The sequence below is a fragment of the Benincasa hispida genome, chromosome 8, assembly GCF_009727055.1.
Source record: "Benincasa hispida cultivar B227 chromosome 8, ASM972705v1, whole genome shotgun sequence".
Classification (NCBI taxonomy): Eukaryota; Viridiplantae; Streptophyta; class Magnoliopsida; order Cucurbitales; family Cucurbitaceae; genus Benincasa; species Benincasa hispida.
In genome coordinates this window covers 44,870,357-44,942,445 of record NC_052356.1, presented here as the reverse complement: position 1 = coordinate 44,942,445, position 72,089 = coordinate 44,870,357, and the positions used below count along the sequence as shown (strand labels likewise).

Here is a 72,089-nt window from a genome sequence, read left to right as displayed (position 1 = left end):
CTTGAGCACCTGAGCTCGGGTTATGTGGATTTTATGATCTTAATGAAATTTATCTTGATTAGGCTCTATTACATTTCTATGACATTCTTTTTTATTCTCTTAAGAAACACAATATCATTATTTTGGCATTTTTCCTTTTATACGACTCTTTTTTTTTTTCGCTTTCAATGCATGACTAATTACTAAGCATGTTCATTCATTCAAGAATAACATTCACTTTGTTTGTCATGATCATTTGTTTTTCTCAATATTTTTTATTCTTATCAATGATCTTTGATGACACATTCTCTCAAGCAATGATACAAATCAAATTTTAAGCTTAAAATCTTTTCTAACAAAATTTTAAAACTCATTTTTCAAAAGAATCTTTCTTTTCCTTTTAACTTCATAAAAAATCGAATACTTAGTCTTTTGATTTATTTAAAATCTAAAAACTCTTAGAAACATCATAACCACTTAATTTTCTTTGTTACCTCAATAGGAAAAACTTTGGTCTAAGGTAAACTATCTTGTTTTAGAGGCAAGACTAGACAAAGAGGATAAAAAAGGGTCGAGTGTTTTAAGTAATAAAAAAATAAAAGCAAAATTACTAGCACAAAAAAGAGAGAGAGAGAGAGAGAGAAAGCTTGCTTTTGCTTATTTATCTGAATCTTTACTAGCATGTGTGTGCATGGATAGAGGTGAAAAGAGCTACTTCCATCGTATTAGTTAGGGCCGGCAAGAAAAGAGCGATAGGGTCTCGGTGGTGTGAGTGTGAAAGTTATACCTCTAAGCAAAAGAAATGTCATTTACATTTTGAGTGCGTGAGTTTAAAAGGAACCCTTGTCCTAGAATTATCTCTCTTTTTTGCAAGATAGATATTCTTTATACCAATAACCGAGCCAGTGTAGGGCAAAGAGAAATTGAGAATTGGATATAGCCTTTTTACTAGTTTTAGCCTTTAAATAAACTAGAATAGAGTAGGCTTTTCTTTTATAGCTTTACAAGAAAAAGAATGCTTTCTTTTCAAAAATAGGCTCCAATACTTTGTTAGAAAAATTTTAAAGGTTTAAACGCCCATTTGTATCATTCGTTTGTTTGATTATCGGAAAGAGACATATGAATAAAAGTTTTGAGTAAACCATATGAACATATTAACATTTTTGAATGACTTCTCTAAATGAATACACAATTGATATTCATGTTTTTATTTGAATGTATGCATATTTCTAGTTTAAACTTGCTCAGAATGACCAAGAGTTAAGTTAGGGGTGTTTTGTTAGGTCTTTAAAGGATATATATTTTCTATGTTAATTCTCCCAAAATAGTATTGATTATTTTCTTTAATTGCTAATTTTGCAGGTAAAACGGTCCCCGAGGCGTTTAGGAGTCATTAAAATAAAATTGGGCCAAAAACATAAAAAAAAATGACCAAGAAAATCAACTAAATTGAAGAGAATCAGAAAATTATCAAAATGCCACCGAGTACCATCGAGTATTCTATATTTCTTTTAAATACCATCAAGCATCAAGTAAATGCTATCGAGTAATAGAGTAAGGCCATCGAGTTTCAGCATCACGACCCTAGGAGAGGCGTCGAGCAACGCTTGAAGACATGCTTACTTCTACTGTAATACGGGCCAGCATTGCAATGCTCTGGATTTTGATGCGATTCATTCTGCGTGCGCGTGGCTCACATAATGCAGCATCAAGCACCAACTTCACGTCCAAAGCGCAACACTTCTTGGCTTTTTTTTTTTTTTTTTTTTAGATTTAGCATTGTAATGCTGACCCCAGCGTCACAATTACCCTGCAAGTATAAATAGTTTTCTTTCAGTTTTGCTGAAGGGAGGAAGCACGATTTCGAAGGAGGCTGGAATTTCTCTCTGTATCCATTAGTCTCTATGATAATTTTGTTTCCTACTTAGGTTAGATTTTGATTTCTTTTTTGGACTGTAATCAATAACTTATAATTCTTCATGAATTTGTCTATGGATTTGTGAAGTAATTCAATCTTGTTTCTATTTCAAGAGTTCTTGCAAATTCTTTTTAGTTTTCTACTTATCTTTATCATTAACAATGTGGTTTGAGTGTGAATCTGTTTTTAATTCTTGAAGCATGTTGAATGATCTATATATTGAACATGTTTAGCCTAGATGCTTGGTTTTGTCACATTCACTCATGATTGAATGTGTTGCTTTTAATGTATTCAATAGAATGTCTAGCCAAGATCTCCAAGAGACAATAGTAATTTTGTGTTGAATGGCTATCCTATGATGCACTAATTACCATATTTGAAAAAAATTTGGTTAATTAAGTAAGCTATCTTAATAATTAATCGATGCAATTGAATCCTAGAACTTAATGCACGTGTTTTCTCTTCTATATGGCCGCAGTCGAACCCAACAGAGGTAGAAACATGTAGATTGATTAAGGTTAGGGCTATCCTACGTTAATCGTTGATTAGAACGCTTTCTTGACTAGGTTATTGTTAGTTGTTTGGCTTGCGAGCTCAGGTGGCTTAGTAGTATGCATCGGGGAGTTCTCAAGGCAACAAATAGTAAAAGTGACTCCTACTGTCTAGGAAGAGAGCTTTCCACACTGAGCATCTAGCGTGCTAATCGTGCTTTCCAGTTGGGAGAGCTAATTGGCCATGTTCTGCATGTGAGAGAGGGTTGTCTCTTGGCTCTGCATGAGCTTTGAAGTAGTATTTGCTAAGCTCTTCACTATATTCTCCATAGAGGGTTGTCTCATAATACTCATTTTCATAAATAATATCGTGAGCAACATTGTATGCAAAATTATTGTCAATTTATATAAGTATGGTTCCATATTTTTCCTGTCATGACATATAATTTATCAAGATCTCTTTAATATCCTCATTTAGTTCAATATTCTTATGAGTACTCATATTCAAGATTTCTTCTGGAATATCCATATTCTTAACTGAGTTATTTTTATTATTGACTACTTTTTCAAGGATTTTAATCTTTGGAACCCATTTGTTTACCATGCTTCAGGCATGATGTATACTCATTAGTAGGACAGCTTCTTGCATTGGGATATATATATATATTATGGTGTATTTGTAACCAATATATATAATTTAGCCATTTTCTTGCTACTGTAAATGTTCTATAAATACATCTAACATTTGATTTGCAATATTTTACAAATGAGTTATCTTTTGAACTTCTAGTTCAAAGTGATCTGTATGATGATCAAAAAGACATACATATGCATTCATTCAATTTCTTTTTTCAACTTTCTTATTTCCTCCCTCCTAATGTTGGATTCATTAAAATCATGCAATAAATACTCACCCATCAGACGTTTAAGATATTTAATAGTTGATGGGGAATCAAATCCAACATATATTCCTAACCTCTTTTGAAGACCCATCTTAGTACGTTGTGGTGGAACATATACTACACATCCAAAAATTCTCAAATGAAAAATACCTGGCTTATGGCCATAAGCTATTTGTAATGGTGGGTACTTATGATAAGCTACTAACCTAATGCATGCAAGTGATGCAACATGCAAAATAGCATGTCCCCATATAGATGTAGGAAGCTTAACTCTCATAAGTAATGGTCTAGTAATTAATTGCAGACATTTTGTAAATGATTTTGCTAAACAATTTCGTGTATGAACATAAACTAAAGGATGTTAAACACTTATCCAATTGACATATAATATTTATGATAAGCTTGGGATGTAAATTCATCAGCATTATCAATACGAAAGGTCTTAATTGTATAATTAGGAAATTGTGTTCTTAACCTAATTATTTGAGCAAGTAATCTTGCAAATGCAAAATTTTGACTTGATAATAAATACACGTACGACCATCTACTAGATCTGTCTATTAAGACCATAAAATTTCTAAATGATCTACTTGGTAGGTCAGTAGGTCCACATATATCACCATGAATTAGTTCTAAAAATGTAGGTGATTCAGTCCTGACTTTAGCGGATGATGGTCTAATTATTGATTTGCCTTGAGAGCAGGCATCCCATGACAATTCATTAGATTAAAGAATCTTCTGACTCTTCAATGGATGTCCATGTGAGTTTTCAATAATTCTTCTCATCATTATAGACCATGGATGACCCAATTGATCATGCCAAATTGTAAATATGTCTGAACTCATGAACTTTGGGTATATTGTTGCATATGTTTTAATTACTCGTATATGAGTAAATATAATCCAGAAGATAAAGCAAGCAACTTTTCCACTATACATTTTTCATGTGAAAAAATAGATATAATATAAAGATACTCCATATTATTCCTACTATCAGTCTCAGTATGATAACCATTGTAGCGTATGTCCCTAATATTGTATTAACTTTTTCTTTCAACATTGTCAATTTAAAAAAAAATGATTTCTACTAGTAAGTATTGTATGCATAGTTGCATTGTTTGCCAGAAATATATCTTTTTTGCTCATTTTTTAGTCATTCAACATATGAAAAATATCCATACTTCTTCATTAAACAAAATAATTACAATCAGAGAAATGAAACTTTAAATATTAAAAGTTTAATCTTACCTAAAATTAAGGTAGATTCTAAAAAAAAAAGAAGTAATCTTGGATATTCTCAAAATTGAAAGAAACACTTGTTATGCCATCAATTCTGCCAATTTTTTCTTCAAGAGATTAAAAAAAAAGTTCGACACATCCAAAATTTTCATATTGGATAGGTAAAATATATCATTTTCCTGCTATGCAAAACTTGCTTCCATATTGTCCATTTTTCTTGAATTATTACGTTGTGGAGTTTTTCCTTTATAATCATCATTTCATGTGGTTCTTTTGAAATATGGGTGATTATAACGACCACCACGAAAAAAATATTTATTTCTTCCTCTACCACGGTCATGACCTCAACCACGACTACGATTATTGGAATTCACAACATTCACTTCAAGAAACGGTGTTGCTTCCAGTTGGTCGAGATTCATGATTTTTCATCTACGATTATTAAAATTCACAATATTCACTTCAGGAAATGTTGTTGCTCTATTTGGCTGAGATTCATGATTTCTTTTTAATTAATAACTCGTTATTTCATTCAGTCACGAGAAGGCATTAGATGAGTTCAAATACTTTTTAAAATATTTCTCTCGATATTGCTATTGCAGGAGCATATCCGAGACACAAAATGTAGAAAAATATCTTCTCCAACATATTGATTTAAAATCTTAGAGCTTCAAGTGAATCCATTCATAACGAGCTCTAGAAAGAATAGGTGTTTTGTGATGATCATATTTTGATGGTATCTAGATATATTCTGGTATCAAACACTCATGAAAAATAATTATTATCATTAATATTAATGCTACAAAGTCTAATTTTGTAAAATTTGTCATGGTAATGTTATCAACAGACATTGTATTTATATTGAAAATTTAATACATATATCAAACATGCAAAACAATAATTTAATTTACTAATTATAACGAAGACGGAAAAACAAAATACTTTAAGGACCTAACTTTAACGGAGAAAATAACAGGAGTTCGAAATGTGATGTCACCTTCACACCTATTGGACCAAATAAATTTGTTCACTACGTTCTTACTCCTATTACTACTAGAGAGTAGCAATAGTTACAATTCCATGATCGTCTATAAAGAACCGATATCTAGTTTGAACCGTTGATGAATTCCATGGTATTGGGGGAGGGTTTTTTTACAAAGTTGGTAAAATGGTGCAGAATGTAAAAACAATAAATGTAAATGCAAAAGTGAAAATGAAAGTGACTCAATTTTTAAAAGGATTTAACCTAGGTGTAGGTGTCATTTTAACATTCTTGGTTGTTTATTGGCCTTAAACAAGTGCAACATAAAAGCCTAGAGATGCATGCCCTAATTTCTTGACTAACAATACAATCAATTCTAAACGTAGAATTAATTAGGTTTGGTAGCATCCACATTAATCAAGCACTTGCATAACGAAAGGAAAATTAGCTAAGATGAATTAATAGTTCGTAAAACCTAGATTATTAATTCATTGGTTCTTGAATTTAGCTATCATGCAATATTATGAAAAAGATTAATCTAATTAACCTAAATCATACACAAGCATGCTTAGTTCTTACTCTTTGAAATTAACCACATAGACATGTTCAAAATCTTGAATTCAAAGAATTAAAAAGAGTTGGCCAATAACCCTAAAATTCAACGCATAGAAATTTATTTATCATTTAAGAATGAAATTACAACAAGCAAACCATCAAGAAATCAGAAATTACATCAAGAAGTGTAAAAATTACAGTCTTGTAACCAAGAAATGTTAAAATTCAAACCTAACCTAGACTAGAAATGCTTACTTTTGGCCTTGCATTTCTTCAAGATACATTAAGGAATAGCAAGGATGGATGAAAGGTGTAAAAAAAAAAAAAAAAAAAAAGGTGCTTGAAAAGTTGAGAGAAAAATCGAGTTGAAGCGAATCTTTCGTGCAAAAGGTCTGAAAAATCCTTTTGTAATCGAGGTAGAGTGTAAAAATGCTATACTAAGCATAATAAGGTTGCCTTTTTTCTTATCGAAGCGTAATGCATAAGGTAATCAAGTTGAGGGTTACGCTGGGCTGATGAAGACACACGCACGCACATCTTAAAACTTTCGTCAATTGTTGTAGCGTAACTACGCTGTGGGTAACGTAATTAAGCAACCTTATTTTTTCTAGCTTCTGCCTTCAAGCGTAATGTTCGAGCATAAGGTTAGCACAATTACCCTACTGATCAGTGGCTATTTCGTAATTTTTCTGTCCTTTTAATATTTGATGCAATAAAGCTTCAAATTAACTTCTTTATTATCCCCTTTTTGCTCCAATTGACTTTTCTACCCTTTGAACGATTATTACCTACAAAATACAACATTTAATTCATAAAAATACATGAACAATAATAGATTAAGTCGAAAATCATTTTGTTCACTCAGTTCATCGAATCAAATCTCAAGTTTTAACAATCATCAAGTAATGCAAACAACCACTTAAGTAGTCTAAATTCAAGCATTAATTTGAAACTCGTTGTAAAAGGTTTTTCAAGTTAGGTCATGAATGAATGAATGAAAACGAAGCCTTGAAATTTTAAAATCAAAGAAAGCCTGGAAAAGTTTTATCATACTCCCATTTCATTGTTCCTCTACGCTGGCTCGATTACTGGCTTTAGACATACCAAACATGCAAAAAAAAAAAAAAACACTAAGATAAGGGTGCCTTACTCACGTACACAAAAAATAGAGGGCATTTGTTTTACCTAGAGGGCTAGCATTCACATTCCCATTGCAGGGGACCAGTCCACATTTTTCTCACGGGGTCCTAACTAAATACATGGGAGGTAGCTCTTTTCACTTCTATTTATGCACACACATATACTTTTATTTTATTTTATTTTATTTTCTACTAGCTAGCATTTTTTTTTAACTTACGTTTTTTTTTCAGCACCTATTTCGCTTCTCTTTCTTTTTTTATCACACCCAAGACTTATTTTATCCACTTTGTCTAGCATTATCTAAAACAAGAAAATGTTACTCTCAAGCCAAAGGTGGCCATTTCAAGGTGACAACAAAAATCCGAGAAAGATAAATCGTTTCTAAAATTCTAAGATTAAAAAATTACTTAATAAAGTTCTCAAATATGCATGAAATAACAAGAAAAAATCGTAAAATTGGCTCAAAATCATGAAAGAATTTTTCATACTAAGATCATGAAAGCATAAAACTCAATAAGTGTATCATCAACTCTCATTAAAAAGAAACGAAAAAACTGAGCAAACAGATCATCATGCAATTTCCAATCATTCAAACAGTCACTCAAAGCAAAAACTTTCTCTAATCAGCAAAAATACAATATTCGAGCTCAAATGCTTAAAGGTTATCCAGATGTACATTAAGAATATAGAATATATCATCTTTGAAATTTAGCATCAACTAATCATTAAGATATCTAGCTAAACTAAAAACAACATACATGATAGTGAACAGACATGCGAAACACCTACACCCAACTTTCAAAGCAAACATTGTCTTCAATATTTAAAAAAATAGAAACTAAGGCACAAGGACAAAGAAAATGAAGGTGAACAAAAAACTCCCCGGATTTGGACGAGTGCTTTGGTTGAGCATGCAACACTTCTCTCAAAGTACAAGATCATCTGTAAAGAAGAAACATTCACAATTTTCTCAGTTATTTTAAACTAAACTAAAACTAGGATAGACTACAAAAAGAAAAACAAACAAAAACAAAAGAAAGAATTAAAAATTTGACGTTTGGCTGCCTCCAGGAAGCGCAAATTTTTAGGGTTAGCCACTCAACCATTCAGCCTGATCATCTTGGATTGGAGTTGATTGGCTTTCTCTATTCGTCCATCTTTATTGAACTTGCTTCTCCATCACCTTGCGACAATAATAGTTCATTTGAGGCAAACAGGTTAATGGAGGGATTTTCATTTAATTTTTTTTTTAACAATTCCTTCAAATTTGATAGACAATGATCTTGCACCTACATCAATTTTTGGTAGAGCAGTTTGTAAGAAAGGTCCACCTAAAATGACAGAGTTCCTAGGGGAATGAGCATTTTGTTCGTTGTTAAGAACATAAAAGTCGATCTAGAAGATTAGGCCATCTACATTTATAGAAACATCATATACTACATCTAATAGCTTACTCAAACTATGGTTTGTCCAGTTGGATTACAACATTTGTGCTTTTAAGATTTAGCAACTTAAGCTCATAAAACAAAGATGTAGAAATAATACTCACAACTACTCCTAGATGTATTAGAGGATTCTGCAGCTTCTTCTTACCTACAGTGCAGGGTAGGCAGAACATACCTAGAACATCTTGTTTCAAGGGTAGCTTACTTGGTATAACCATTGTTTCTAGAGTAAAAATTATCTCTTCCTCTTTATTTACCCACTACTTTGAGCTCGTTTCAGGAAAGCTAACAGTCACCAATCCAGTGCTCTCAGTAGACTTAACTTTTTCTTCTTTCTTCTCAAGACTTAAGAGTCTACCTGGAAAAGGAGTAACAGGAATATAAGCTTTAAAATAAAAAATTTCTAAAGAATCAGAACTAACCTGTTTAGAGCTCCTAGGTCCTCTGGGTCTACAACTGTGTTCGTCAAAACCAAACAATTGATTGATTTTTTTTTCCAAAAATTAAATTGTCAGATTCAGATTTCATAAATTCAAGTTTCAAAGAGTCTAAAGATCGAGGATAACAAATTCAAAAGGTTCAAATTCAAAAAAATCAAGAGAGTAAAGAGATTCAGTATTCACAAAATTATAAGATTTAAGTTCAAAAGGTTCTAAGCAAGCAGAGACACTGACTATAGTCAGGGCACTTACACTCTGGCACTTACATTCTTAAAAGAGTGTTTCGGTTGTGCAGAGAGCTTACCACATTTGATATTAATTTTACTCATCGTGGTGGCCAACTCGATTTGATTGGCTAGATGTTGCATACCTTGCCTTGTCTTTTTTTGGAAAATAGCATTTTCTTCTTGTATCTTCTTTGATTCATGTTGGAAGGTGCTTACATCTTTTTGAAATGACAATATAGTGGTAGTCAATGATCTCACCATATCCTCTATTAGTGCACTAGAGCTAGATGTACTCCCTTGCTAATCTCCTTGACCTTTCCAATGGAGGTTGGGATGGTCTTGCCACCCAGAATTATAAGTGTTGCTATATGAGTCTCGTCTTTTCCCTCCAAGAAAGTTGACTTCCTTTATAGGGGTTTAGGCTTTTAACTGTGCTTGAGCCATTTTCTACACAAGAATAATGGGATTAGTAAGTTGAGAATGTAACTCTTTTATCTCTTCTATGTCGGTTAAGTTGAATCCAGTTGATCTCAAGCTAAATTGTTGAGAATTTTCTACCATAGTTAAAATCAATCGACTTGCTTCCGATGGTGTCTTATCGGCAAGAGTTTCTCCCGCCACCGCATCGCTGGTGCTCTTGTCAAAAGCAAGCAAATTGGAGTAAAAATACTGAATTAAAAATTGATCATTAATTTGTTGGTAGGGAGTGGTTGTTTATATCTCTCCCAATACTCAAATAAAGTATTCCCACACTTTGCTTGATTCCATAAATTTCCTTTCTAATTGAGTGGGCTCTAGAAGCCTAAAAGAACTTTTTAAGGAACTTTTTCTTAAGGCAACTCTAAGTAGTGATTGAGCCGAACGGAAGATAGTATAGCCAATTCTTGACGCCATCCTTTAAGGAGAAAAGAAGGCCCTTAGATTCAATTGCTCCTCTATCATGCCATGCGGTCTCATCCCAGTACATACCATATGAAAGTCTTTGATGTGCTTGTAGGGATCTTCTCTAGGGATTCTTTTGAAAATTGGCAATAAGTGAATAAGTCCTAGTTTGAGCTCAGATGAGATGGTAGTCTCTGGATAGACTATACATAGCAGTTGCTGAGTCATATCCGGTTATGTTAGCTCTCTTAAAGTTCTTTCTCTTTCTTCACCCATGTTGACTACTTGCTCTTGTACCTCTTCTTCTTCTTGGGTTTGAACCTCTTGTTACTCTTCTTTTAAATTCTATTCTATCTCCTCAATTGCTTCTATCCTCCTCTCCTTTTGAAGTCGACACTCTTCTCAAAAAATGTCTACAAAAAAGTCAAGCACAAAATTCCTAGAGGAGCAGGTCATACAATAAAGGAATTCAATTGCACACAATCTCTTTTTGGGTAATTATATATATATATATATATATATATATATATACTAAAGGGATTCAAAAATTGACTAACTAGTTGCCTCAGTTCTCCAAAACAACGCTAATTTAATCGAGCTAGAAATGTGACGTCGCCTTCACACGTATAGGACCAAATAAATTTGTTTACTCCATTCTTACTTCTATTACTACGGGAGAGTACCAATAGCGGTAAGTCCGTGATCGTCCACAGGGGACCGATGTCTGAACAATTGATGAATTCCATGGTGTCGAGGGGAGGGAGTTGTTTTGCAAAGTTGGTAACATGGTGCAAGAATGTAAAAACAAGAAATGTAAATGCAAAATTGAAAATGAAAGTGACTCAATTTTTAAAAGGATCTAGCCTAGGTGTAGGTATCTTTTAACATTCTTGGTTGTTCATTAGCCTTAAACAAGTAAATTTGCTTGAGAATTAATGACTTACCCCATGCAACCTAAAAGCCTAGAGATCATGCCCTAATTTAATGACTAACAATTCAATCAATTTGTAATGCACAATTAATTGTGTTTGATAGCATTCACATTAATCAAGCACTTGTATTGCGAAAGGGAAATTAGCTAAGATGAATTAATTGTTTGGAAGGCCTAGGTTATTAATTCATTGATTTTTTAAGTTAATTATCATGCAATATTATGAAAAAGATTAATTTAATTAACTTAAATCATACGCAAGCATGCTTAGTTCTTGCTCTTTGAAATTAAAAACAAAGACATGTTCAAAATCTAGCCTTCAAAGAATTAAAGAGAATTGGCCAACAAAACCCTAAAATTCAATGCATAGAAATTTATTCATCATTCAAGAATGAAATTACGACAAGTAAATCATCAAGAGATTAGAAATTACATCAAGAAATGTAAAATGCTTACTTTTAGCCTTACATTTCTTCAATATACATCAAGGAATTGCAAAGATGGATGAAAAGCGAGAAAAAGAGAGAAAGAAATGTGCAGAGATATGAAAAGTTGATAGAAAAATCGAGTTGAAGTGAATCTCTAGTGTAAAAGGTTTGAAAAATTCTTATATAAACGAAGTAGAGCGTAACGATGCTATAGCTAAGCGTAACAACGCTGACCTTTTTCTTATCAAAGCGTAATGCATAGGGTAATCACACTGAGGATTACGTTAGGTTGATGCAGACGCGTGCGCGTGGATCTTTGAATTTCCGTCAATTAACGTAGCGTAACTACATTACCCTATTTTGTTAGCTTCTGCCTTCAAGCGTAATGCTGGAGCATATGGCTAGCGTAATTACCCTATTGATCAGTGATAATTTCGTAATTTTTCTGACTGTTTGATGCAACAAAGCTCCAAATTAACTCCTTTTTTATTTGTTTTGCTCCAATTGACTTTTCTACCATTTGGATGATTATTACCTACAAAATACAATATTTAGTGCAGAAAAATACACGAACAAGTATAGATTAAGCCGGAAATCATAGCACTTTTATGGTGCTATGAAACGTGTTATGGAATTTAGGAGCGAAACACGAGAATTGATAAAACATAATATAATATTAAATATATAAAATAAATAACTAAAATTTAGAAAAGAAAGAAATAGGATAATATGGAAATTCAAAGTAGAATTCCGAAATAAATTTTCTTACAAAAAATGTATGTCATTGCAATATTCATAATAAGCCACTATTTATAGATAATGGGTAATTACTAATTAGGATGTGATATTTCATGGACACTAAAGGTGCTTTGACATTAAACACATGGAGTAATTATAGATTGACACTTGGATTGATGGTAGAATGCCATTGGTCTTATTAGGACACTAAGCATTTAGACATTTATTTTCTAATATTTATAATAATAATAAAATTTTGTCAATACAAGTGTAGCTCAACTTACCTAAAAAATGCACTATCATCAAGATTCGATATTTGAATCTACCACCATCTATGTTGTTAAACTTAAAAAAACAAAAAAATAAATTAATAATTCAACCTAAAATGGCATAAGGCTGAATTGTTTTAAACCACAACAATTTATCAATTGTTTTCTTATGCCGCACAAGAATCAAGAAAGTAATTGAGAAGTCAGTGCGTCCATTGTTCTCCCCATTAGCGCGGGACGCCGTTGTGGTTCACAGTCCTCCCATACAATACGAAACATGATCGATTCTTAGACGACAGATCGAGCGAATGGATGTCCTTGAAATCGAGAAAGACGACGATGACGGGCCTCCTCCTGGATGGGAACCCATCACTTCGCCGCTTCCGCCACCACCGCCGCCGCCGCCGCCGCCACTTTCTTGTGAGTGCTTCCGAGGTTTATTTCAGATTTTGTGTTTCCGAATCTTCGTCTTGGTTGTTAGATTCGATGCATTTCATTATTTTCCATCTCTGGCTCTTTATACATCTGATTGAACTTCTGCTGATTGACTTCAAAAATTTAAGCTGACATTTTTCTTCAGTAATTTTTGCACAATATCTTCTCGTGTTCATGTTTGTGAGCGAATCGATTTGGTGGTTTCTTCCCACTGCTTATAACGGTGAATGTGTTAACCTAACTTAGCAAGAAAACACTTTTTGAAATTAGTCCAATTCACATCTGTGCAGTTTGCGTTATTAATCCGCTTAAGCTATTTTAGTTCACACGTAGTTTCAGTTCATGGAATTGATGTTCATTCAACAAAAAAGCGCAGAGAAGTTAGAGATTCTTGTTGAGTTTTTTTGTATGGTTGACACTAATTTAGTTGGGTTAATGTAAAAACATTGAAAACTAACTTAACATCCAACTTAACTTCTCCTTCCTGCCCATTTGCGTTCACAGGTTCGCGCCCATCTCGGATTCATGAGACCCTGGACGAAGTTTGACGACGCATTGCAATTTTTTTTTTTAATACAAATGCAAATTTTTGCCCATTGTTAAAATTTCATGATCTTATGATTTTTCTTGAATGTGAAATCACGTTCAAGGTCTCATCCATTCGTGATGGATGAAAACCCTCAATTGCAAATGTTATTTAACGTTGGTTAGTATTTGTGACGTAGATAAAATGTTAATTTTCGTTGTTTTTAGAATCTAAGTCATTTAACATTAGCGAAATCAAATTTGAGTCATTGGTACAAAAATCTCATACCTGTTAGCATGTTTTATTGCAAGTCCCAAATGTTGTAATTGTATGTATTAAAAATCTTCTCACTGGAAACGTTTTGATCTGCAGCTGATATGGCACAAATGGTCTGTGGTACCTGCCGTCGCCTGCTTAAATATTTAAAGGGAGCCATATATGTTCAATGCTCTTGCTGTTCAACAGTTAACTTTGTGTTAGAAGGTTCCTTCTCTTTTTCTTCGTTTTAGTTTTTACTATTATTTTCTTCCTTAAAAGTTGTCTTGTTCATATGCTGTTAGCTTTTTGCTAATTTGCAAGAACCCCTTTTTCCACATATGTTGGTTTCAAAATGCTATTAGCACTTCCGAACTCTATGCTCTTCAATTCTGTTTTCTTCCTACCGCATCCTCTTTCATTAGGGAGTCAAGTGTTCGGCTTTAGTTCTGAATATCTGTTTCTTGTGCTAGTGCTGGGTGGTGCCTGTATACCACTTTCTTTTGACCTATATGCAATAATTGAGGGAACGGGTTATAGTGTTAAAGGATTTACATTATGTGATTGTGCCTCCAAATATTATTGTAGGATCTACCATATTTCTCAGATGGGTTATAGATGAGTTTAGGAGGTTTTACTGACATTGAAATCTGGAATCATTTTCCCCCATCCCAACATACAAGTTATCCACATCCTTGTTGTTGGAGCCACCAGGTACAATTGTTGAGTTCCATCCTCTTAGCATTGAGACGAGCTAATAATAAAAAAGTTTGTAAATTAAATAATTTTATATAGCCTGAATCCAAATGTTCATTACTTTTTTCATTTTCTTTCTTTTCTCATTACGTGCACGAAGTTGAAACTTGAAAGCAAATTCTGGCTTTCGAAGTGTTTCTACTATGTGTGTAATTGTCCAAGTATTCTGTCCTTCCCATTGTATTCCCGTTGTATTAGAGTCTGATTCTGCCTGAAAACTCTCATTTCCGAGAATTGGATCAGGGGATGTGATCAATCATTTCGAGAACTTAAAAATTGAAATTCATGTTTAGAAGAAAAAAATACTCCAGCATCACGTTTTTTGGCTGTTCAAATCTATATTGTCTTGGAAAGTCCACGTCTGTCCCAAGCCCCAGACTTGGGAGTCAGTTCAAGTTTATCTATTTTGTCATTTTGTCATGATCTATTATCCAATATTAACTCAAGTCTTTATAACAACTTGCTGTCAATGTCTTATGATTCTAGTTTTCCTTTTCCTTAAACACTTCATTCTCTTTCCAGCTCATGAGGTTGGACAAGTTAAATGCGGTTCTTGTGCAGTGTTGCTTATGTACCCATATGGAGCATCATCGGTTAGGTGTTCCTCGTGTACCAGTGTAACAGAAATTGGGGTATGTCAATCCTCATTCTAGCAAAGATATTGCTTAGAATATGCTTAAATATGTACGGTACAGTCTTAATTTTCTGGTTGTTTCATACATTTACTATGTTGATGCACAATTTGATGAACTAGATCCTTTTTTAATCATTGGTTGAGAAATTTGTGCCATTTCTAAAACAAACACAGATGCATAAAGCATGGATGTGTTGAAACTAATCCTTCCCATCACTTAATGTGTTGGCAAGGAGCATGGAGTGGAAGCTATTTCTACTGCCTCCTTGATGGATGAAATTATATTGTAATGTGCAATATGGATCGAATTAGTAGCTTACCAATTCACTGCAATTGATAGCATTAGAACCCTTTAGAACAGTTATATAGGTTCGGTTTAAATATCAAAGTAGTTCATTTCCGTCCTTGTACTTTTAAAATGTTCATTTTGGTCCCTATACTTTCAACTTTGGTTCATTTTAGTCCTTGTACTTTCAACTTTGGTTCATTTTGGACCTTGAATTTTCAAAAAGTGACCACTTTGATCTCTTAAAAATGAAGTAAAAATGAGAATGCCATGACTAAAAAGGTTACTTTTTGGAAGTACAAGGACCAAAATGAACATTTTGAAAGTACGAGGATCAAAATGAACAAAAACTAAAAGTATAGGGACCAAGGTTTAATACTACTTAGGTCTAGTACTCTCAATTTTGGTTCAATTTGGTCTCTCTGTTTTTAAAATGTTCGATTTAGTTTCTATACTCTCAAAATTTGGTTTAAATTGGTTTGTACCCTTTAAAAAATTGGCCATTTCGGTCCCTATTTGCTAAAAATTTAAAAAAATAAAAAGAGCTAAAAATGAAAATTAAGAGACCAAAATTGCCGCTTTTCAAAAGTACAGAGGTCAAATGAACATTTTAAAATGTATAGAACCAACTTGAACTATATGTGAAAGTACATGGACTAAATTGATCTAAAATTGAAGGTACGGGGACCAAATTAGTCTTTTAAGTCTTCATGTGTGCGAGTGTACTGTGTATATGTAGATCTCTATTATGCTTTTGTTGCGAGTTCTTCATATTCTATGGAAATGAGGGTGATGATTAGGGTAATTTCAACTGTTACTTAGCTTTGATACTTGATCGATTACTTTTATCAGTTGTAAAAATGAGAAATCATGAACAATAAATTTTCACCCCTGACGGCTTTACGTGGCTGTGCAGGTGCATAATAGACGCCCACCGTGGTCTGTCCAGCAGGGGCAAGCAGCCCTTCCTACCAACTTTGTCCAGTAGAATTTGTTCATTTACTTGTGTTTAGGAAAGATGTGACATTCTCTGAATTTTTCTTTTCCTTTGATCGTTAATCAGCAGGCAGAGAAGGAAATCAATATTATCATTCATTACTGGCATTTTTGTTTCCTTATTATTAATTATTGAGTTTATGTAAAGAAACTTAGGAACTGACCTTCCCAACTTCTAACATTTTTTTATCTCAAGTTTTTTTTTTACTTGTTTTTGCCTTGTGATTTGACTTCCCGCTTATGCTCAGTGTTTATGCTGCTGATTGGTGCCTTATTAGGTGCTGCCAACCTCTGAGGTGTTCTTCATTGTAGTTTGTAAATGATAGGAGCCTACCGTTGTGGCGTAAATTAATGAGATCAGTCGTCTACATTTTATCTTCTATTTGGAGATCCTTTGAGGTCTGGGGTTAAAATTTTTCTCATAAGCATTTTCTTTTCTGGTTTGAAATTTAAACTTGAATATTTAGACCCAGTTTAGTAACCTTTTTTTTTTAAATTAAGCCTATAAATACTACTTTTACAAGTTAAAATTTGAAAACTAAAAAAATGTAGCTTTCAAAAAATTTGTTTTTATTTTTTGGAATTTAACTAGGAATTCAACCATTGCACTTAAGAAAAGTGTAAATCATTGTAAAAAATAGAGAAAATACTTAATTTTCAAAAATCAAAAATTAAAAACGAAACAATTACTAAATGAGGTCTTACTAATTCAAATTCAAGATATGAGGATTTGGCTTTTGATAGATCCAGTAAATGTTGGGTTGGGACATAAGGTAAGATATAGGGTTTAATAACATATTGAATTTATGTATAGAAAACAAGACTGTCATAGATGTCCGAAACACTTTACAGAGATGATGCAATCTTGGAAGGTTAAAAATTGAATTATTACTCTTGACCTTTCATGACGGTTCAAAACTATTATTGTTGTGAAAATCTTTTAAGAATTCAGAAAAAAATTTGGATTTGAAATGTGGTGATCACTTAGAGCTAAAATTCTCCACCACTGTTTTAAATCTCAATTTTCGTATCAAACTTGAGGGATAGAATTCATTTGAGATCGACTGAATTAAAGAGGCAAAGGGGCTACCGCCATAAGGCCAACAATTAAAGATAAGGAAACGACCCTTATGACTCAATTTAGTATTTCAATTTACAATCCAGACTATTAAGAGAACTACTGATCCTCAAAGAGAAATACGTCTGTACGAGAATGTAGACTAGATAATTGCATCAAATTGTTTGCGAAAGATAAGAGCAGACGAGTGCTAAAGGGAGTGATGCAGAGTATTCATTATTGAATGTTTTTCAATCCCTACCTTCAATCATCAGCTGGGAAGTCCTCATCTGAACCAGTTTCAAGAAATGAACCAAGAGTCTTCCGCAAAAGACTGAAAGTCTTATCATCCTGTGTTACAGATCCAAGTGTATAATTAAAGTGCCCATTAGCATAGAAGGGGGAAAGCGTTGGTACTAATTTTATGAATTACAGGTCGTATTATAATTTATACCTGCTTTTTCCTTTTCAAAGACTCCTCCAACTGAGCAATCTTTTCAGCACAAGCTTTCTCTTGTTCAGATATCAAGCTCCTTTCTCTCTTTCCTGTTACAAATACGAAGAGATATAGATAATAATCATAATAATAAAACGTTTTGTGCTGATTGATGCATAACTTCATGCTTACTCAGTTGTTCATATTTTACAAATAGCCTTTCTTTCTCCTCTTCAAATTTGGAAATGGTATCTGCCAAAGCCAAACATCATCTTAGATTAATAAAAGGTATTTAAAGAACCGTCTTGAAGAACAAAGAGGTGGCTTTTCTTAGAGCTCCAATGGTGTAAGATCATAGCCCATAGTGAATATACAAGAATATTTGCCAGATTGAAGTTTAAAATGAAATAAAATTGTTATTTTCAATACCAATATATCATACTCATTCAAATTATCTGCAGATAGGATTCCAAAATCAGATAATGGAAAATTATAAAGCATGGTAAGGATTTGTTCATACATTACGAAGGTCCCACGCCAGTTGATATTTATAAATAAAATGAAAATTAGTCTAAACAAGAATAGTAAATAATGCGTATTTCTCAGTATAATACTCGAAGTGGATGTTACCTTTTATGGCTTGGAGATGTGTAGCTTTCTCTTTTGTGAATTTCTCGTAAAGTGCTCGGAATTTAGCAGTTTCATCCTTCAAACAGTTTTCACACTATAAAGAAGCCATATTGATTTTAACAAAACATCTGGAAAATGCATCAATACAATGAAACTAGAAAGAAAATATAATGACTTCAAATTTGTGCTTGAATGGCCTCTATTTCAAGTTGTCGTTCTCCACCAACCTCTTTTGAGCTTTTCGATAGAGCTTTTGCAAAATTTTGCCTGAAATCGGTTGGAGGAAATAAATTGCGTTCATTCGTTTATAACTAATTCAATAAAAAAACAAAAGCGAGCAACATCGTGAACTCGTCAGGATAGAAATCTACCTGTCCTTCTCAAGTTTAGATTTCACTTGCTCAATCATTGTTCTCATCTCAGTCGCTACACTGTCAATAATATGAAATTAACATTCAAAGCATCGTTTTAGTGCAGGAAAATAATAAGAGTATTAGCTCAGAAAATGAATGAACTCCTCTGTCATTAAAAATGCGGCATGGATTGAAGTTGTTAAACGGTCAAATGTTCGAGAGAAGAAGCAAGTCTGATCCAATAACCTAACTTGAACAGGCTATCATTTCAAGTTTATAACGAATCATATCAAACAAATCATAAAATCAAACTACCAGTGAGGTCAGTTCAAATCTACCAGAAGAAGGAAAATGAAGATGCAAACGAGCAGCCGTATACACAGAAATTCGAGAATCGGAAATGAGCACAGAAGAACACACAATTCCAGCAGCTCCAGTCAATTAACTAATCATTAATAAGTTCCGATCGAGCAAAACCACTCAAATTACCTCGAGATCGTCTCTTCATTCTTCTTCTGGTCGTCCTTATGAGCTCTCTCTTTGATCTGATTCAGCGCCGACACTATTCCTTTGAGATCGCTGCATACCGTAAATATCATTGTCAAGATTGTCCAAAATATCACCAGAAATGGAAAAAATAGTACGTACTCGGAAAGGTCGAGATCGAGGTCGAGATCATCGTTGGTTCGCTTTCTTTGATCGGAGCTTGTGAGATCGGTGTCGGAGACTCGCTTCCTGACTCTTGCTTTAGTAGTAGGAGTTTTCATGTTCCCCATGTGGATCGAGGTTGAAGAAAACTTTAGAATTGAAGATGGAGAACCGTTCTGTTTCGAAGCGTTTGAAATTTTGAATTACCAAGACCTGTAAATGTCCCGCTGAATCGTGATGGCATTTGGCGCGCCAGTAGCGCTAATCATTCGTGTCCACGTGGATACTCACAATTTTGATATGTTGGTAAGTTCAAAATGGAATTGGGGATTTAACTCGAACCTTTTAAGTATAGACTTATAGTTGAGTTATGTGAGATATATATATGTTGATTATTTATAAATATTTATTTTTGAGTAAGTGATATGTTGATAATTATACTTAGTTTGGTCTAACACCTAAATATTAGTTATATTACCCAATATATAAAAATAAAAATAAACGTGGCTTGGTAAAATATATTATCCAAATTGGGTTGATCAAATCCCTCTGCAAATGCTATAAAAATAAATGTAGGTGCAGTTTGGAGAGAGTTACCTACCTTCAGTATTGGGTATTGGTGTGATACTTAGGGATTTAGCTGGAGATTTGATTGTTTTTGGTCTTGAATGCCTGAATACCTTCTTTGATCCTCTCTTAATGGAAATGAAAGCTATTTTTGAAGGTGTTAAAGCTTGCGAGTACATTGGGCTTCCCCAATATTATTGTTGATTAGATTGCTCGGTAGCTATCAATTTAATCAATGGAAGAACAAAATCTCATAGAGAAATTCAATGTTTGACAGAAGAAATTTTTTTATTTAGCTAAGGGTCTTAATACTATTTCCTTTACTCATGTTAGAAGAAATCTAAACTCAATAGCTCATGAAGCTGCTAGGAGAGGCAGATGCTTTAAAAAGTTTGGTGTTTGGTGTAATAATTTCCCAATAGGGTTACTTCCAAAGATACTATTTCCAATTTATGCCCTTGAGGCTTAATAATGTTGGGAAAAGACCTCCAATTTCTACGGGAAAAGTTAAGCAGAAAAATAACAAAGAGTAAAATTAAAAACACCAAGAATTTACGTGGAAAACTCATGCTCTTCAAAAAAAAATTTCACACCATTTTTCTTTTTTCCACTCTCAAAGTAGAAAATACAAAAGAGAAAATTTAATTAGTATACATAAGCTTCAAGTTCTTTCTAATTAGGATGCTTTAAAACAAATGAGTCTATCTCCTTTTATAACTTAGGAGCCTACCCCCTCTATCAAATTTTAACGACGTGGGATTTCACATCTAGCCAAAACCCAACAAATACTAAATTAGTAAGATATTTGAAGAGTCTACATTTTCTGAAACATCCATTGTTTTCACTGACAATCATAATTCTCAACTAAGAAAATTATAAATAACTCCACCATAAAGAGTAAATCAATTGGAATACCATCTTCCAAGAATTTTCTTTTCCGTCCCATGCCAATAAACCTTGCTGATATTTATGGTGCAATTTCTACCTACTTGGCTCACCTAGAAGTCCTTCAGCCATCGACACAACTTCCACCACACACCTTGCATAACCCCCAAGTCAATGAATCGTGTGTAAACTTGTGGAGCCGCTAACATCACATCCTCTATAATGGTAAAGTTATCATACCACAAGGATGATTTTTCGTCTTCTACAGAGGGGATCACTATCTCCCTTTGCGAGAAAGGCAATGTTAGCATCTTACTCAGAGCCTTTTGATAAACCTGCTCCATTAGGACAATCCTTTTTCATATCTTGAATAATCATTTATGAAAGAGATGAAATATTCATACTCTACTCTTACTTTTACATTCATCGAACCACAAAGATCTGAATGTATAAGCTCCAAAGTCTCTTTAACTCTATAACCTTTTTCAAGAAAAGGTCGTTTCGTCATCTTGCCTTCAAGGCATGACTCACATACAGGTAAAAGGTTTTCTTTTAAACCATTTAGAAGTCCACTTTTGACCAATCTCTCGATTCTATTGAGATTAATGTACCTAACTTTAGATGTCAAAGGTGGCCATTTTCTTTAAGAGAAATCATTGGTCTCTTCGCAGTTGTTGCTGAACATTTTAGTATTTAAGACAACCTTTGTAACTAATGACGAAACTAGTTTTAATTGATTCTTTAAGACAAAGAAAGTAAGGTTAGAATGTATATTTCAGGATTCAAAAGAATGTTGAAACTATTTTTGTGGTCAACATGCTTCAGTTAAGACAAAGTTAAGCATGTTGACCACGAAAATAGTTTTAATTGATTCTTTCCAAGTTGCATAACTAAATTCAGGCAACATTTTAGCTTTAAGAAGGTTTAGTGAAGCGCTAGATATGTTTCCTAATACAAAACAAATTATCCATTTAGACACTTATGCAAAAATATCATTTTAGTCTAATCAATTTTAGTAAAATCTTAATAATGAACCCCAATCATTAGTCCATTTTGTAATGATGCTTCAGTGGTTTGGACAAAAGCCATCGAAGGATGGTCCACTAAATTGAGACACTTCTCAACCAATCATCACACTAGAATAACTCTTACTCCTATGACGATTAGTCACTATTAGTTTCGTCAAGAAATCATTAACCCGCTTAACAATTTCTATAAGTGTGACCCTTCATTAGATCCCAGAGTTCCATCCCAATAAGCTAATCGAAGGGAAATGCTGATTGGAGAAAAAATTAAAGCGATCCTATCCAGAAACCATTTCTGAAGTTCGCCCTAATAATGACCTAATGCACAAGCCATCCAAATGGGATGCTCCTAGGGCACTATGAGGCCATGCAAGAAGGTATCACGATGCAAACCAATGAAGGAGACTGTAGGATATGTTGACACACATCTCTCTCCCACTTTCTTTAAACACTTTCTCCATTCACCTTGATATTAACCTATACTGTCACACCTCCCCCCCTCCCGAGCTCACCTTTTGAACCTGAAAGTAGGCGTGAGGATGACAGATACCACCCTTTTATGATACCTACTGCCCATCTGATCCTTTTGCTCTCTTACCAAACTTTAAGCCAAGTAAATAAGCAACAACTGTTTGGCTAAACTTGTTTTATTACAAATAGTATAATGCTTATACAACTTCCATAAATAACTACAAATGTTTACAACAACACTTAAATTCGGAAGTGTGGCTGTTACGTGGCAGACCTTGACCCTAGCGGCACCCTGGAACTCCTCTCTTTCGCTACCTAGGAAGAAAACATCAAAGAAAAGCATGAGCTTCAAGAAGCCCAGTGAGTGGTAACAACTTAATAAGTCTCTTTCAATTTATAGCAATAAAAGCATATCATAATACGAGGTCAACATTCAAACCTTAGTCTTGAATGAGTATGTTCTCAACCCTACCTACACACACGGTAGATAGTTAAAATTAATACTTATCATAAACGCTTACTCTCCTATGTGCACATAGATTCTCCCCTTATGGGCTCAGAAGCTAGACCTGTCGACCCTCTGGCCATCCCATACGAGGTTCCTCTCACAGGCTCAAGAACTAGGCTTTGATCAATGATAAGTGTTAAAATTTGTTAACGATAAATCATTTTTTCAATTTAATCATTAGTAAGAGTTAAAATTGGTCAATGATAAATACAATATAATATTTAGTAAACTGGCTTAGAGAAAAATCTTTCTAACTCCTCTTCAAAATGTCTACTATCTAAAAAGGCTTAAGGGAGCTGAGTTATGCTCATTTTGATAAAATTTTAAAAAAATAAAGAGAATAATAAGATAATTCAAATAAAAAAATCATTTTTTAATTTATAGAGAGGATTATCACAAGATTTTAAAAAAAAAACATAAAAATATTTTGGTTTATATTAAAGTTTTAAAGTAAAATGATTATTTGTTTGAAATATTGAGCTAATTCGACTTGTTGAAATAAGTTAATTTGGTCCTATCATATCTACAGGTTAATAATAAAACAAGAATAAGAATAATAATAGACAAATTAAGGCCTCCTTTGATAATTATTATTTTTTTTTTTTTGAAAATTAGGCCTACAAATACCTTTACCATCTCTAGATTTCTTACTTTGTTATCTACTAATCTCTACCATGTTTTCACCAAATTCAGAAAACTAAAAGAAGTAGTTTTTAAAAACTTTTTCTTTTTTTAATTTGGTTGAGAATCCAACTCTTGTACTTAAGAAAAATATAAATCATTGTAAGAAAAGGTGAGAAAATAGTCTTAATTTTCAAAAACCAAAAATCAAAAATCAAAATAGTTACCAAACGAAGTCTAAAAAATTTCAAATTTGTACATATCTCCAATCATTCATTTTAATTGTACATGATTAACAAGAGCAGAATAAAAGTTTTTTTTCTTATGCAAGTAATTCTTATCGTTCCCTAATCAAACAAATCCTTAAAATGATAGGCATGTTAAGTCAGCTATCATGGGCACTCTCACCCATACTGATCAAGGGATTGTCGTCATAAATAAGAGTTCACAACTCACTCAAGATTAAGGTCAAGTCTCTTATGGTCATCCTAGTAAAATATTAGTTTTTTCAAGTAATAGTGTTACAAAGAGAAACTAATTTTTTTTTTGTTCGGTCTATATATAGACTGAAGGAACTCTTAAACAAAAGTACCCATGAGCAGAAGTAGATCTTTCTGATTTCATTGTGATAGAATTACCACACATACATTCTAACAAACAAATATACATTATAAACACTAATTACTGGCATGCTTTAACAAAAAATACAAGAGACCGAGAAAACGTACCAGTTGAAGACTTTCTTCAATTGAACTCGATCCAACGGAAGCGAACTCCTCACACTTCTTATTGAAGGAAATCAAAATCGAGATTTCCATGAGCAGCGGAACAAGACTATTCCAAATTACAATCATGAATGAACATATATTTACAACTGACTTCAAACAAACAGTTATACAATTCATATAGAGAAATTACAACATGATTAAATTCAAATGCATAAAGAGATCAAACTCTACGCACAATGACAGAAATGTCTCCACGCTCCGTTGCGCACGAATTCTCGAACAACAGCAACCTCGAACGTCCGATCTGCACGATCGCAACACCGCACAAACACAGCACGAACACTTTGCATTCAGTCCTCAGCGATCACCTCGGTCACAAACAACTTCGCAACACGAACGGCCTCCAGAAAATCTTGACGGTGTCGAGTTGAGTCTGACACCACCAACAAGGCAACCTTGGTATTATCGGTGTGAGAATCCAGAGGGTGGGCTCTGTTCAGACTTGGTATGAGGCTGGTGAAGGAGGAAAACACCGATCGCGTACGCGACTGGGCAAGTGGGAGATGGCGGAGACCTATCGTATAGGTCGCTGCCTAATAGTTTAGATAAAACTATGCGATCGTCTAGCAAAAGCTATGCGATCGTTTAGTCTATCGTTTAGCTCAGTCTGTCGCCTACAAACACTACACGATCGTTTACCTTGGGCCAGCGATCGTCTAGCAAAACTATGCGATCATTTAGTAAATACTGCACGATCGTTTAGTTCTACTCTGCATGATCGTTTAGTTCGTCCAACCGTCGTTTAGTAAATCCGTATTTACTTGACGACTACGTGAGTCTCTTTGGCGCGGAGAGAAAACTCAAAAACCTTTTTTTTAATCTTTTGTAAAAACTTCTCTTTAAAATCACTTTCCTTTTAAACCCACAGTTACCATGATTCAATAACCACCCACTACTTTAGTTATTTAAAAGAAAAAGAATTAATTATCCAATAATTAATATTATTATAAACATAAATGATAACCAACTTATCATACTATATTTATAACCTATCGTTTTAATATTTCATCTCATGAAACATATAAACCATAGTTCTTTTTCTATTCCATAGCACTTAATGTAAATCTCATTTACATCAATCCTCTGCTAGATGTATCTCATACATCATACCGATTATATTATATATAATCAAAATACCTCTTGTCAATTTGAACATTTCAAATCAATACCAAGAGCTGATCCTCAACTGAATCCATTGAGCTACCAAGGGGACCTTATGGACCTGTAGCTCGAAGCTCTAACAGTACGTGAATAACTGACTAAACTCTTTAGTCACGGGATCCACCATCCGTTAACTGCCAGGCACTCCATTAAAGACCGACAGCTGAACTCTCCTTACCATAGATATATTATGTGTCCATCTTAACCAATCAGAAGTGCGATAACCCTTCACAGATCGTTCGTAAGTACAGCTGAGCCAATAACTGTTATGACCCTGTAGTTACATCTGTCACCTTAAGTACCATTGATCTCTCTAATGAACATAAATCATAGTCCTATTATGATTGAGTCTTCTCTTCCAAAGAGAAGTTGTGGCCACTATGCTCAAGCCCTAGAATCAGCCCTTAAGGGAACAATCTCTCTACTTATCCCTACTTCGAAAAATGGGTGAATTCCATCTTGTGGATTGAGTTCCTAGCTCCTAGATCAGACAAGTCCCTAAAAAGGTAGACATGTTGAGTTGATAATTTGGCCACTCTCACCCATACTAATCAAAGGACCGCCCTCAAAGGCAGGAGTTCCCAAAACACTCAAGATTGAGGTCGTGTCACCTATGGTCGTTTAGGTGAGATACAAGTCTCTAGTATCAATGGCGTTATATATAGAGTCTAGTCATCTCATGGTTCAAGTCTTATACGAACTCTTTGTATAGGATACCTCCGCTCCACGTCTCCACATGAATGGTCAGGATCAACCATCTGTAGTAGTTTACAACACTTGCAAACCTCTATAAAGCGGGTCGTATCCGTAGTGTCACCAAGATCAGGTATCCTACCTTAATCCTTATACTACAGACCTATTTAGGTTATCACTTAAGGCATGATCTACTTATATATCACATATACATGCTTAAGTTCACATAAGATAACCAATAAGCTTTGTTTATTGGATATGAGTAAATGCCAGAATTAAATAACACTTATTTTATTCATTGAACAATGTGTATCTTTACAAAACAACGAGACTCCAGGAGAATTAGGACACCAATCCCAACACTTATTGTCTAGCAAGTAGTCACCTAGCAGCACCACGGTCGTCTACATGATCAACAGTGCACGAACAAACAACAACCAAGGACAATACCACCACTCGAGTAAATAGTCAAAATGATCTATAGGATATGGATAAGGTTGGGTACCTTATTCTAGTAACACTATTGGATGTGACCTGCTTTGTAGTTGTTACAAATAGTTGTAAAGTGCTACAAACGAAGTGATCCTAATTCATTTATGTTGGACATGAGGAGTGGGGGTGTCCTTCTGCAAAAGAGTTTGTACAAGATCGGACCACGAAATGAGTCACTCTCACTTTATATCACTGTTTACTGTTTAAGACTAACTATTTCAAAGCGATGTCCTAGGTAACTTGACCTTAATCCTGAGCTAACTATGAACTCCTGTTTATTTAGGATTGCCCTTAGATTTGCATAGGTGAAGGTTGGCTCAACAACGTCGGCTCAATATGACTGTCATTTCAAGGATAAGATTGGATAGATAGCTAGGGACATAGGATGCAAGAGGGAATTCACTCTTACTCGTTTTAGGGATAGTAGAGAGGTTGTTCCCTTAAGTGTTGATTCTGGGGCTTGAACAAGGGATCCCGCCCTCTCATTTTTCATGTGAGAGACTCAATTTTATGATTGGATCACAAAACAATTGTCATTAGGGGATCAATGAGGACTTAAGGAACAAGAGGTAATTTTGGGGGTAAAATAGAGATTTGACCCAGTCGTTATTACGAACAACCTGTGAAAGGTTAACTTACTAATCATGGTTATATCGAGTGGACATAATATATATACAATGAGGGGAGTTCAACTATGGGCTTTAGTGGAGTGACCCATTAGTTAACGAATGGGGGTTAGATCGATCTAATGAGTTCAACCGATTAATCTCGGATCGTTGGAGCCCATGATCTGTAGGTCCATGAGGTCCCCTACTAGCTCGGAAATGGATTAGCTCTAGAGTAGCATGATAAGTTAATTTGAAATGTTCAAATTAGAATCAAATGGAATTGGAGAAAATATATTTAAAAATGATTTAAATATATGAAGATGAATTTGTGTAAAAATCAATTTAATATCGGATATTAAATTAATTAGAATTATTTAAATTGTTTAAATAATTATTTATTATTTTATTAGAAATTAATTTGTAAAATTAATAAATTTTGGTTTTAGAAATATAATATGATTTTAAAATCAATTTTGGATTTTTGGAAATTGAAAAATTACACAAACTTGAAAAAAGGGGTTTTCAAGTTCATCTTCAACTTGCTCACTAGGAACCCACTACCTTTTCCTTGATTTACTCCAAGCATGAGTTGCATCCCATGCAACATATCTCTTTGTATGAAAGTCTGCAATATATTGAAAAAATTAGAGTAAAGAATTGACTGATGAACCGATTGAATTTTTGCTGAAAAATTCGGATGAACAAGGTGTTCTTCAATAGGTTGGTTTAGTGAGCTTTCTTCATATTCCCTTTGATTCAAGCTTATTTTGAGTCTCACAACTCAATCTAGAGTACCAAGAGGATAGTAGGGAAGATCTCGTGGTGGTCTACACAAGGATTTGGAGGATTTTGCAGCTGGAAATTGAGATTTTGATTGTTCGGCCAAGGTATGTTCTTGAAACCCATTATACTCTGTTTTTAGCATGTTTCTTTTTTACCAAAATTAATCAATTAGAATGCTTATAGATCCCAAACTCTTCCGCTGTGTGTTGGTGTCAATCCAACAGAACTCTCCCATTGTTTGCCTATTACATTGCCTTTTATAATATTCAAGGGAATCTTATCATACTCTCTTGTCTTTTAGTAGAAAACAATCTTTGATTGCTTTTCTTAAATTGTTATGTCACGTCTTCTCTTGCTTTTCATGCTTGTGCATTGTTGCATCACATCACCTTGGAAAATAGATCCTTAGGTTGTCTTATTTAGATTTTAGGGAGCATCTCCAAAGCTTCTTGTTCCATTTTTTCATAACTTGTATACTTCTTCTTTCACACCCATTTTTTCTTATTCTCCCTATCCTTATTGTTAAATCATCTCCTTCCTCATCCACGACCTCAGTCTTCTCTTTTCCCATCTCTATATTATCACTCTAAGCCCTCATTCACACATACCTGAACTCCTATCAGGTCCAACCTTTTTTCTTAAGTAGGTCTCCTTTTCCTTGCATCTTCTTCTTCTTTATATTTTGTTAGTTGAAATTTATTTTCTCATGGCTAGTGATAATGACTATAATTTAAGTACATTTGATGACTTTGGTGACTACTTTGATGGAGATCAATTAGACTTTTCTTACCTTGAGGTTGTGGGATTTGTGTCCTACATCTCCTAGATTATAAATTATAATTAAAAAAAGGTTATTATTTAACAAAATAAGATATTATTTTATTTGACAATTAGTTAGTTCAATCCAATAAACTAAGTCCAAAATTATTAATGTAAACTTGAACAATGTGTGTAGACATATAAGGTGGATCATGTTCAAGTTATAACCTAAATGGTCTATAGTATATGGATAAGGTTGGATACCTTATCATGATAACATTATGGATACGACCTACTTTATAAGTGTTACAGTTGTTGCAAGTGTTACAAATGAATTGATTCAATTTATTCATGTAGAGATATGCAAGTCAGTTATTCTATATAAAAAGTTTGTATAAGACCGGACCACAACATAGTTAATCTTTCTTTATAACACCATTAATTGAAAAGCTTAATGTTTCATAGGATGACCATAAGTAACTCAATCTCAATCTTGAGTGAGTTATGGACTCTTGCCTATGAGGGACTATTCCTTGATTTATATGGGTGAGAGTGGCCCAAGTTTCCTACTCAATAAGTCTATCATTTTGGGAACAGGTCCAAGTTAGGAGTTAGAAACATAGCTACACAAGATGAAATTCACTTCTTCCTGCCTTTAGGGACAATAAAGGAGTTGTTTCCTTAACTGTTGACTCTGAGTCTTGAACAATGGGGCCTCTCCCTCTCATTGGCCTAAGAGGGATTTTGTTTATGGTTGGATCACAAATAGGTTATTCATTAGATGATCAGTGAGACTTAAAGAATAAGAGGTAATTATAGGGCTAAAACAGTAATTTTACACTGAGCGTATTAACGAATAAGTTGTTCATTAGGATTAATGGAACTTCAGGAGATTGACGCGATTACATTGAGCACGCATTATGCTAATCCTTGATGCTACGATAACAAAAAGCCAGTGAAATTACACTTGGTTATAGCATAGTTACGCTGCGAGTACTATATAAAAGAAATTCTTTCTCAATTAGGTAAAAGAGATAGGAGAGTTAAACCATCTTAGAGAGCATTTTTCTCGATTTTGGCCATTCTAGGACAAAACTTATGAGATTATCTTCAATTTTGGCTTGTAATTGTAAATTTTGGCATCATGAGTTGGATTTGATGAACGACTTAAGGCCAGAACATCGATTTTTTAGGTTTGTAGGATTTTTCTTTGGATTTTATGAGATTTGTTATGCACTTTTCTTGAATCTTGTTGTTTCTTATTGATTTTTTTTTATTTATTTTCTAGAGCAAGCATATAGATAGATTAGATTGAGAACTTGATTTTTTGTATTTTTTTTTTTTTTTTTTGCTATACATAATTTTTAATGTCCTAATTGCATTGAAAGCATGCTTAATTTAGTATAAATAGATTTTAGTTTCAATTATGACATGATTTCTAGTCTTTTAGGATCATCTAATTGATAGCAGAACCTAAATATTGGAAATGCTTAGGTTAGAATTGGCCAATCTTGCCTAATGTCCTAACCAATCCAAGAAAGTAATGTGGTTAATTAAATGAAAGGGGTTGGCATGACAATATTTAGTTAGTTTAGAAATCGCATGTTGATTTTCATAGGGAGTTTGTACGGGCTTTCCTACATTCGAATAGGCTGAAGAAATAGTTAATGCAATAATGTTTTTATAATTAATCAATGATTAGATTCATAGAAAACTCGACGATCTCTAAACTGGTGAAGATAATATAATGTTCAATCTCTCTCTTTCTTAATCTATCTTACTTTTCTAAATTTTAATTTTAGCATTTAGTTTTCCTGTCAACAAAACAAAACCCCCATTTTTATTGCTTCCCATAGTTAAATTGAGCTTAGAGGAGATTTAATTCTTAGGCTCCTTGTAGTTCGACCTCGACTTGTCGCTCGTGGTACCTAGTATTATAAGTAGTCGATTCAATGAAATCATAAATATTATTTGCTTAGTAAGTGTTTATAGGCGGCGATAAATCCGAGCTAACACACTCTCATCCAATTATTACACTAGAATAATTCTTATTCCAATGATAATTAGTCACCATTTGTTTGGTCAAAAAATTATTAACTTGCTTAACGATTATTGTTTATCTAAATACTTTGCTAATTTGTCCAATATAACACTTATATTGGATAGTTTAACAATATATGATCATTATTTATTAAACACTATAATAAATGCTAATCATTTTTTGCATGCCTATAAATTATTTGACTAATTCACCTTTCAAGTCGGTTCCCAAATAGGAGTATTTCATTTTCGTCAGCTTAAATACCTCAATCTTAGACATAACCTTTCTTGACAAAGGTCCCTAATAGGCAAATATTTTTAAATTTAATCTTTTATGCATTCATTTTAATTTTCTTAAAAAAATTAACCTATTTCTAATCATATTAGAAATATTTTAACATAAGATTAAGTAAATTATTTTAAACCATTTAAAATTATTTAAGCCCTTATGTTGCATTAACTCTTTGTATAGTTTTTAATCTATCTCATTAAACATATAACATTTATATTTTAATAATTATTAAAACCTATAACATGCATTTTAATGACACTAGTTAAATATAACTATTATATTACTAAGTAATATCATGCTCAATGCATTTCCATTTTCATCATATAATATAACAATTATATTGATCACTAATGAAAATCATGCATATCCCATCATACAATATAACATTTATATTAAGGTATGATGCATGGACATGCTTATTAATACATGCCACTATATAATATAACATTTATATTAAATATAATGCATGCACTCATGCAATTATATAATATAATATTTATATTAAATATGATGCATGAATATGTTTATTCTAAGGTAAAATTCTAAACTATGTGGCATATTATATGCAACATATAATTAATATAATTAAACTTACATCTCATGCATATGCATTAAGACTATATTATAGCTTTAATAGGAGATTTATTTAATAGGAAATCTATTTTTTGATTGAGTGCTTGAGTGAGGAAATTTTTTACAATATTTCTAAGGTCATCTCTGTCTATTTTGTACATGTTAGCAGAAAGTTAAATCTTATAGCACATGAAGATGCAAAGAGTGCTAGGTGTTATAAATCTTATAGCACATGAAGCTGCAAAGAGTGCTAGGTGTTATAAAGTTTATGGTGTTTGGAGTAGTTGTTTCCGAATTGGGTTGTTTCCTTGGCCCATAATGATGTAAGCTTGCATAATTGCCCTTGAGGTCTAATAAAAGTATTTTTCCTTTAACTATATTATAGCCATAGTAGACCAAATATTGATATCCTAATAAAAACATTGGTATCCAAATAAAAAATACGACAACCACGAGATTTAGGGCACCAAATCCAACCGGTGTAATATGGAACTATGTGGAATAAGAGAGATTAAGCTTCAAAAAAAATAAAGTACAACTTTCTATAAAAAAAAAAAGGGTGTGTGAGTGCATGTATAGGGGTAAAAAGAGCTACCACATATTTTTTTTTTTAAGGAAATGATCGCGATGTGATGAACGCAATTCTCCGAGACCGCTGCCACCCCCCAAACTTAGAGCTGCAAGCTAAAAGCAAACTCAACAGGAATGTGATAACAAATGCTTGAGCAAAGGTTTGCACATAATAAAACTATAGACTTTCACAATTTGAAAAGGCTATTAAAAGTAAGGGGTGCCTTGTGATACTAATCAGAGGACGCGGTGAATTATTTGTACCATCATAGATGCATCGCAAAGAACCGCAGTCAGATAAAGAGAATTCCAAAAGGATAATGCATAAAAGATAACAAGAAAAGAACCTTAAGTAGAAGAATGCATGCGACACTGCGTTGGAGTTCATGCGATTGAAGCCATGCGTTGAAGGATGTGGAGGATTCTTCCATTGTAATTGCGCACTGAGGAGAGTTATTATCGCACCTACAAGGAACAAACATGCCACAACCAAGGAAGCAGCTGCATATCCAAAATAACAATAAAAATAATAAACTAAACTAAGAAAGCAATGTAAAAGATAGAGTAGAAGACGTCCCTGGAGAAATTGGAGTGTTGTCATTGTAAGGGGTCTCCTATGCAGGAGATGGTTCTCAACTGCTTGGGTCAAGAGGGTCGCGTTGACCATTAGAGCTTCCAGCAATTGTTGGACGCATGATGGTTGACATGCGTCTAAGACTGCTTCCAGTTCATGCGACAGATAACCTTTCTATCTCGGGGTCAATATTTGACTTTCGACGCATCGCCTATTCTTTAAATATTGTTTGCAGCTTGATCGCACAATCTACAATACGCCTAAGATTGAAAGGGTGCCTACGAAAACACAAAACTTCACAAAACACTAGTTGCCAAGTCCCCGGCAACGACACCAAAAACTTGTTGATATTTTTAGGAACAGATTATTTTATTTATTTATTATGGAAAAATGGGGTTGTACATGAATTCATGCGTTAGACATGGCTTATGCGTTTGCACCCATGCATCTGAGGTCATGCGTCGGAATAAAGATACGTTAAACTAATATGCAATGACCACGTGTTCCTATCACAAGTTTTCTTACGCTCGCGTCAAGTATAATGCAAACGCAAGTTTCTCGGGTAACCAGAGGTCGAACACAGGGACTTGTCACTCAATAATTCTTGTGAAGCAATGCGTTTGCAAGAACTCATAGAACTATCATGCTATTACAAGAAATAAATTACAACATGCTATTACAAGTTTTAAAATAAATGATAACATGCTATTACAAGAAATAAATTCAAGAAATATCACCTTTGAAGAACCTTTCTTCACGTATCCTCCCTCGAACGGTCACGAACAGCTTGAATACTTTCTTCAAGAATTTCCTCAAACAAAATCCCGAACACAACCACAATGGAATCCTTAGTCTTCTTAGGATGAGAACCCAAGAGTGGTGGGCTCTGCTTATTTTGGTTTAGAGGGGAAAAGGCTTAAGGTGGAGGAAGAAGATTAATAAGTATCACACAAGAACTCATAGAACTTTTCTGTAACTCTCTCTCAGTCGTTTAGCCAAATTGTAAATCGTCAAGGAAGAAGAAAAACAATTTTTCTTGTGTTCCTTTTGCCATAAAATAATAACCATCCCACTAAAGTGAGTGAAGAGAAAAGATGGGGAAGGGAATTGTAACTCCTTTTCTTATTATTCAAAATAATGATAATATAATATAAATAAATATGATAACTAACTTATCATATTATATTTATATTAAATTATATGTTATATCAAATATAACACGTAACCTATAATTTTAATATCATATCACATACAATATAAAGTATAGTTTGTTTTCTCTATTATATGGCATTTAATATAAATCATGTTTATATTAAATTTAACAACTATGAATACCATTCATAGAAAATATATTTGAATCTCATTCAAATATTTATTTCCTCTCATTAAGCTATAATGTATCAAATACATTATGATAATTACATCACATATAATTGAAATAATTTAATTATATTGTATATAATTAAATCCCTCTATTAATTTGAACAATTCAAATTAACCAAAAACTTATTCTCAACTAAATCTTTTTGAGCTACTAAGGGGACCTCATGGAACTGTAGCTTGAAGCTCCAACGATACATGAATCATTAATTAAACACTTTAATTACATTATTCACCATCCGTTAACTTTCGGGCACTCCACTAAAGACCGACAGTTGCACTCTTTGTACTACAGATATATTTTTGTGTCCATTGGATATAATCAATCAACAGTACGATGACCCTTAACAAATTACTCGTAAGTACAACTAGACCAAATTACCGTTTTCCCCTATAGTTACATCAACTTCTTAAGTACCACTGATCTCTCTAATGAACAATAGATTATAGTCCTACTATGACTAAACCTCTCTCAGGCCAGGAGAGAGTGTGGCGCCACATTGTTCAAGACCTGGAATCAACCCTTAAGGGAGCAATTTATCTACTTATCCCTGTTTCAAAGAATGAGTGAATTCCATCTTGTGTAGCTGTGTTCCCAGCTCCTCAATCAGACGAATCCACAAAATGGTAGGCTTGTTGAGTCGGCAATCTGGCGACTCTCACCCATACAAATTAAAGAACCGTCCTCATAGACAAGAGTTCACAACTCTCTCAGGATTCAGGTCATGTTACCTATGGTCATCCTGGTGAAATGTAAATCTCTATTATAAACAGTGTTATATAATGAGACTAAACACTTTATGGTCTGGTCTTATTCAAACTTATTTGTATAGAATATCCCTGTTCACATGTCTAATACATGAATGATCAAGATCAAATTATTTGTAGTACTTTACAACAATTGTAACACCTATAAAGCTGGTCATACTCGTAGTGTCACAAGATAAGGTACTCAATCTTATCCATCTACTACAGACAATTTAGGTTATCACTTAAACATGATCCATCGTATGTCTCCACATACATGTTTAAGTTACAAAGATAACCTTAGATTTTAGTTTATTGATTTGTGGTTAATGCAACTAAAATATCATATATTTTATAAACAAAGTGAATAAAATATCATATATTTTATTAATCACATAAAGAGTTTGTTCATACAAAGTTTACAAACTATAGGATCCTACGAGATTTATGGCATCAATCCCAATAGATTGATGATTTGAACTTTCAACATATAAAGAAGGTTACTGCAAGCCATTACGAATTAAATGCTTGATTGGATGGAATGAAATCCAATTAAAATCACTTACATAAAGAAACTTTTGGATGTAAAATATAAATAAATGCAATTTGAATGTCAATAACCTAATCAAGCTTAGTTCCATAGTAATTAGCATGACCTTCTTCTTTAGAGGACAAAAGCTCAATCTCTATCCACGTAATTGTTGTACTAAAAAAATTCAATCAAAACAATTCATTTGAAAATGATGAGAAGTGACTTCACTACTTTTTCAATGAAGATTCATTTATCTCTAAAAGGAGAAGAAAAGAAAAAGGTCTAAATTTTCTATACTCGACATTTCAAAAAAATTGAAGGAGAATTTCATTTTACGTCACGATTGATTAATATTAAATTGAGACGTTTTCACTATTAAAAACGAAATTGAAAAGCCACAAGGATACCTAAAATTGGCATATATTACTCGTGGAAGATTTTTTTCTTTTTTTTGACCATGTGGAAGATTTTCTTATCGAGAATATTAAATTACTAACCTTGTGTGGGATTTGGATATTAGATAAGGAGATAAGAGAAAGTAGAAGGAAAGAAGTGGCCTTGGCAAAGGTTCTGTGGACAAAAATGTGGGAAGAAGACATTGTATTAAACTTATGTCGATATATCGATATTTTTAATGGTATTTACACATTTTATGTGGATTCACATGAGGGGTGAATCACTATTTTTATTGTACCGTAAAAAAATTTATCAAACATAACAAATAAATAACAAAATATTAGTGATATAAATAATAGACATCTTAACTTGTTTAAAAATCATATAATATTTATTTACAAAATTTTAATTTATTTTTTTAATTTTTTATCTTTGTAATATTCTCATAAATATCCATCGAAATTGACTTACAATCGATATTTTCATCAAAATTTATGTAAAATTAAGGCTTCAATATTTCTCTCGACCTCGACATTTTAAACTTTAAAAGAAGAAGATGAAACAATAATAATAATAATGAAAAAAAATGCAATTGCTGACAGGGGAATGACAGATGGCGACAACAATCATGAGAAGGATAAAATTTGGAAGAGAGGGAGAAAGAAGAAAAATGATAATATATATATATATATATATATATGTAATTTTTTTAAATAAAAAGTAGTGTCACGTCAGCTTCTATTAGTAATTAACAAAAAAAAAAAATCGTTATGGATATTAACTATTAAGGGTGCTATCAAAAGAAAATTTGATAGGTAAAATTATTGGTTTAAAAAGTAGGGATCTAAATGCAACTAACCCCAATCTTAAGGGTCAAAGAGTATATTTATGTGTTGAAATTTCAATTTTATGTTTATTTAGTATTTGAATTTTAAAAAGTGTCAAACAAGCATTTTAATTATTTTTTTTTTATATCTAATAGGTTCATGAATTTTTAAACTGTCTAACAGAACTTTAAACTATCAATTTTATATCTAATAAATTCTTAAATTTTTAAATTTGTGTTCGAACTATTTAAAACTTTTTAAAAGCTACAAATGTACTAAACAGGCATTTATAAATTTAGACTTTTGTAAAAAAAAAAAAAAAAAAAAAAAAAAAGAATATATAAATTTAGAGTGCCATTAAACATTAAATTCGATTTTATATCTTCTAGACAATTAATTTCTTAAAAAGAATGAATATGTGAAGGACATATTTGATCAAAATTGAAATAAAGGGATCTATTAATTAAGTTAGTGAGATAGGCTTTTGGATTGGGACCACGTCAGAATTTTACAGCTTTACATAGAGAAAAACTACACGTAAGAAATACTCTGGTTATACCATATACATCACCCAAATCATACTCCTGCGTCCTAACACACAACACAAAAAATAATAATAAAATAATAAATATATAAATAAGAATATGTTTATATATTTAACTTCGTCTATAAATACATTCCGCCTCCGCCCGCCTCAAGAGCACTCATTTCCCACTTTTTGGTTTCGAGAATTTCATGATAACCATTTTCTGGAAGCTCTTCAACTTCAGAGCTCTCTCGCACTGTCATTCTTCTTTTTCTTCTTCTTCTTCGCTACGCCTCTCGGTAACAGAGCTTCTTTCTTAACTTAAGCCTCTTTTTTCTTTCTTCTTATCACTTTTGTCTTTTCTCTGACGTAAAGCAGCTTCTACTGGAAACTGGTTTTCTTTTTCTTTACAAACTTTGGATTTGGTTTGATTCAATTGTTTGTAGGTTTTGTTTTCGATTACCGCTTTATTGAGAAACTGTGATTGATTATTCGAATATGACTGCAAGCAAATCAAATCTGCTGTGTGTCTCTTTTGTGAAATGCACCATTTCCATTCTTCAGAGTTGGAACTGTTTTAGGATTAAAATCACTGGCTGTTCTTTACCTTTTTCTGTTCCTTCTGTTCGGTAATATATGATCTTGAAATTGGTGTCCAGTTCATCGATCTATGTGTACTAGCATTCTGAATTGCGTTAAAGATCGGCTGCTCACGTTCACATATATGAAATTAAACCTCTGTTTTTTACTCTTTTCAGAAATCTGTTTCTAACTTTGAAGATCTCGTTTGATATTAGGAACGATGATTCTTAAATTCTGCTTGTTTACATTGGCATGATTGGATGAAGAATATTATTTTTGAATTCACATGGTGAACATTTGACCTGATTGGATTCAGAAATATTAAGTTCCTTTTTCTTTTTTTCTTTTTTTTTTTTTAGTACTTTTCTTTGTATACTTTAGGACCTTCGAACTTCATTCTTTTCTTATTTCATTCGTAATTTTTCTAGCTTCTACTTAACATTTCTCCTTTTCATAAAATAATTAATTTTATCATTGGTATTAATAAAAATCCAACCTGACAATTCTTCCATTCCATGAAAAAAGATCAAGAAGCTTGGCATTTATCTTAATTCATTGAATTAACAAACATCGTAAAGAAATGGGTTTTTGAAGTCAAAGGTTTGCTATCAAATATTGAGATAAATTCAAGTTGTTATTAAATGTTTGGAAAAAAAAAAGAACTTTTAAGCACAAAAATTTGGGAATAAAATTTGACATTTATAAGGTAAGAGATCAAAATAGATTAAATAAAAAGTTTAAAAAGTAAGTCAGGTTCAAGCTTAATTTTGAAATTATTCCCTCTAATTTTATGTTTTTTCAGATTAATATGTATTTTAACTTTCAGTCAGACAATTGTACATAAATAAGTCATAACCAAATTAAATATAATTTTTGTTTGGAATTGAATTAGATCCTTAACTTCAGAAGACACAACTTTTGATCTCGTTAGGATCTGACGAAGACTTCTGTGGTTTTGTACTACTTGGCCTGGCCATCTAATCACATTTAACAACATGGTTGGCCCACAACAAAGACAAGACTGAAGTCCTGAACATTTTCTTTAACATTATATGAGCCACAAGAAAATGTAACACGTTTTTCTTATTTTTGACATTTGATTTATTTGGGGATCAAGATATGTTTTAAATTTATTTGACGGTGTATTTGGTCCTGAAGTTGGGTTGGGTTGGGTGGGTAAAAAAAACCCACCCATCATTTCAAACGTCCCTTGAATGTTTCATCAATCCTTAGCTTCTCTTTTAAAATATTGTATGTATTTTATTTATTATTATTATTATTTTTGGAGATGTTCTTGCGTCTACATCATGTCTTTCTTGTTTTATTTTTTTTCTTTATATGATGTCCGTTACAGACCAAATCCTGGTGTGAAGCTAATTTGTGGAAGCTTTTCTATATATGGCCTTTGAGCATTACTTTCCCCATGGATGGAGGAGGCAGGTACCAGCTGCAATGGCAAACTCTGAGAAGTTTAAGCCTTGCTTTGACTGCAACATTTGCTTAGACTTTGCATCTGAGCCTATAGTTACCCTCTGTGGCCATCTCTATTGCTGGCCTTGCATTTACAAGTGGCTTCACGTTCAGAGTGCCTCCCTCACCCCCGATGAGCCTCCGCAGTGTCCAGTTTGCAAGGCCAATATTTCCCACACGACAATGGTTCCTCTGTACGGCCGTGGTCAATCGGCCGAAGATGCTGAGGTTGATGCCAGAGGGCTGCTCATACCTCCTAGACCATCAGCTTTCGGTAACAAGGCTCTGGCAACTATCAGATCTAATACTGCTTCTGGCCAGCAGTTTGCTTATGGAGACCTTTATCAAAACCAAATCTACAATTTTGATATGTATGACAGTTATGAAGAGGACTCCAGCAGCTCGTTGTTTAACCTCGAAGACAGCTCGGTTGGTAGTCTTCATCATCCTACGGCCGGGATGTTCACGGAGACAGTGTATGCTAGGTTCTTTGGGAATTCAGAGAACGTATACACACACCCGAGTTCTTATGGTCCAAGTGGGAATAGCAGTCCTCGGTTGAGAAGGCAGGAAATACTGGCAGAAAAATCGCTTAATAGGATATCTATTTTTCTCTTCTGTTGCTTCGTTTTGTGCCTTGTTGTATTCTAATTACAACTGAAGACTTCTGTAGCTTTTCGTTTGTAACTATTTTAGTGAAGAGTTATGAAACTTTGGTGTAATAGATTAGTTAAACACACCACATTATGTGTAGCTTTGATTCATTTCAAATGAGCAACTACCAATGGCATAGTTTGTTAAAGTAGAATGCAACACCAACTATTCGAGACACTAATTTAAATATTAAACATTTCTCTAGATTTGTCAAGAAGATTGTAAAGAAATATCTCAAAAGAAATATTCTAATAATATCCTAATAATTCTCTAGGACATAAAGATATCTAGAGAATTCCTTTAGATAAAGATAATCTCACATAAGTATCTAAAATAATTTAGATTAAGTCTAGAAAAATACACTTGCTTGATATCCTAGGATCTCAACACCTATAAGAACAATGATGGTTGTACTTAAATCAATACTCCCTTTTACTAGCACACTAAAAAAAAAATAAAAAAAAAAATTGTATTATTAGGTATTATCTTACAAGGGATGTGTTTTTCCACCTACAAGTAGGATTTGTATCTCCATTCCATTCATAAGTTAGAAGAAAAACAAGAAAAACTAGAGAGTTGGAAACTTAGAGTGAGGATGAATATTGAGAGAGTGAAAAAGGTTTCTCTAAAAAATAAATTTATTTATACTTTCCTAATAAAAATTTCTTCCTTCTATATGATTGTCTCTCTTCCTTCTGGTGAAATTTCTTCAACATAGTTAACCAGTCCTTCAATTTCGGAAGCAAAGAGTTCTTAAATATTTTTATTTTTCCATAGTAAAACTAACAAATGGTATCGATAGAGGTCCTTTTTCCTTCTTTTTTTTTTTAAAAAAAAAACACACACACACACAACAATTATTAAACAGCCCTTCACTGTTCTTTTAGAATAAAAGTAACAAGTTAAATTATGCACATTCAGTCATCACACTCTATCAATACATCATGAGGAGAAAGAGAGTTAGCTTTGTCCCTCAACAAATTAACGACTTCCTCAGCTTCTTTCACATCTTGCTTGCCACCCAAAAAATTTGCCAAAATTTCCTTGAAGTGGTTCAGTTCAGATGGACACAAACTGGCTGCTCTCTTCAGTGTATCAACTGCCTGAGGTAGTTGATCTTTCTGAAGATATCCACTCGCTAAATAGCACCATGACTCGACAGAAAACTTGCCTCTAGTTACTGTCTCATTTATAAGGTCTTCAGCCTTCTCCATTAGACCTTCTAATACGCGTCCATCAACATGTTTGGAATTCAAAAGTCGTAAGACAGTTTATGGGTTTCCCACTCCTTGAAAATAAGCTCAGCAGCTTCGATATCGTGTAATATCAAAAGTGATCTTATCATGCTGATGAAACCTTTGTTGTAGACTTTTTCCCTCTTGTAGAGATTCCATACACGGTATAACTCATCTTTCTTTCCACTTTTAGCATATAGTTTGAGGACATCAAATGCATAACTTCTCCTTTTGGCAGTTGCTAGACCTTCTGATTTCCTCAGCATGGAAATGGACTTGTCTATTAAACCAACTTTAAGGTAAGCATTCACAGCAATGACATAACAGTTCCAATCTAGAACAACATTGGTATCTGATTCTATTTGTTCGACAATCTTATCGATTCCCATAATATCAGATGCAGCAGCATATGCACTTAGTTGAATGCTATATGTGAATCGATCATAAGAAACACTCTTTTCCTTCATTTCTTGCTACAGAGGATCTAGTTTCTCAAATTTTCCAATTTGATAATAAAGATTCATCATGATATTGTATGGGCGGGAAGTTCAATCAAAACCCATTTCCCTGATCTTTTGCAGGATGACATTGGCTTTATCCACACACTTTTCATGGGCATAGCAGTTCAGAAGAGCTATATGAAACTGAATTTTTTTCAATTGACTAGGAATGCTATTGAAATAATCTTCTACTTGTTCCAACCCATGAACTCTTGAGATCAAATTCATCCGTGCCGCGACATCAACAGTTGATAAAGAAATGTATCTTTTATCACTCATCCATTTTGATATCTGAAGATGAAGGGGGTTTCAAGAGATGGATCAAAACAAAAAACACCGAGTAAAACATAGGGAATAATTCAATTCAACATGAAATCAAGGAGCCAATAATTCCCTACAAAGTGGTTTCTTGATATGTCAGAAAGAACATTGGAGAGTGATTTGTTATTCTTGCAAGTTAAAACTTTTCAGCAGAGCTAAGCTAACAAATTAGATAGAGAAAGAATTGGAAGAACGAACAAGCTAGGTGCAAGAAAGTGAACTCTGCAGTATAAACAAAGCATTGGCAGGGCGGCAAAGCAATTATCAATTACAAAAGAAAGCTATCAGACATGAAGTCGAGCTCATCATTTGTATGTAATCTACGAGGTAACAGAATACAAGATCATCTCCTTCAAGAGTCTAGTGTTGTTTCACGGCAATCTAATTCCATTGCTTCATTGGTTAGCGCCAATGAAACCCTGGTACCTTAACAAGTTCATAGGAGAGAGAGAGAGAGAGAGATCATGCTGGAAAAGAGATGAGCTCATTATTCATCTTAAGAATTCAACAATGGCAACTCGTTTGGACCCATTTGCCTCAATCAAAGAAATCATTTCACATAATGCCAAATTCATCATACTTTTGACAAAATTTTGAATAAGTTAAAACTTAGAAATCAAACCTCAAGAGCATGTTTGAACCGCTTGTAAAACGTAAGTTCCTTGATCATATTCTGAAGTTCTTCTCTCCGAACGGGCTGCCTTCTAGCACCCATTGATGAAGAACCGGAATCACAGAGATGTTAGGGTCACCCACCGGTGAAATCCTTTTGTAAAGTGAATCCTTCGCAATCGTAGAGTAGAAATACACCAATTCTCTCCGAGATGCAATCAAATGCATTCGTCTTCCAGATTGTAAGACCATCATTTCGAAAGCCGAAAGAAAAAAAAAATGGAGAAATTGGCGCTGCCCAAGTATTGAATGACAATGGGCTCTGGCTCTGCAGCTGACGGGCTGACGGCTGAAGAAAAACACAAAAACGTTCCCAAAATTGCTTCGAATATATATATATATGCAGGGAAAAAAGGAACAAAAATATTGGTTAAAAATGTTGCTGCCCAGGATCGAACTGGGGACCTTTAGTGTGTAAGACTAACGTGATAACCACTACACCACAGCAACTTTGTTAACAAGGTTAACAGAATAATTTTGTAGAATTAGCAACCACCATTTCATTTTGTAAAAATAACAAAATTTGTAAGTTCAATTAAGTTGGAAGAAAACAAAAAGGTTCAATATTCACATAATGATCATGTCCCAAAAAATGATATACCATCCACATACTTTATTGCATATATCACTGATATATTTGATTATGAGTGGTGATGTGGCAACAATATACTCTTTCATTCTCTTATTTAATTGTGTTGTGTTATTCTTAAAATTTGATAAAATATTTATCTTATATGATTTAAATGCATGTTTTCTATCTCTAATATGATTGTTGATATACCCATTTATTATACTAGTCCATCACATGAAATTTATAATTTTATGAAATTTGTACGGGCAAAAAAGAAAAAAAAAATTATTTTCATAACCCCATTTATAAAATAGGAATACATATTTAGATTCCTTTCTCTTTAAATGTGATTTTGTAATAAATGTGAACTAAAAATTTTCTAACACTAAACCAATCTTTGTAATACAATAGCATAAGGATAGACAACAATACATTCATCATCTAAAATATATTTTTGAATTCTCAAAATTTCATTGTGAAACAATTTCATGGTGATATAAAAACCTTAGTAGTTTGTAAATTAGGAACTCTTTAGTTGCACCCCAAACGATAAATTCTAAAATCACCAAAATCAATTTGATGTTAATCTCATGAGAATGATTAGATTTGGATTGTCTTTTGATCAAGAACCAAGAGATAGGGAGAATTAGTTTCTCACATCAAGATCGAACACTCCATAAGCAAATTGATCATGGCTACCTAAATGTTTTTGGCATGTAACCCTGGCTCAAAAATTACATTTTGGTGATGAACCTCTGTCCTACGAGAGAATTTCATTTAGAGAAACCTAAAAATCAAAACTAGTCATACAATGTTCCCTTTCAAATCATTAAAACCTATCATGCTTAGCCAAAAAGACTTAGGGAATGTTTGGCACATAGAGTTGAGTTGAGTTCGGTTGGTAATTATTATAAGAGGAGAGTAATTGGGAGAGTTGATGCGAATAACGAGGTGAGAAATGTGAGTTAACACGAATAACGAGGTAATAAACCTCTTTAATAATTGGTGAACCAAACGGTGGGTGAGTTTTTTTACCCACTCAACCCAACCCGACCCAATTTAGAAGGCCAAACGCCCCCTTAAAAGTTCATTTTACCCCTAACTCAAAAATATATAATAAAAATAAAATTCCTAATAAGATATATTTAGGTCTAAAATGAAAATAATAAAATAAAGTATGCTTGCAAATAAAATAATACTAATGAACTTCAACCAAGCACAATGGTTTTCATATGAAACTAATTACAGTACTTTTGACCTTTTTTTTGTTGCTTAAATTCCCTCAATTAAATTATTTATATTTGTATGTAGAAATATAGAATTAACTATAATTTCTTGGTCTTAAACTCATAATTGGTCATGGAGATAACGTGAAGATATCCTAGTTCATATCTTATGGTTTCTTTGTAAACAAGAAAATTCATTTTTTGGAAAAGCATTGAATTTTCTGACAAAAGGAGAATTTTTAATTTTTGTGATCACTTTTCATCTTGATGATTGAAAATAACATTGTATGAACTGATGTCGATTTGTTTCTCTTTTTATAGATAAATCAAACCTGTATTAAAATTGACGCATAAATTTGATATGGGATCATTATCATCCAAATAGTTACGTCGTCCTATTATGATCAATTACACCTATTAAATTAAAAAGATATTTACCAAACCTTCGTAATTTTGTTGTCCTTTAGAGGATATTTAGGAGGCTGGAATGTAATTAGGATTATTAGGAATCAGAGAAGTGTTGCAATGCGTGATATATCAAGTGGGGAACGAAAATGAGATTGTGAAGTGTAAAGCGGTAGGAAAGAGGGTTGAGTTGAAAACTGAAGGAACAGAATGAGTTTGGTATAACAAATCGGACCCAAAAGCTCAATCTAAACATGAGTTTCTTTATGAAAAATTGGACAGAATAGCAAGAATTCGGGTTTCATTTGGATTTTTTTATGGAAATAATAAGAATTTTGACAAAACGTGTGTCACTCACATGAGACCATTTTTTATAATACCCGGTTTGTCCTTTGTGTGGTCTTCCATCAAATTGAATACAGTATAATTGCTATAGTATGAATCATTTTGGAAAGTTATAGTATGAATCAATCTGGAATAGAAATATAGTGTAAATAGGACAGTGTCGTTTATTAGTTTCTAACCTTACAAATTTTAGAGAAAAAAAGTGGCACATTTTTCACTCAATTTGAATTTTGTATTGGTAGTTTTTTCTCATAAGATTTGTATAACAACTTTTCGAGTCCATTAGAAAAATCAATCTTCGATCTTTTATCTCTCCATTTATTGTAAATCTCCAAATTTTACATTATTTTATTAATTTTTATTAATATATCATATTATTATCAACATATTTAATTCCAACTGAATTATTTCCTCATTTTCAATTTGTTTAAATGTTTGTTACAAATTTAGTTGTGTCTAAATAAATTTTCTTTATTTTATACATATTATTTTTTTATCTTTTTCTTTTCATATTTTTTATGTTTTCAATTTGTGTGTGTGCATACAATATTATTATCAGATTCAGTTTTATTTTCATCTTTTTTTTTTATCAATCTTTCGTGTGTATTCTTATCATATTTTATCTCATACTATATTATTATAGTATTATTGTAATGACCTGACTCCTAAGATTTATACTATGTTGTTACTAGATACATGCACATCTCAGACGGCCTTTTTTATGAATTGGCTAAAACCAAATGATAAAATAAATAACTTTTATTAAATCTAAATAATTGAAAATCTTTGATCAAGTCACCTAAAAAAAGTAGAACACTAAAACTTTTATCTAAAACATCTAACAGTGCAAAAATTAAAATTTCTAACAACAGCAAAAATGACATTTAAAGCATAAAAACATGGAAACGTGAAGGGAAGCATATGTTTAATCCTAGTGGCACGGTCATGGATTCCTCATGTCATTCATTGATATGTCCTTACCCTTACTTGCAAAACATAACATAATAAAGAATGAGTATAAAATACTCAATAAGTAATCCCACAATTGAGGTCAGGCTAAGCATTTATATCTAATAAATGCACATATTAGTAGGACATGAAAACCTTTGTTGGGTTTGATGCCCTTAAATCTCGTAGTCCTATAGTTTGTAATTGTATTGTACAAACATCTTATTTATTTAATAAAATATGTGATGTTTTATTCGACATTTAGTAGTATTAAACCCACAAACTAATAAACTAACATTCAAAGTTATCTTCTGTAACTTAAACATGTTTGTAGAGACATATAGGTCGATCATGTTTAAGTGATAACCTAAATGGTCGGTAGTAGATAGATAAAGTTGAATACCTTATCCTGGTGACATTACGAGTATGACCTGGTTTGTAGATGTTAAAATTATTATAAAGTGCTACAAATGATTTGATCCTGATCATTGGAGATATATGAGCGGGGATATTATATACAAAGAAGTTTGTATAAGACCGGATCACGAAATGACTAGTCTCATTATATAACGTCGTTCATAATAGAGACTTACATTTCACCATGATGACCATAGGTGACATGACCTAAATCCTGAGTGAGTTGTGAACTTCTGCATATGAAGGCGATTCTTTGATTTGTATAGGTGAGAGTGGCCAGATTTGCCAACTCAACAAGCCTACATTGGGGATTCCTCTTATTAGAGAGTTGGGAATACAACTACATAAGACGAAATTCACTCCTTTCTCGAGGTAGGAGAAAGTAGATAAATTGCTCCTTTAAGACGGAGCTTAAACAATGTGGCATCACACCTTCTCCTGACCCAAGAGGGGTTTGGTCATAGTTAGGCTATACTTTATTATTCATTAGAGGGATTAGTGGTAATTAAGGAATTAGATGTAACTACAGGGGAAAATGGTAATTTTGGCCTAGCTGTACTTACGAGGAATTATTGAAGGGTCATTTAACTGTCGACTGGTTATATCCAATGGACACAGAAGTATTTTTGTAGTGTGAATAGTTCAGTTGTGGGTCTTTAGTAGAGTGCCCAATAGTTAGCGGATGGTGAATAATTTAATTAAAGACGTTTAATTAATTATTCATGTACTGTTAGAGCTTCAAGTTACAGGTCCATGAGGTCCCCTCTGTAGTTCAACGTGAATTAATGAGAATCAATTTTTGGATTAATTTGAATTGTTCAAATTAATTTAGGGAATTAATTATAATATATTGTATAATGTATTTGATACATTATAATATAAAGTATTTATGAGAGGAAATAAATATTTGAATATGATTCAAATATTAATTATATGAATTTGATTCATATAATTAAATCTAATATAAATAGAATTTATATTAAATGTCATTGGTGAGAGATTAAAAATTATAGATTATATCGTATTTGATACAATATAGAAACTATTGGTTATATGTTATATTTGATATAACATATAGCTTAATATATATTATATGATAAGGTAGTTATCAAATAAATATATATTAAATAATTTATTAAAATAAATAAACAATTTTATTTTATTTTATTTTTTAAAATAATTTTTGGGAGAGAGTTGTAACTCTCCCCCCCTTCTTTTCTCTCTTCTACGTGATAGTGGATAAATGGGAGTTGTTATTCTTCTTCTCCCTCTGGCTTTCACATCATACAGTACACTGAAAAACAAAATTCTTCTGAATCATTCTCCTCCTCTCTTCTCTCATATTTCCTCATCCAATATAGCCAGAATCCACAAAACTCCTGTATTCTCACCTAGAGAATACGAAGGTTTCTATCATGGTGGTGTTCCTATTGATTCGAGGGATTTCACTTGAAGATCAGTCTTCAAAGGTAAGGGATTCTTTGTTGGAATATATTAGCAAGCAGCGGAAGCAACAAGAATCAATAAGCACTCTAATTCATTAATTTTGGCAGTAACTAAAACATGCTTATACAATAACAAGAGGGTTTCAAGTCATACCTTTGTAGAACTTCCTGAAATCTTGATTCTCAACTGTAAACTTCTCTGAATCTTGCTATGAACCAGCTCAAGATCTTCCCCACTATTCTCTTTGAGCTTTAGGTGAGTTGTGGGACTCAAAATAAACTTGAATGAAGGGAACTTGGAGAAGAACTCACTGCTACAACCCACTTGAAGAACAACTTCTTCAACATGAATTTTTCAGCAAAAACTCTATAAATACATGCCTCAATTCCACTCCAATTTTCTCCATTTATTGTAGGCCTTTCATGCAAGGAAGATGGTTGCATGAGATGTAACTTATGCTTGGAGTTATTGAAGCCAAATATAAGTGGTTTGGTGTGAGCTAGTTGAAGGTGTTAATGGAAAAATCCATAATTCCATTTTGTGTTGTTTTTCAAACTTTTCAATTTTTACCAAATGACTTAAAAAATCAATTTGATTTCAAAAAGCGAAAATATTATTAATTTTACAAAATTAATTTTCTAATAAAATTATTTAATTAATTTAATTAATTCTAATTAATTTAATATCAAATATTAAATTAATTTTACACAAATCCACCTTCATATATTTAAATCACATTTAAATATTAATTCTCCTATTCCATTTAATTCTTAAAATTAAACGTGTATTTATATCTCATATAATTACTAATTCCTTTAATTCTAATTTAAACGTTTCAAATTAACTTATCACGCAACTCTAAAGTTAATCCATTAACGAGCTAGTAGGGGAACCTTGCGAACCTACAGATCATGGGCTCCAACGATCCGAGATTAACTGGCTAAACTCATTACACCGAATTAACCCCCATTTGTTAACTAATGGATCACTCCACTAAAGCCCATAGTTGAACTCCCCTCAATGTAGATATATTATTTCCACTCGATATAACCATGATCAGTAAGTTGATCCTTCACAGGTCGTTCGTAATCACAGCTGGGTCAAGATCATCGTTTTACCCCTGTGAATACATTTTGTTCCTTAAGTTCCTATTGACCCTCTAATGAACAATTTGATTCATAATACTTATGAATCAAGTCTTTTCTCTATCATAAGAAGGCAACGCCCCGATTGTTCAAAACCTAGAATCAATACTTAAGAGAACAACTTATCTGCTAACCCTAAATCAGGTAGGAGTGAATTCCATCTTGCAGGGTTATGTCCCCAACTATTCATCCGGTCTTATCCCAAAATGGAAGGCTTATTGTGAAGTGTTGTTGGACAAATCTCACCCATGCAAATTAAAGGATAATCCCGAATAAACAGAAGTTCATAGCAGGCTCTTAAGATTGAGTTATCCTAGGTTACTTAAAATGAAATAGTCAGTTTAACAAGAAACAGTCATTATAAAGAAAAGTGATTATTTCGTGGTCCAGTTTATATGCAAACTCATTGCATAGGATGCCCCCACTCACATGTCTCTACATGAATGATCTGTGGATCACATCATTTGTATTACCTACAAAATGGGCCGCATCCAATAATGTTACTAGGATAAGATACCCAATTTCATCCATATACTTATTAGATCATTTAAGCTATATACTATTAACTTGATCCTTTTATATCACCACATAAAGTTAAAGTATTCATACTATAGCCATGGATATGTTTATTGGATTTTCATAATAGAATGCACAATCAACAACTTTATTGAATAAATTACTCAATAATATTTTATTGATAAATAGAATGTTTAACACGAACTGCGAGTTCTAGGACATTCCCAACATTCTTAACCCATTTTTTTCCTTCTATTTTTCTTTAAGCATGTTGTTGATCTAATTAAATGTATATGATATCTATTTCTTCTTTGTAAATTTTGGGATTTAGGTCTAATCCCCATATCTACTCATGAACCTTCAATGGTTCCTTCAATTGTATCAGAGTGGGGTTTTTGGCCCAAAATTTTTCAAAATTTCAGAATGCTTTTATAGTTTAATGGTGGGATTTAGCATCCTTTGTTCATGTGATGAATACTATGATGCTGAATGTTTACAATTATGGATATTTTCGGGATTGGGCATTTAGTTTATCACTTTCAGTTTACCTTTTAATTTGTAAGGACCCTCTTTTGGGCATATTTGAATGTGATCGAGTCTGTATTTTTACGTTTTGAGTCGCTCATGTTATTCCCGGTCGAAATCTGAAGAAAACGAAGCAAAAATCGGAAGTGTTTCAAAGGAGTTTGAAATTGTACAGTGGGCAAGTGTATAGTAGCAGTAGCGTCGCGATGCTACGATGCGATGTACGAAAGTCATCTCCATAGCATAGCAACGCTAGGGCACAGGGTTGCGACGTTCCAAAATGGAGAAGACGCGTGGGGTCCAGCATCGGTTCACACGCAGTTTATGGTTTGCTAGTCCAGTTTGGTTTGTGGGTTCTCCAATTCGAGTGGTTTGGGTTCTTCTGGACTGGTTTGTGGCTAGTTTGGACAGTTCGCGATCAGGTTCGAGCGGTTCAAGGCTCAATTCACCTATTTTGAATCGAGTGGTTTTTTTTTGTAATAGTAACTTTATTTGTTTGTTTTAGTTGTCCAATCCCGGTCCATTAATTGTTTTTAAATTATGCATGTGATATATGATTTACATTTATTATTATATGTCATAATGTATGTCATATAATAAAAATCCCACCATAAGTTATGCATTTAATTTCATGCTCATTTAAATTATAAGTGTTATAATATATATAATTCCATAATTTGATTAATATAGCATGCTCATGTAGCATATAGTATAAATGTTATAATATATGCATGCATGTATTAATAATATATACATGCATCAATTATATTATAAGAGTTATAATATAGTGTATGGATGTATGTTTAAATGTATGTTATTATTTATTTCATTACTTTAGTATATAAATGTTATGTATGTTAGTAATGAAATGGAATTGCATGAAGCATGTCACCACTTTAGGGTAATTTATAATTGTTATATTATTATCTAAGTATGCTTTCACATGCAATGTATGATTTTAATTAATTTTATTTTCTTTATAAACTTATAATTATATGAAATAGAATTATAATCAATAATTCAGAATTACATGCAAGCCTTAGGTTAAAATCATCTTTTAAAATTGTTTTAAAATATAATTCATATAGACCTAAGTTGACTTTTCTAATGAGATTAGAAATTTAAGTTTAGTCTTTTAATCGGTTTTATAGGATTAAATTGATTCTTAATTAAAAGATTAAATTTGTAACAAATGTATCTATAAGGGACCTTTTATCTAAGGTTTGTTTTGTCTAGGCTGGGGTATTTAAGTTGATGGAAATGTTCCAACTTGGGAACTTACCTGGAAAGGTGAATTAGATAGATTTGTTACAGGTATGCAATATTTGATTAATGTTTATTAAACTATTTAATAAACATTAATCAAAGTTGTTTAACTATCCAAAATAAGCGTTATTTTTGGGCAAATTAAGCAAACACTTAGTTAAACTCGGTAGCTGGATTTTTCTAAGTTAATTAACCCTAGGTAAAATGCTCAATGGGAGGAAAGGTGATACTTCATTTTTCCTCTTCATGTTTCTCCCTAAAGTTCACACCATGAGATCTATACTCGGTCTCGAGGCACCTTGAGTGTCCCCCTACGAATGGTGTTTGTATAGATCAATACCAAGGTGAATGGAGAGAGTGTTTATAGTAAGTGGGAGCGGAACAAGTGTCAACTCATCCCCCAGTCTCTCTCATTAGTTTGAAGTAAAGTTTCATGCTCGATCTCGTGTCACCTTGAGTGTCCCCCTATGGATGACATTTTGCATAACGCTTTATTCAAACTCCAGAAATGGATAAGGGTTACTTTAGCTTTTGCCCCAATCGATTTTCCCCTATGATTGGCTCATTGGAGCGGAACTCTAGAATCTAAAATGAGGGGTTACACTTACAAGAAATGTTAAGCGAGTTTAAATATTTCTGGACCAAACAATGGTGACTGATAGTTACAGTAACAAGGAGTTATTCTGTCTATTGGTTGAGACAGTCTCATTTCAGTAAAGTGGCATCTAATCACCCTACGGTCGTTTTTGTTCTATCTCACTGAAGCATCATTGCAAAATAGATGTCACTTAGGGTCCATTAGATTATTTTGCTAAAATTGATTGGTTTTTCTAAATGGGTTATTCCAAGATATACTAATATAAATAATTTGTATGATGTCAGCAATTAAATTATGACTTCCGCGACTTTAAATCTGCTCGCCACCAATAAACTAATGGGCTATAATTATACATCCTAGAAAAACACAATCAACACTATACTGATCATTGATGATCTCATTTTGTCCTAATGAAGGAATGTCCTCCTATTCCTACTCTAAATGTTCGAGAGGCATTAGCAGTGGACACGGGCAAACAAGAAGGCCCAAATGTATATCTTAGCAAGCCTCTCAGAAGTCTTGGCCAAGAAGCATGAGCCCATGATCATTGCCCGTGAGATCATGGAGTCCTTGCAGGGGATGTTCGGACAACCGTCCGCACAACTTAGGCACGATACTCTTAAACACATATTCAATGTATGTATGCAAGAAGGGCATCTATTAGAGAACATATTCTCGACATGATGGTCAGGTTAGCTTCATTTTGGAATCTTTATCTGAAAGTTTCCTTCAGTTCCATACCAATGCTTTTATCAACAGGATCGATTACAACTTGACCACCTTGCTCAATGAGCTTCAGACTTTTCAATCTTTGATGAAAAGCAAGGAACAAAAGGGAGAGGCAAATGTTGCCTCATCCTCAAAGAAGTTCTACAGAGGATCGTCCTCTGGAACTAAGTCCGTGTCTTCTTCTTTTGGCACAAAAAAATGGAAGAAGAAGAAGAAAGGTGGAAAGGGGAAAGTTAATCCATTAACTACTGCCCGGAAGGGCAAGAAGGTCAAAGCTGCAAAGGAAATCTGTTTCTATTGCAACTATAAGGGACATTAGAAGAGAAACTATCCCAAATACTTGGCAAAAAAGAAGAAGACCAAGCAAGGTAAATATGATTTACTTGTATTGGAGACTTATTTAGTGGAGAATGATGATTCTGCCTGAATAATTTATTCAAGAGTCACTAACCATGTTTGTTCTTCATTTCAGGGAATTAGTTCCTGACAGCAACTGGAAGCTGGGGAGATGACGATGCATATTGGAACTGGACACGTCATCTCAGTTGTGGCAGTGGGAGGACTCCAGCTGACATTACAGAATAAATATGTTTTACTTGAAAATGTATAGTTGTTCCTGGTCTAAAAAAGAACTTAATTTCTATAAAGTATTTGTTAGAACAAAATTATTGTATTCAATTCTCTGTAAATGAAGTATTTATTTTCAAAAATGGTATTAATATTTGTTCTGCTAAGCTAGAAAACAATCTTTATGTGCTAAGATCATTAGCTATTAAAACTCTTCTTAACACTAAAATGTTTAAAACTGCAGTGACTCAAAATAAAAGACTTAAAATTTCTTCTAAAGAAAATGCCCAACTTTGGCACCTAAGATTAAGGCACATCAATCTCAATAGGATCGAGAGATTGGTAAAGAATGAACTTCTAAGTGAATTAAAAAAAAAAAAAAATCTTTACCTGTGTTTGAGTCATGCTTTGAAGGAAAAATGACTAAAAGATCTTTTATTGGAAAAGGCCATAGGGCCAAAGAACCCTTAGAGCTAGTACATTAAGGCCTCTGTGGTCCAATGAATATAAAAGCAAGAAGAGGGTTTGAATATTCCATCACCTTTACTGATGACTATTCAAGGTATGGGTATGTTTACTTAATGCAACATAAGTTTGAATCCTTTGAAAAGTTCAAAGAGTTTAAGATCAAAGTTGAAAATGCATTGAATAGAACAATTAAGACATTTCGACCTGATTAAGGTGGAGAGTTTTTGGATCTTATATTCCAAAACTATTTGATAGAGCATGGAATAATATCCCAACGCCCAGCATCTGGTATACCTCAGCAAAATGGTGTATCAGAAAGGAGAAATCAAACCCTGTTAGACATGGTTCGGTCTATGATGAGTTATGCTTCCTTACCTGATTCATTTTGGGGTTTCGTAGTACAGACTGCAGCATATATTTTGAACTGTGTTTCATCCAAGAGTGTTACGAGAACATCTTTGGTGTTATGGAATGGTTGTAAAGCTAGTTTACGTCATTTTAGAATTTAGGATTGCTCAACACATGTGCTTGAGGCAAATCCCAAGAAATTGGAACTTCGTTCAAAACTATGCCTATTTGTAGGCTATCCCAAAGGAACTAGAGGTGGTCACTTCTTCGACCCTAAGGAAAATAAAGTGTTTGTGTCGACAAACGCTACTTTTATAGAAGAAGACCACATAAGCGAGCACAAACCTTGCAGTAAAATAGCGTTGAATGAAATTTCTAAAAAAAACTGCTAGAACTTCAACAAGAGTTGTTGAAGAACGCAACACCTCAACAAGAGTTAGTGAAGTTGGATCATCTAGTAAGACAAATCCACCTCAAGTGTTGAATGAGCCTCAATGTAGTGGGAGGGTTACAAACCCGCCTGTCCGTTATATGAGTTTAATAGAAATCCTAGCTATGGTAGCTAACAGAGATATTGAGGATCCATTGTCTTATAATAATATAAATCACATTTATATTAAATTTAACAACTATGAATCTAATTCATATTAATAATATTTGAATCTTATTCAAATATTTATATCCTCTCAATTAATCTATAATGTATCAAATACATTATAATAATTATATCATATATAATTAAAATAACTTAATTATGTCATATATAATTAAATCTCTCTATTAATTTGAACAATTCAAATTAATTCAAAAACTGATTCTCAATTAATCCTATTGAGCTACCAAAGGGACCTCATGGACCTATAGCTTGAAGCTCCAACGATACATGAATAATTAATCAAACTCTTTCATTAAATTATTCACCATCTGTTAACTGTCGGGCACTCCACTAAAGACCGACAACTGCACTCTTCGCACTACATATATATTTATGTGTTCATTTGATATAATCAATCAACAGTGCAATGTCCCTTCACAAATTGCTCGTAAGCACAGCTGGAAAAAAATTCCCGTTTTGTCCCTATAGCTACATCTAACTCCTTAAGTACCATCGATCCCTTTAATGATCAATAAGTCATAGTCCAACTATGACCAAGTCCCTCTTGGGATAGGAGAGAGTGTGGTCATTATGTTCAAGTCCCAGAATCAACCCTTAAGGGAGCAATTTATCTACTTGCCCCTGCATCGAGGAAGGAGTGAATTTTGTCTCGTGTTGCTGTATTCCCAACTCCACAGTCAGATGAATCCCCAAAATGGTAAGCTTATTGAGTTGGCAATCTGGCCACTCTCACCTATATAAATCAAATAACCGCCTTCATGAACAGGAGTTCACAACTCACTCAAGGTTCAGGTCATGCCACCTATGGTCATCCTAGTGAAATGTAAGCCTCTATTATTAATGACGTTATATAAAGAGATTGATCATTTCGTGGTCCCGTCTTATATAAACTCTTTGTATAGGATATCTCCGCTCACATGTCTATACATGGATGATCAGGATCAGATCATTTGTAGCACTTTACAACATTTATAACACCTACAAAGCGGGTCATATCTAACACGTAGTGTCACAAGGATAAGGTATCCAATCTTATCCATCTACTATAGACCGTTTAAGTTATTATTTAAACAAGTTCCACTTATGTGTCAATACATACTTGTTTAAATTACATAAAATAACCTAGGATCTTAGTTTATTGGATTGAGTATATGCTTATAAAATAATACTTATTGTATTAACAACAATATGTTTATACAAAGTTTACAAACTACGAGATTACAAGAAGATTTAGGACACTAATCCCAACAATGTCCCACTTGTCCTAAAGCTTAGGGAGCCAATAACACGATGTGCATAGCTTCATAAGAATGCTAACAACTACTATAGTTCAACTTAAGCATAAGCATAAGTCATAGTCATAAATGTTTAAGAGATTTCAAAACAGTCCCTAAATCCATCCATTAATCAAACATGCATCAAAACATAAGATCAAAATTTCTATGGCATAAACATAAACTTCCAAAAATCCAGTAGACCAACAAGCATGTCATAATATTCCAAGCCAACATAGGGACCCATTCTTAACACATACGTGGGTTCGAAGGTGAACCAACAGTAGATAACTTACCTTGATATTAAGTCCAGGTAAATAGCGAACCAAATTCATCCTTATCTTGAGTGAAACTCTTGAATTGCCCTAGAAACAAACCAAGTTTAATAATGGAAAATTTGTACGGATGACCCAATTTGTGGGTCCAAAATGTCAAATGACCCATTTTTAAAAAATAATGTCAATTGACCCTCTGCTGATATCATCGCCATACCAAATTACATAAATTACCCTTAATTCTTCGTCTTCTTACCGTTTTACTAAGAACCCACCAAAACTAAAAAATCTTCATTCAAATTTTCCAAGGCTAACGGCTTCGTATCACTCATAAACTAAAAAACTCTTTAGAATCCATCATTTCGGCTTGCAAACGATTCTATTGCCGCCGAAAAATCAAATATGATCGGTAAATCTTTCAATCTGTGCTTGAAAATGTTTTAAACTAATTGGTAATGGGGCTTTATGGGTCGTTTTGGGTTTAGAAATACACTTATATGGTTTTTTTGTTTTTTTTTTGGTTTTCGAAGTGTTCTATGGTTGAAGACGAGTAAAAAGAGTTTATGAGCGAGATAAGTGAGAGTGAAATCGGTAGAGTGACACCAAAGAGAGCGAATGTGAGTAAGATAAGTGAACCTACGGTTTTTTTGTTTGTTTTTCTGGTTTTCGATGTGTTATGTGGTTGAAGACGAGTAAAAAGAGAAAATATGAGCGAGATAAGTAAGAGCGACACCGAAGAGAGCAAAACCGGAGAGAGTGATACTGGAGAGAGCGATAATGGAGAGGGCGATACTGGAGAGAGTGATACCGGAGAGAGCGACGCCAGCAAGAGCGAATCTAGCGAGAGCGTGTCTAGCGAGAACGAATCCAGCGAGATTTAAATAGAATGTTGTTTTAAAAAAAAATTTCTGAAGGAGTTTACTAATTAAATCTTTATTTCATGCAGGAGTGATTTAAGATGGCAACACGTTTCAGAATACCCAAAGCCGATTGATTTCCCGGTCAATTAACGAGCTTAGCCCACATTGCTAATACAAACAAGATTGTGAAAGAGAAGCTTACGCCAAGGCAGTTGGACATGTTCAAGAGAACAATTTTTGGGTGATTTGTAGACGTTGACATGGTGTTTAACAGCCCAATTATCCATCACATGTTGCTGAGAGAAGTGAAGAGGACGAGATCAGACTCAATGTCATTCTCTGTTTGTGGAAAGGTTGTCACTTTTTCGAATGATGACTTTTTGTTGATGACTAGTTTATGGCAATCCCTAACACGAGTTTATCAGAACCAGCAGTCCTCGTATGAACTTACTATCAAGTATTTTGGTAATCGAGTGACGAGGGACACCTTACATCTCCGTCAGCTTGAAGAAAAATACAAGGACTTGGAGTTTGAAAATGATGATGATGTTGTGAAGATCACAGTAGTTTACTATATTGAGGTCGCAATGGTGGGTAAAAACAAACAGAAAATGAAGTGGACCTCAAACATTTTAACAATGTACGTTTACTCTATGCATAATATGATTATCTAATTGTTAAATTGACACTAACCAGTTTATTGGGTTGTTAATGCAGATAAAGGTTAAAGAGGGTACTATCATGTTAGATGTTGAGAGGGAGTTTCGGGATACCCTAGTGGACGGCCGACCTATATTTGATCTAGGTGCGGATGATGATAGTTCTGAAAGTGGCAATAGGTTGAATAGTGATGGGGGTAGTCCTGAAACTGAAAGTGGCAGTGATGATCATCGTGGAGATGACAATGATGAAGTTGTCAGGGTGGTGGGAGGGGATGGACTTGAGCATTTTGAGCACGAGGATGCTGAATATGGAAGGGTGGAAGGAGGGACATACACACCTAGTGATGATATGTTCCATGATGTGATGGGGGACGTACGCGATGAGGACGAGTTGAACTAACTTGAAGTCTATCTTGCTGGACTCCCGTAGAGAGCGACTGATGGATGATGAGTGTCCTGAGTGTGCTACCTGCCGCAAGAAGGGAGCCAATCCTAACGAGTCTATTTATCCGTGCCTATGTACCATTGACAGCTCACTATCGAGGTTGGATGGCTATATATCGGGTTTAGATAGTCGTGTATCCAGTATGGAGGAAAACATGACGGACAAGAAAGGGCAATTGTCGTCCATCCTGTCACTATTGCAATCTATGTGCAAGGTTTGCATTTACTATCATTTTATGTCTTTATGTGTTTAGTTTTGTGTTCGTGAACTCATCATTTTACTTTACTAATTGAAGGGTTCCATGGTGAATGAGGAGACGACCAGGTCACCCATCCCATCTCGAGATCTCGATACCAATAATTTAACTGCCTCTGACACTTCCATCCCCCCTCTACAGCCCGATACCACCAACTTTACCTACTCCCACCCCCTTCTACAGCCCGCTACTACCACGACATCGCCAATTGATGTCGAACCTATAGAGGTCGACATTCCATAAATAGCGCCCGACATGTCTGCCTTACTCACCATGCCACATACAGAGGCTGGCATGTCTGGCATCTCAGAAGCCGACACTTCTGGGATTGTTGACCATAGAAGAAGTTACACTAGTGAGTAATTTATTGATCAATAATCTTTGTTTATATTTTTATATTTCTTGATGAGTAACGTTTTGTTATCTGTTTATGTAGGAATCTCGAAGAATTCATCGTAAGAGAAAACCTGTTGATAAATATACACCCTCAGCTCAAGTAAAGAAGAAAAGTGTTGTTAAGCATCCTCTCCTAGGTGTAGCTACGTCACTATCGAGGGCGATCGTCACATATAACGTAGCACACGATGTTCCACACGATATCCTTACAAAAATGATGGGTTGGACCTTGGACGACAATACAGACAACGAGATTTAAGAGAACTCCTTTAAACCACTCGCCAAGCAATTCTTTAAGGAATTGATTACCCCGAATTTGTTGGTCGAGTGTGATGTAAGTTTCCTTTCCTAGTCTTGACTTCTTTATAAGTTGGTTATCTTGTACTTTTACTGACATAGTAATTCTTCATGCAGACCATAAATACTTTATTTTATTTTATGAAAGAAAAATTTTATACCCAGCCCGACATGTGCATGCATAAGTTCACCATCTTGCCAATTGGTGTAACGGTAGATTTTGATATTTAGTTTCTTAATTTCTCATTATATTTCGTTACTTACCTTCTCATTTTATTTGACAGAGTCACCTTAATGCTCGTGGTAGGGTATTTAAATGAATAAAGAATAAGACACTTCTAGAGGCTGCCCTAGCATGGGAAGATGAAGAGACGTATAAAGACTACGTCACCGATAAATTCGATGTCAAAGGGGTAGATGTGGATTTCGTTTATACGGCGATGAATATCAATGACCACTGGATGGTCCTTGCAATGGACATTAATAGAGGCCACATATTCGTGTTCGATTCACTTCCGTAATACACACCAATGACAAAGCTGGTGAATTGGCTAGAGCCATTGATGGTTACAGTACCATCCCTACTTCACTATTGTGACGTGGATCATTCAAAGCTGGACCTATCCACATCCTATTGGAAAATCTCATGACTTATGAACGTCGACATACAACACGAGTCACTTGATTGTGGTATCTTTACAATCAAATTACTAGAACACCTGGTGACTGGTGTTGATCTGTCTGTAATCACTCAGGAGAAGATGAGTGAATATAGGATGCAGTTAGCGTGTCAACTATGGGCAAAAACTCCATATTTTTTATGTGTATAGAACATGTATATTTTATTGTATTTTTTATGTATGTAAAAACATTTATTTTTTATGTATAGTAGAGCTATTGCTCTTTTCATTATATAGTTGAACATGAATTTTTTATATAAGTTCAAAGTTCAAAGTTTAATATCAGAACTTTATCAGAACATGCATTGAGCTACTGCTCTTTTCATTGTATCAATGGTATGTAGAACATTATATGGTTCAAGATTCAAAGTTCAAACATTGAGAGAGCGAGATTTTGAGAGAGAGTGAGATTGAGAGAGCAAAATGTTGAGAGAGAGCGAGATTGAAAGAGTATGAAGTTATTGTTTTTTGTTACAAGTATGAAGATTGAGAGCGTATGAAGTTATTGTTTTTTGTTATAAGTATGAACATTGAGAGAGTATGAAGTTATTGTTTTTTGTTACAAGTATGAAGATGAAGAGAGTATGAAGATTGAGAGAGTATGAAGATTGCTACTATAAAAATACTCCAACTTGTTCTTATTTTTTGTTTACAAGATGAAAGTATGAAGTATGAAGTGTTACAAGTATGAAGTATGAAAAAGTATGAAGAATGTTATAAGTTACAAGTATGTTACAAGTATGACGTATGAAAAAATGATCAATGGTATTTATAACAAATGAAATGTTACAAGTTAGTTACAAACTAAACTAAATGAGGGGTATTTGTGTCACGGTCTTTGGCATTTTCAGCACGTCACACGGTTGTAAGCGGTTCGGTACAATTTTGGCGGTTATGCCCATAATTTCCACACCGACCACATTTCATTTGTTTGTGAAATTCTCCTCTGGATGGTATTCTTCTCATTCTCCGTCACCCAACTTGTGGCACAAACTTCGGAGGAAGGATAATCTTTTCTACATATCCAGGAGGTCTTTTCCATTTAGATATATGGCTAAGTGGATTTATAAGCTCCGCATACGCAGTCATTAGAGAGTCCACTGTATAAAATCGACTGCAAAGACTGTGGATGGGTATATTTCATTCCTTCGCAGTAGCAATTGCATGCGAACACGGGATACTAAGTGAGTCGAATTCCTTACACGTGTATTCCTTCGTGTGAAGATTGACAATACCGTCCCATCAATTATCTCGCACGTGTACCCGATAACAATCAATAGGCTCCACCCGATATCGTTCGCCCTTATCGGCCTCACTTGCCAATCAGGTTTCACAGTAGTCAGAATGCAATGTCGTTCGAGATGCCCAGTAATTCCTCCGTTCGTAGAACCACGATTGGAGCATTCCTCTAACATGTTCAATCAAGCATACTATGGGCAATAGTCCATACTCTTTAGTTAACGAATTGAAACACTCTGTATTGTTGGATGTCATGTTATCATATCTTCATTCTATTTGGTAAACTTGTGCCCACCTTTGAAGACCGCTGTCTTCCAAATATTTCATGACAACACTATCTCTAAAACTACAGAGTTCGTCCCATTTTGTCTGGAACTCTGTCATGCGAAATGTCTTTGCTGCATCTCTAAATATCCCAATAATCGTGCTGTCCTTAAAGTTTGTAACCAGATTTTGTTCTATATGCCATGTGCACAATCCATGAAATGTCGTGGGAAAAAATGCACGAATAGCATTGCTGATAGATACCATCCTATCAAACACCAGATTATCGGGTTCTCCGATACTACATTTCAAGTTTGACATAAACCATTTCCATGATCGATCGGTTTCATTGTCCACTATTGCATATGCTAGTGGGTATAATTGATTGTTCCCGTCTATAGAAACCGCAAACAACATGGTGCCTTGTATTTTCCTTTCAAGTGCGACCCATCAATAATAATAAAAGGCCGATAGCTTGTGAAACCTCTAATATAAAGTCCTAATGCCATAAACATATACTTGAAATGCACCTCATCTTCAAGTTCGATCTCAAAGACTGTACCCGGATTCTCTATTTTTAGCGTTTCTCCATAAGCATGTAGTATGGAGTATGAGTCTTCTGGAGTACCTCTAGTGAGATCATACGCGGCTTCCCTTGCACGCCACACTTTATCATAACTTATGTTCATGTCATAATCTCTCCTCATATCCTCAACAATATGACAAGGTTTATAAATACGTCCTATTCCTGTGAACTTATCTTTAATGAGCTGACTAACAACCGTAGCAGTTGCTTGTCTATGGTCGTGATTCAAAATTTCAATGGAACATGTGTGCGAACTGCAGTACTTTGTGATCTTGAATATATCAGACCCTTCCATTTTGACTGAACGAAGGCTCCACTTACATGTCTCCCCAATACATTTGACAGTGAACAGAGATTTGATTGATTTCCTGACCTTAAATTAAATTTTTTTTGTTGATGGACAGAATAGATAATCTCATTTTCAAGTCCTTTTTGCTCAAAAATAGTTGACCGACTTCAACGCCCTCTGTCCCAGATGAAGAGTTGTCAGGCATAATCAACTCTGTCCAATGACTTGAAGACATAGATGGTGGAACCACTGAAGCTGCTGTAAAACGATGCACATCTTCATGATCACAATCCATTTTATTCAATCATGCTGGTTGCTCATTCACATCCACTGAAGGACCACAATCCATATAATCGAATGTTGATGTTACAGTGTTGGTAGACAATGGAATATCATCCTCTTTCTAACGAAATTGATATGATTCCTCGTATTGTCTGTCTACAGCGTATCATCATAACTCACATTTCCAAACCCCATTCTAATATTTTTGTCCTAATTAGACTCTAACCTTACAGCTATCTGAAGTCTACTAAGCTCTTCTCGCAAAAGAAGGAAGCGAACATCATCATCATTCATTATGCGAGATTTAAGTTCTTCATACTTCAATGTATGAGGCACAATAATTCCTCTCAACTGTCCCCCAATATACGAACTTTCATTCTCATCCTAATCACCTCCATATCGAATAAATAGACACTTTTCTGTCATCCTACATAGCAAGAGTACATTTGTCATTAAGCTTACAAGAAATTGAAGTGTACTCTTGCTCTCAATCTCGCTCTCTCTCTTACTCTCGCTCTCTCTCTTACTCTCTCTCTTTCTTACTCTCCCTTTTTCTTACTCTCCCTCTTTCTTACTCTCAATGAAACACCTTTCTAAAAAAGCTGTTCCGTTCTTAAAAACTCTGAAAAAGCCTCGTCTTGGAAATCCCCATTCGAAAAATCTCCGTTCAACAAAACATCATCGAAAACCATAGAAGAAATCACCTTTGAAATGGAGTTTAGAGTTTAAAGAAATCACCATTATATTGTGTTTCAGTATTATTGATTTGATTTGAGGATTCCGTCGTGAAAATTGTCAAATCATTCATACACTGACAAGCAATCACATCAAACCAAGGAATTTCAAGTGAGAGCGAGAGCGTTTAATCAGACGAGAGCGAGATTTACCTCGTGAGGCTGGTGTAACGGTAATTTACGTAATTTGGTATGGCGATGATATCAGCAGAGGATCAATTAACATTATTTTTTAAAAATGGGTCATTTGAAATTTTGGACCCAAAAATTGGGTTATCCGTACAAATTTTCCTATAATAACAACCATAATTATAACCTCACTTGCAAAAACACGAACCCAACCATCTCCAACCCACATACCAAAAGTATCAATTTAACAAAAACTTCACTTAAGCTTCAAACACAAAACTCTATCTAGACATAAACCAAATTGGTCTTAACCCTAACTAGGCAACAATCCACAGTGTCCAAGTCGTTCAACCTAGAACTGAAAATTTGTGGGTAACAACAAATCGAAACCAAAGGTTAGTGGTGAACCAAGTTACGAAAAATCCCTCCACCCAAAAACAAAAAACTCACCCAAATGGAAATAAACAGTGGCTAAGGACAACGACGTTTGAGAGTAGTGGCTGATAACTGGCATTCCACACGATAGAGGAAGAAAGGCGGTCGGTGAAAATTGGCAGAAAACGGCGACATTGTAGGCATTGGCGGACACACGGCGTGAATTAGATGAGCAATGAACCAAGGCTGTCGAACCTGCACGCCCACACACTTCGACAGCTCGCTTGATCAATTGATTGGATGTGGAGCTACGATGAAGACTCGATCGACGTGGACTAAACTGAGCAACGACAGTCTGGAGGAAACACACGGCTAGATCTGGTATCGAGCGGCTGGAGCCGAGCAGGCGATGACTGGTGAAGCGTCGTGGCTGGGCTGGACGATGATGAGCGAACGCGGGTCAACAACTAGAACTCGCGGTGGCGTGAATGGAAACTTAGGGGGGTCAGGCGGCACTTCACGAAGAGAAGAAGAAAGAGATTTCTCCTTTTTTTTTCCTGTTTTCCTTGCATGCTTAACAAGGCAACCCTAACATATATGGGAAATTTGTACGGATGACCCAATTTTTTGGTCCAAAATGTCAAATTATCCATTTTTAAAAAATAATGTTAATTGACCCTCTGCTGACATCATCGCCATACCAAATTACGTAAATTGCCCTTACACCAGCCTCACGAGGTAAATCTTGCTCTCGTCTGATTAAACGCTCTCGCTATCGCTTGAAATTTTCTGGTTTGATGTGATTGCTCGTCAGTGTATGAATGCTTTGACAATTTTCACGACGAAAGCTTCAAATCAAATCAATAATACCTAAACACAATACAATGGTGATTTTTTTAAACTCTAAACTCTATTTCAAAGTGATTACTTCTCTGGTTTTCGACGATGTTTTTTTGAACGGAGATTTTTCGAACAGGGATTTCCAAGACGAGACTTTATAAAAAAGAAACAGCTTTTTCAGAAAGGTGAATTATTTTGAGTCTATTTAATTATTTTTGCTGTGTTATTTCTGGAAAGGTAGCATTATGAAATTTTGTATTGGGAGAGAGTAAGAAAGAGGAAGAGTAAGAGAGAGAGTAAGAGTAAGAGAAAGAGCGAGATTAAGAGAGAGCGAGATTACGAGAGAGAGCGAGATTTTGAGAGAGAGCAAGATTGAGAGAGCGAGATTTTGAAAGCAAGATTAGGAAGATAGCGAGATTGAGAGCGAGAGTATACTTCAATTGCTTGTATAGCTTAATGACAAATGTTCTCTTGCTTTGTAGGATGATAAAAATGAAGGAACTCTTATTCAAGAGTACCTATGAGCGAAAGCGGATCTTTCCAATTCATTGTGACAGAATTACCGCATATACATTCAAACATACTTTCATAATGCTAAAGGGATAAAGAAATCATACCAGATAAAGATTTCTCGAGTCTGAAGCCCAACCGTCTACCTTAAACAATCACCACTCGACCAGAAGGAATCGGAGAAGACAACACCACTTAGAGCCCTCAGTATTCTTGGAGTGAGAATCCAAAGTGTGGGCTTTGTGTTGGATTTGGTAGAGGAAAGGAGGAAGAACGATTATACATAACGATCAAGCAAGTGGGAGACGCAGTCGTCTATCGCATAGACAATATGCTTGATCATTTAGGTAAAGTGTACAATCGTGTAGTAAAAATAAGTGGTAATCTAAACGATCGTCTATACGATCGTGTAGGAAAAGGGTGAGCGATCGTCCAAAACGATTGCGTAGGAAAAACTAAGCGATCATCTATACGATCGTTTAGTAAATACCAGGAGCTAAACGATCGCTTAGTAAAAAGGTAAATGATCGATTACATAATAGCGTGCAACGGTGTAATTGGTATGTGATCGTTTAGCAATATCGTATATGTAAGCGATCGTGCAGTCCTATCGTATAGGCACTGACTTTCTAAACGATGACACTATCTTTTTCACAATACCCGTGCACACCGAGATCAACAAACCATCTGCTATTTATAATGCACTCATCCGTTATTTTAAACGAAGAGGGCGCCTTCCCATTTCTTTTATAACCGTTCAATTAATGTGATCTTATCACATTCATAACTTATAAATTAAAAACAAATATTAATTATAATATTTTTTTCCTCTACTAGATATAACTCATATTTATATCCAATTTCCTCCAAATTAATGTATCTCATACATAAAGTTAATTATATCATATTTAATTAATTCATTCAATTATATCATACATAATCGAACTCCCTCTTGTCAATTTGAACATTTCAAATTGACCTAAAAACTGACTCTCAACTTGTATCCAAGCTACCAAGGGGACCTTATGGACCTATGGCTCGAAGCTCCAACGGTACGTGAATAACTGACTAAACTCTTTAGTCACGATATCCACCATCCGTTAATTGCCAGGCATTCCACTAAAGATCGACAGTTAAACTCTTCTTGCCATAGATATATTTCTATGTCCATTGGATATAACCAATCATCAGTACGATAACCCTTCACAGATGCTCATAATTCTGTCTCTTATACACATCTAGATGTGTATAAGAGACAGGGATAGTTGTGCTAATTTATTGTTATGCCCTTGAAGTTACATCTAACTCCTTAAGTACCACTATTCCCTCTAATGAACAATACAACATAGTCCTACTATGTGTGAACACCTCTCGGGCCATGAGAATGTGCGTGGCGCCACATCGTTCAATCCCTGGAATCAGCCCTTAAGGGAGCTGTCTATCTACTTGCCCCTGCCTCAGGGAAGGAGTGAATTCCATCTTGTGTAGCTAAGTTCCCAGGCCCCAAATCAGACGAATCCCCAAAATGGTAGGTTTGAGTCGGCGTTCTGGCCACTCGCACCCATGCAAATCAAAGAACCACCCTCAATGGCAGGAGTTCTCAACTCACTCAGAATTGAGGTCATGTTACCTATGGTCATCCTAGTGAAGTGAAGCCTTAGTTATGAACGGTGTTATATAACGAGACGTTAACACTTTGTGGTCAGGTCTTATACAAACTCTTTATGTAGGATGCCCCTACTCGCATGTCCCCTACACAAATGATCAGGATCAGATCATCTGTGATAAGTCATAACACTTGTGACCATTCCACAAAACGGGTCGCATCCGTAGTGTTACCAGGATAAGGTTTCCCTCATATATCCATATACTACAGACCATTTTGGTTATCACTCAAGACATGATCCACTTGTATGTCACCACATACATGCTTGAGTCACATACAGATAACCAGGGATTTTATGTCTATTAGTTTGTGGTAAAATCTAAATGTGCAAAGTCAAGAAGTGAAGTAAATATCATTTATATTATACATCATAAGTGTTCATACAAAGTTTTTTCCGAACTACTGGACATGAGACTAGGGCACAAACCCTAACAAGAAAAGTGTCTAGTTATTCGATTTGGATGTGATTGGGATGAGAATGAAAGTTCGTATATTGGGGGACAGTTGAAAGGAATCGTTGTGCCTCATAATTGAATTATGAAGAACTTAAATCTCGCATTTACAGGGTTACAAATGTCAGTTCTTCAAAGTTTGATCTTATCCTGAAAGTTAAATATAAGCTTGAATTTGAAGCCCCTTCACAATGCATAATGAATGATGATGATGTTCACTTTCTTCTTTTGCAAGAAGAGCTTAGTAGAGTTCAGACAGCTGTAACGTTGAAGTCTAATCAGGACGAAAGAGTTTGAATGGGGTTTGGAAATGTGAGTTATGATGATACGACTGTGGACAGACAATACAAGGAATTATATCAGTTTCGTCGAGAAGAGGATGATATTCCATTATCTACCAACAATGTACCATCAACATTCGATTATATGGATTGTGGTTCTTTAATGGATGTGAATGAGCAACTAGTAGGATTGAATGAAATGAATCGTGATCATGAAGATGTGCGTCGTTCTACAGCAGCTTCAGTGGTTCCACCATCTATGTCTTCAAGTCATAGGAAAGAGTTGATTATGCCTGGCACCTCTTCATATGGGACAGAGGACGTTGAAGTTGGTCAACTATTTTTTAGCAAAAAGGACTTGAAAATGAGATTATCTATTCTGTCCATCAACAAAAAATTTGAATTTAAGGTCAGAAAATCAACCAAATCTCTGTTCACTGTCAAATGCATTGAGGAGACATGTAAGTGGAGCCTTCGTGCAGTTAAAATGGAAGGGTTTGATATATTTAAGATCACAAAGTACTGCAGTTCGCACACATGTTCCATTGGAATTTTGAATCACGATCATAGACAAGCAACTGCTAGGTTGTTAGTCAGCTCATTAAAGATAAGTTCACGGGAATATGACGTATTTATAAACCTTGTCATATTATTGAGGATATGAGGAGAGATTATGGCGTGAACATAAGTTATGATAAAGCGTGGTATGCAAGAGAAGCCGCATATGATCTCACTAGAGGTACTCCAAAATACTCATACTCCATACTATATGCTTATGGGGAAGCGCTAAAAATAGAGAATCCGGGTACAGTCTTTAAGATCGAACTTGAATATGAGGTGCATTTCAAGTATATGTTTATGGCATTAGGACCTTGTATTAGAGGTTTCGCAAGCTGTCGGCTTTGTATTATTGTTGATGGGTCGCACTTGAAAGGAAAATACAAAGGCACCATGTTGGTTGCGGTTTCTATGGACGGGAACAATCAATTATACCCAGTAGCATATACAATAGTGGACAATGAAACCGATCGATCATAGAAATGGTTTATGTCAAACTTGAAATGCAGTATCGGAGAACCCGATAATCGGGTGTTTGTGTCTGATCGGATGGTATCTATCGGTAATGCTATTCATGCATTTTTTCCCACAGCATTTCATGGATTGTGCACATAGCATATAGAACAGAATCTGGTTACAAACTTTAAGGATAGCACGGTTGTTGGGATATTTAGAGATACAGCAAGGGCATTTAAGGGCATTTCGCATGACAGAGTTCCAGACAAAATGGGACGAATTTCGCAGTTTTAGAGACAGTTCTGTCACGAAATATTTGGAAGACATCGGTCTTCAAAGGTGAGCACAGGTTTACCAAATAGAAGATATGATAACATAACATCCAATAGTGCAGAGTGTTTCAATTCCTTAGCTAAAGAGTATCGATTAATGCCCATAGTATGCTTGATTGAACATGTTAAAGGAATGCTCCAATCATGGTTCTATGAACAGAGGAATTACTGGGCATCTCGAACGACATTGCACTCTGACTATTGTGAAACCCGATTGGCAAGTGAGGCCGATAAGGGCAGATGATACTGAGTGGAGCCTATTAATTGTTATCGGGTACACGTGTGAGATAATCGATGGGACGGTATTGTCAATCTTCACACGAAGGAATGCACGTGTAAGGAATTTGACTCACTTGGTATTCCGTGTTCGCATGCTATTGTTGTTGCCAATGAAAGAGATATACCCATCTGGTCTTTGCAGTCGATTTTATACAGTGGACTCTCTAATGACTGCGTATGTAGAGCCTATAAATCCACTTGGCCACATATCTGAATGGAAAAGACCTTCTGGATACGTAGAAAAAATTATCCTTCCTCCGAAGTTTGTGCCACAAGCCGGGCGACGAAGAGTGAGAAGAATACCATCTAGAGGAGAATTTCGCAGACAAATGAAATGTGGTTGTGTGGGAATTATGGGCATAATCGCCAAAATTGTACTAAACCGTTTACAACCGTGCGGCGTGCTGAAAATTCTATAGACCAAGACACAAACACCCCTCATCCAGTTTAGTTTGTAACTAATTTGTAACATTTCATTTGTTATAAATACCATTGATCATCTTTTCATACGTCATACTTTTAACATACTTGTAACATACTTGTAACATACTTCATACTTTTTCATACTTGTAACATACTTCATACTTTTTCATACTTGTAACATACTTCATACTTTTTCATACTTGTAACATACTTCATACTTTTTCATACTTCATACTTGTAACACTTCATATTTCATAATTTCATCTTGTAAACAAAAAACAATAACAAGCTGGAGTATTTATATAATAGCAATCTTCATACTCTCTCAATCTTCATACTCTTTCCATCTTCATACTCTCTACATTTTCATATCTCTCCATCTTCATATTCTCTCAGTCTTCATACTTGTAACAAAAAACAATAACTCCATACTCTTTCAATCTTCATACTTGTAACAAAAAATAATAATTTCATACTCTCTCAATCTTCATACTTGTAACAAAAATGGATAACTTCATACTCTTTCAATTTTCATACTTGTAACAAAGAACAATAACTTCATACTCTCTCAATCTCCCTCTCTCTCATAATCTCGCTCTCTCTAAACATCTCGCTCTTTCAATCTCACTTTCTCTCACAATCTCGCTCTCTCAATCTTGCTCTCTCTCACAATCTCGCTCTCTCAATCTCATACTCTCTCACAATCTCGCTCTCTCTCAACATCTCGCTCTCTCTCACAATCTCGCTCTCTCCATCTTTGAACTTTGAACCTTGAACCATACAATGTTCTACATACCATTGATATAATGAAAGAGCAGTAGCTCAATTATGCATGTTCTGATAAAATTCTGATGTTGAACTTTGAACTTTGAACTTATATAAAAAAAAATACATGTTCAATCATACAATGAAAAGAGCAGTAGCTCCATTATACATAAAAAATGCATGTTCTGATAAAATTCTGATATTGAACTTTGAACTTTGAACTTACATAAAAAATATATGTTCAATTATACAATGAAAAGAGCAGTAGCTCCATTATACATAAAAAATAAATGTTTTTACATATATAAAAAATACAATAAAAAAATACATGTTCTATACATAAAAAAATATGGAGTGTTCGCCCATAGTTGACACGCTAACTGCATCCTATATTCACTCATCTTCTCCTGAGTGATTACAGATGGATCAGCACCAATCACCAGGTATTCTAGTAATTTGATTGCGAAGATGCCACAATCAAGCGACCCGTGTTATATGTTGACGTTCATAGGTCGCGAGATTTTCCAACGGGCTATGGATAGGTTCGACTTTGAACGATCCATGTCACAGTAGTGAAGTAGAGATCATACTATGACCGTCAATGGCTCTAGCCAATTCACCAGCTTTGTCATTGGTGTGTATGACGGAAATGAATCGAACACGAATATGTGGCCTCTGTTAATGTCCATTGCAAGGACCATCCAGTGGTCACTGATATTCATCACGGTATAAACGAAATCCACATCTACCCATTTGACATCGAATTTACCGGTGACGTAGTCCTTATGTGTCTTCATCTCCCATGCTAGGGTAGCCTCCAGAAGTGACTTGTTCTTTATTCGTTTAAATACCCCACCACGAGCATTAAGGTGACTCTGTCAAATAAAATGAGAAGTTAAGTAAAGAAGTAAAGACTAGGAAACTTAACGAAATATAATGAGAAGTTAAGAAACGAAATATCAAAATTTATCGTTACACCAATTGGCAAGATGGTGAACTTGTGCATACACATATTGGGTCGGGTATAAAATTTATTTTTCATAAAATAAAATAAAGTATTTATGGTATGCACAAAAAATTACTATGCCAGTAAAAGTACAAGATAACCAATATGTAAAGAAGTAAAGACTAGGAAACTTACATCGTACTTGACCAACGAATTCGGGGTAATTAATTTTTTGAAGAATTACTTAGCGAGTGGTTTAAAGGATTCTCTCGAACCTCGTTGTCCGTATTGTCATTTGAGATCCAACCCATCATTTCTGTAAGGATATTGTGTAGAACATCGTGTGCTACGTTATATGTGACGATCGCTCTGGATAGTGACATAGGTACACCTGGGAAAGGATGCTTAACCACACTTTTCTTCTTTACTTGAGCTGGGGGTGTATATTTATAACAGGTTTTCTCTTACGACTAGTTCTTCGAGATTCCAACATAAACAGATAATAAAATGTAACTCATCAAGAAATATAAAAATATAAACGAAGATTACTAATCAATAAATTATCACCAGTG

The 72,089-nt window shown here is 34.2% G+C and overlaps 3 protein-coding genes, 1 non-coding gene and 1 pseudogene across 6 annotated transcripts; 2 read left to right on the top strand and 3 right to left on the bottom strand.

Moving 5' to 3' along the window:
* Positions 1–12,702: 12,702 nt before the first annotated feature.
* LOC120082605 (protein LOL2) lies at positions 12,703–16,663 on the top strand. Of its 2 annotated transcripts, XM_039037855.1 has the most exons (5): positions 12,703–12,986; positions 13,506–13,707; positions 13,900–14,010; positions 15,061–15,170; positions 16,375–16,663. In XM_039037855.1, the coding sequence occupies exons 2-5, from the start codon at positions 13,668–13,670 to the stop codon at positions 16,444–16,446; spliced, it is 333 nt and encodes a 110-aa protein (XP_038893783.1). In that variant the 5' UTR covers positions 12,703–12,986; positions 13,506–13,667; the 3' UTR covers positions 16,447–16,663. The 2 variants fall into 2 exon arrangements, with proteins under 2 accessions (XP_038893783.1, XP_038893782.1); XM_039037854.1 differs by lacking the exon at positions 13,506–13,707 and having other exon boundaries at positions 12,714–12,986.
* Positions 16,664–17,521: 858 nt separating this feature from the next.
* On the bottom strand, positions 17,522–19,891 carry LOC120083550 (DNA ligase 1). Of its 2 annotated transcripts, none has more exons than XM_039039350.1 (8): positions 19,579–19,891; positions 19,420–19,509; positions 18,949–19,008; positions 18,805–18,844; positions 18,578–18,653; positions 18,140–18,199; positions 17,966–18,057; positions 17,522–17,862 (listed from the first exon to the last, which is right to left on the bottom strand). In XM_039039350.1, the coding sequence occupies exons 1-8, from the start codon at positions 19,704–19,706 to the stop codon at positions 17,776–17,778; spliced, it is 633 nt and encodes a 210-aa protein (XP_038895278.1). In that variant the 5' UTR covers positions 19,707–19,891; the 3' UTR covers positions 17,522–17,775. The 2 variants fall into 2 exon arrangements, with proteins under 2 accessions (XP_038895278.1, XP_038895277.1); XM_039039349.1 differs by having other exon boundaries at positions 17,524–17,862; positions 18,578–18,671; positions 19,579–19,886.
* A 17,648-nt stretch (positions 19,892–37,539) lies between these two features.
* On the top strand, positions 37,540–40,250 carry LOC120083879 (E3 ubiquitin-protein ligase RMA1H1-like). Its single transcript, XM_039039785.1, has 2 exons — positions 37,540–37,695; positions 39,333–40,250. Exon 2 carries the CDS (start codon positions 39,377–39,379, stop codon positions 40,097–40,099), a length of 723 nt encoding a protein of 240 aa, XP_038895713.1. The 5' UTR covers positions 37,540–37,695; positions 39,333–39,376; the 3' UTR covers positions 40,100–40,250.
* A 712-nt stretch (positions 40,251–40,962) lies between these two features.
* LOC120083349 lies at positions 40,963–43,122 on the bottom strand (annotated as a pseudogene).
* An 85-nt stretch (positions 43,123–43,207) lies between these two features.
* On the bottom strand, positions 43,208–43,280 carry TRNAV-UAC. Its single transcript has one exon. It is a non-coding gene; the product is annotated as a tRNA-Val (tRNA).
* Positions 43,281–72,089: the final 28,809 nt, after the last annotated feature.

What these genes read in the sequence shown, in the direction of transcription:
- LOC120083550 (XM_039039349.1), bottom strand. Translation starts at nt 19,706, where the DNA reads ATGGGGAACATGAAAACTCCTACTACTAAAGCAAGAGTCAGGAAGCGA. An exon ending in CTCGATCTCGACCTTTCCGA is followed by an intron (nt 19,510 to 19,578) that starts GTACGTACTATT and finishes TACGGTATGCAG; the next exon opens with CGATCTCAAAGGAATAGTGT. An exon ending in AATGAAGAGACGATCTCGAG is followed by an intron (nt 19,009 to 19,419) that starts GTAATTTGAGTG and finishes TATTATTGACAG; the next exon opens with TGTAGCGACTGAGATGAGAA.
- LOC120082605 (XM_039037854.1), top strand. Translation starts at nt 12,875, where the DNA reads ATGGATGTCCTTGAAATCGAGAAAGACGACGATGACGGGCCTCCTCCT. An exon ending in GCCGCCGCCGCCACTTTCTT is followed by an intron (nt 12,987 to 13,899) that starts GTGAGTGCTTCC and finishes TTTGATCTGCAG; the next exon opens with CTGATATGGCACAAATGGTC. An exon ending in AGTTAACTTTGTGTTAGAAG is followed by an intron (nt 14,011 to 15,060) that starts GTTCCTTCTCTT and finishes TTCTCTTTCCAG; the next exon opens with CTCATGAGGTTGGACAAGTT.
- LOC120083879 (XM_039039785.1), top strand. Translation starts at nt 39,377, where the DNA reads ATGGCCTTTGAGCATTACTTTCCCCATGGATGGAGGAGGCAGGTACCA.